Below are 72,089 nucleotides of genomic sequence, written 5' to 3'. Positions count from 1 at the left end.
AAAATGATTTTTTAAAACATTTCTTTTTAAGATTTTTGAGTTCTAGGTTCTCTCCCTTATCCCCACCCACATATGAAGTTATGCAAAACATTTCCATAAAAGTCAAGTTGCAAAGGAAAACAGATCTCCCATCCTAATGAAAATAAAAGCCCTCAAGATAAATTAAGTTAAAAAGAGAAAGAGAGAATACTTCAGTCTGTATTCAGATGCAATGAGTTCCTTCTCAGGGTATGGATAGGATTTTTCTTCATAAGTCCTTCCGAATAATTGGGGATGATTGTACTACTAAGAATAGCAAAATCATATACAGCTGGTTATTCAGAATATTGCTATTAATTTATATACAATATATTTCACTTTGTTCATGGAGGACTTTCCAGGTTTTTTTTCCTTGAGAGCATCTTGCTCATCATTTTCCAGAGAACAATAATATTGTTACCAACGCATACCACTGTTTACTGAGCCATTCCCCATGCCCCAATTGGGCAACTCTTCAATTCCTAAATTTTTTTTTGTCCTGAGAAGAGACTGATGTGAATATTTTTTTGTACATATAAGTCATTTCCCTTTTTCTTCTTTTTTTTTTCCTCCTTAATCTCTTTTGGTATTCATGCCTAGTGATGGTATTATTAGGACAAAGGCTATGCATGAATTTGCAGCCATTTGGGCCCAGATTATATCTTTTAATCATTTATCAACTGGGGCATGGCTGTTATTTTTTTATAAATTTGACTCAGTTCCCTCATTGTTTGAGAAATGAGGCCTTAGCAGAGAAACTTGCTTCACTTTTTTTTTTTTTAAGAATTACTATTGCTAATTGTATTTTCCTTCATTTGTTCTTTCTCTCCTTTATCCCATCCCTCTTCAAAAGTGTTTTGCTACTGCCCACTCCTCTCCCAATATGTCCTCTTTGTCCTCTTTTATTACCACCACTCCCCCCTTCTCATATCCCATTCCTATTTTCCTGCAGGGTAAAATAGATTTTTATACCCCTATTGAGTTTGTATGTTATTTCCTATTTGAGCCAATTCTGATGAGAGGAAGGATCATTTATTCATCCTCTCCTCCTTCTCTTCCCTCCACTGAAAGCTTTTTTTGTTTGTTTCTTTTATCACTTTCCTGATTATCTCCTTATGTTTTTCCAGACTCTTATATTTGAAAATCAAATCTTTCATTCATCCTGAATGCTTGGAAATCCTCTGTTTCATTGAATTACCACCTTTTCCTCTGAAAGATTGTACTCAGGTTTTCTGGGTTTCAAGACTAGCTTTATTGCTTCCCCAAAATATCATATTCCATGCTCTCCAGTTCTTTAATGTAAAAACTGCCAGAATTTGTGTTATCCTGAAAGTGGTTCCACTACACTTGAATTTTTTCTTTCTGGATGCTTGCAATATTTTCTCCTTGACCTAGGAGTGCCAGGAATTTGGCTGTAATATTTCTGGGAATTTTCATTTTGGGATCTATTTTAAATGGTAATTGGTGGATTCTTTCAAATTCTATTTTATCCTGTGCTTCTAGAATATCAAGACAATTTTCCTTGTTAATTTCACAAAATATGGTTTCCAGGCTCTTTTTTTGATCATGACTTTTTAGGTAGATCAATAATTTTTATAAGTTATCTCTCCTACATCTATTTTCCAGGTCAGTTGTTTTTCCAGTGAGGTATTTCACATTTTTTTTCTATTTTTTATCTTGATCTTTCATAAAGTCATTAACTTCCATTTGCTCAATTCTATTTTTTAAGGAATTATTTTTCTCAATGAGCTTTTGTACTTCTTTCCCAATTGGCCAATTTTGTTTTCTTAAGGCATTCTTCTCCTCATTAGCTTTTTTGTATTTGCTTTTGCACTTCTCTCAATTCTTCCCCTAATTTTTCCTTTATCTCAAAGCCCCTTTTGAGCTCTTCCATGGCCTGAGCCCAATTTTAATTTCTTTTTGGAGTATCTTGGAGTATCTTTCTAGGTAGAAACTTTGACTTTGTTATCATCTTCTGAATGTGTTTTGATCTTCCTTGTTACCATAATAACTTTTAATAGCAGAATAGAGAAAAGTCTCCTCATTAGTCCAGGTAATCTGTGAAAAAAGAGAAATATTCCTCTCTATTTGTAACCTCAACTCCATTCCCTGAGTTCCTTTATTATGGCAGGGGAGCTTTTGTCTTATCTTGTGGGGACTTGGGCATCCATACCACTGCTTGGACCTCTCCACCCTTCACCTCACTCACCAAACCCTTTCTATTCATCTATGTACCTTAAATGTGAAGGAAATTTTAAAAAAAGAAAAAAGAAAGGTTTTGAAGATGCATATGGGAGTCCTAACCTGGGTCAAGAGATTATATTGTGGAAAATTGTGAAGTGGTACCTCAGAATTGTTTGAATTTGCTTTTTTTCTGATTGTTACTGATTTAAATCACTTTTTATATGACTATAACTAGTTTTGAGTTCTTCTAGAAACTGCCTGTTCATGTCCTTTGACCAATTATAAATTTAAGAATTGCTCTTATATAACTCTATTTGAGAAATGAAACATTTATTAGACAAAATGACTGTAAAATGTTCCCTCAGTTTCCTGCTGTTCTAATTTTGGCTGCATTGGTTTCATTTGTGTAAAAACTTTTAAATCATATGATCAAAATCATTGATTTTACTTTCCATGATCTTCTCTCTCTCTCTCTCTCTCTCTCTCTCTCTCTCTCTCTCTCTCTCTCTCTCTCTCTTCCCTTTATTAAAGCTGTGTTCCCTTTAAAATTAAATTGTGTCCCCTTTTTGATGTGAGAGATCAAGATCTCCCAGGCTCTAAGGAGTCTAGAGACAAGGCCCATCTTCCTTGGATGAGAGGAACAACATTATTCAAGGGCAAATCAACTCTCATTGATCTTCTTGAAATTCTAAATTCTCATTCAGTTGAGAAATTCTGGTCTGATCAACACAGGCTGTCCCAGCCCCTCACCAAGATACCCATATAAAAAGCTTCCTTCAGCTGCATTCCTTGCAGAGGGCCAAGCAATTTGCTAGGCTCCTGCCCGCTGAGCATTCTCAGCATAAGATTCCATTTCCCTAATAAGGCTCTGCCACTATAGAAGTTAGTCTCTTAGCAAACTGGTTTCTATCCAATAATAAACTTTCATTTTGCAATTAATAATTTGGGAATAAGTGAATTCTTTCACTTTAAACCTGCTGCTGACCAAAAGGAGATTTTTAATAACTGTCTTATTGCCACTAACCTCATCACCACCAGGAATTGAGGGGCAACTATATATATAAAATCTCCATCTCTGTCTCTTTCTCTCATCTCTGTCTCTATTCTTCTATCTCTATCTCTCTGTGTCTCTCTCTCTGTATCTCTCTATGTCTCTGTCTCTCTCTATCTCTCCTCATCTAAAGAGCTATAGGTAAATTTTATCATTCTCCTCCAATATGTTTATGGTATCATCTTTTATGTCTAAATCATGTATCCATTTTGACTTTAGGTTGGTATATGATATGAGATGTAGGTCTATCTTTACTTTCTACCAGCCTTCTTTTCATTTTTCCCAGCAATATCTGCCAACTAATGTTCTTGTCCCCAAAGTTTGATTTTTTAGCTTTATGAAATACTAGATTACTTGTGATCATTTCCCTTTGTATATTGTGTATCTAATTTTTTGCACTGATTTACTACTCTATTTCTTTACCAGAAACAGATTGTTTTGATGATCAACATTTTGTTCTATATGTTGGATCTAGTTCCACTAGGCCACTTTCCTTCCTTCCTATTTTTTTTTTAAATTTACTGATTCCTTTGATATTCTTGACCCTTGTTCTTCCAGGTGAATTTTAACATTTTTTCTAACTCTATAGAACAATTCTTTGGTTGTGTCACTGGTATGACACTGAATAAGCAAATCAATTGAAGTAGAATTGTAATTTTTATTATATTGTCTCAGCCTACCATGAGCAATTAGTATTTCTCCAATTATATCCAGAATTATCTTGAATAAGACTCTGACTCTGACTTGAACTACGGTCATCTTGACTTCCAGGCACTTAAGCCTGAACTGATTTCACTTTCCACTCTTTCCAATTTCCACCCTTTAACACTGTCCTCTCTTCTCCTTTTGAATCTTACTCCTTATCCTATCGCTGCTCATGTCTTACTCCTCCCCAGTGAATTCTGTTACACTCTCCATAATAACTGTTGCAAACTATTTCTTTTCTCCTGAAGGCTTCTACACTACCACCTTCCCTAAATCTCACAGAGGAGGTTTAGAGGTGTCACAATGTAAAGCCTAGTCTGACAGACCAGAGTTTAAGTTCAGCCCCAGACACTTAGTAGTTGTGTGATCTTGGGAAAGTCGCTTAATTTTTGTTTCCTTAATGGAAAAATGGGAATAAGAATAGCACCTACCTTGTAGGGTTGTTAGGAGGAGCAAATAAGATCACATTTGTAAAGCACTTAGAAAAATGCCTGGCATGTAGTAGACTCTAGAGAAATATTTCTTTTCTTTCCTCCTCCTTTACTAAGGCCATTCAACATTATTTCCCTTTCATCCATGCTATACCTCAATACCCTTCCTTATATCCCATTTTCTCCTTCTTTACTCCAAACTCTGATGATCGGGTAACCCTTCTCCCCACTAATTCCAGCATCTCAACATGTGCCTTTGGTCTGATCTCCACTAGATTGTCCTCTAAATGATTCCCACTGTCCTTTTAATTTTTATTTCTCCTATCTGCTGACTCCTACCTGACTCTTTAACACTCAAGTTTTACTCATCTTTACAAAGTCTTTATTAGACTCTACCATCCCCTCAAGCAACCACTTTATGTCACTCCTCAATTTCTCAGGAAAACTCCTATTAAAGTTGATCGTGGTTGTTTTCTAACCTTTTTTCTTCTCACTGGTGCTTCAGCACTTTGCATCTGAATCATACAATGGAAAAGTCTCTCTCCAAAGTTATCAACAATCTCTTCATAAACAAATGCAAATGCAATGGTCTTTCCTTCATACTAATTTTTCTTAAGCTCCTTGCACACAGCTGCCCCCCTACCCCTCCTGAATGTTCTCTCTACTTTGGATTGTCATGAGATTATTCTCTCTTCCTTCTTCTGACCTGCTCAGTGTAGCCCTTTTGAACTCTTCTTCCAGCCCATGCCATTCCCCATAGCTATAGATGTGTCCCAATGCTGTGGATTAGGTACTTTTCTTTCCCCCCCTCTATGTACTTCCTCTCAAGGAGCTCAGCAGCTTATGTGGCCTTAGTTCCTCCCTCTATAATTCCTTTCATGTCTAGGTATCTGTAAGACTCCTTCTTGAGTTCAACTTCCACATCACCAGTTGTTCATTGTGCCTTTGAAAATGGATACCCCAAAATCATCTCAAATCATCTCCATGTCCAAAATAGAATATATTATCTATCTCTCTGTCTATATGTTATCTATCATAGAATTTATTTATATATGGCAGATACAACTATTAAGATATACAGTTATACATGTCTAGACATATCATATAGATGAATTTAATCTAGATATATAATCTCTATATACATAGAGAAAACACATTATTTCTCTATATCTATCATAAAATCTATCTATATATGACAGATACATATATAACTATCCAGATATACAGTTATGCCAGTTCTACTTGTGGAGTGATGAAGAGAGCCATATACACACAGAGAGAAAACCATGGGAACAGAGTGTGGAACAAAACAGAGCATTCTCACTCTGTTGTTATTTCCTTGAATTTTGTTTTCTTTCTCAGTTTTTCATTGAAAAGACAGTTTCTGCTGTTACTGGGCAGGAATCAAATTAGGGGAAATCTTTTCTATGGTTTTATGGTCATCATCCTATATGGACAATGACCTTGAACAAATAGATGGGTCTTTGTTGTGTCTAGCAATTGTTACTGACACAGTTATTGCTAACAACATTGCTACCCCCATCAAGAGACAGCTAGACTGCTGGACCTGGAATCAGGATGACTTATTTTCTTTTCTTTTCTTTTTTAAATAAAGCTTTTTATTTTCAAAATATATACATGGATAATTTTTCAACATTGACCCTTGTAAAACTTTATGTTACAAATTTTCCTCTCCTTCCCCATACTCCTTCCTTAGATGGCAAGTAATCCAACATATGTTATACATGTTTAAAATATCCAATATATGTTAAATCCAATATATGTAAACATATTTATATAATTATCTTGCTGCACAAGAAAAATCAGATCAAAAAGGAAAGAAAACGAAGAAAACAAAATGTAAGTAAACAACAAAAAAAGTAAGAATGCTATACTGTGATCCACATTCAGTTCCCATAAGCCTGTTTCTGGGTACAAATGGCTCTCTTCATAACAAGACCACTGGAAATGATTTGAATCATCTCATTGTTGAAGAGAGCCATGTCCATCAGAATTGACCATTGTATAATCTTGTTGTTGCCAGAGATCCACTGATCTCCTGGTTCTGCTCATTTCACTCAGCATCAGTTCATGTAAGTCTCTCCAGGCCTTTCTAAAATCATCCTGCTGATCATTTCTTAGAGAACAATAATATTCCATAACATTCATAAATCATAATTTATTCAGCCATTCTCCAATTGATGGGCATCCACTCAGTTTCCAATTTCTTGCCACTACAAAAAGGGCTGCCACAAACACTTTTGTACAAGTGGGTCCCTTTCCCTCTTTTAAGATCTCTTTGGGATATAATCCCAGTAGTAACACTGCTGGGTCAAAGGGTATGCACAGTTTGATAGCCCTTTGAATGAATATAGTTCCAAATTGCTCTCCAGAATGGCTGGATCCAGTCACAACTCCAACAATGTATTAGTGTCCCGGTTTTCCCACATCTCCAAGTGAAGGAGCAAAGTTTATTATAATTGTAACACCAATTAAAGTGGGCTAAGTTCCAAAATAATTTAGTAAAGAGTTGGAGCAAGAAGATAAGTTTATAGGAAAAAGTTAGAGAGATCAAGTGTTTCATGTCACTGATATGCTAATTTTATGGCTTAGAGATAGAATCAAGGAGTAGTCTTAGAGGTGATGTTAAGTACTGTTGGTATTTGGCCTACTAGCTAAGGGTACACCCCAACCTTATGGGGTACTCCCCTTCTCCTGGGTAATTGTGAGTTCCACTGAGAAACTTGTCTTCCATATGCTCTCCCACTCTATTTCATTTTTACCATTTTTAGTGTCTATTGTATCCCTTCATTTTGTCTGTTAACCTCTTCCCTAAATAAATCTACCTTTTGCCAAAGAGAATGGTCATTGTGAATTCTTCACATGACCGAACCCCAACTTTTAGTGCCTACCATCATCTGGTGTCTATATTACCCACATCAGATATGATGTGGACTTACTCTTTTTCCTTGTCAGGAAAAAGCCCAACCAGCTATTATCAGGCACAACCAAGTCCCAAACTTGATGACAGAGTGATTGTGAGGATGGAATTCTTTATCAACCTCTGGATATCTTGAAACAACCTTTAAGATGTTTATTAGCATATCTTTAGACAGGTCTGGGATCTGGCCTGCCAGTTTCCATATTCCATCCATAAACCATATTCCATCTAGTGCCCCCTTGATCCCTCTTCTGAGCTACCAAATTCTTCCCTGGTCCTGAGAAACCCCCTACGTTGTACTTTTCCTATAAAGGATCTGCTTATAATGAAGATCTTTGATAAGTCCTTTTTAGGACTAAGCCCACTATGAGGTACTCTCTCTCTCCCTCACAGTGCCATCCCTTTAATGGTGTCTTTCTTCTTATCCTAGCTAAATCTGGTTAGTCTGCTAAACTTCTCCAGGGATCTAACCTGCCAGTCAATGATACGTGGGATGGACATGAGAACTGACTCACTTTTCCTGCATTAGTTTCCCTAATTGTCCTGACTGAGTTTTCCTAAATTGTTCTGCCTCAATCCCCTTAGTTGCAAAACCCCCCTCCAGTTCATTAAGACTGAAGGACACTGCTCTAAGGTTATAAATTTTCCATAGTTCGTGGCTACAATTCCAGGAAAACACCCCTTTGTTTGTACTCTTGCTTAATCTTGAACTAACCATTTTGTAATCTATAGTCCCCTCCAGCTCTTGTGCCCTGAGGGTGGATTAAATCAGGGACAGTTAGGGCCCAAGATGTGACAAAGTTGTTTTAAGGGAAAAAAAACCAAACCCTACTCTGTTGCCTGTCCTTTGCCTCACTTCACTAGATCTTGGAGAAGTCAACTTCCTTTTCCTGCAGGAATTGAATAAACTGCTTTGTGCTCTGGCTCTGGGAAATGTCTATTTGAATTATCCTGGGCTAGCAGTCGGTGGCCTGTAATGCCAGAGAAACTGAGGCAAGATAGAGATTAGAAAGTATTTTTTTAATATTTTATTAATTAGAGAGTATGATTGATTGGACAGGACTCTTGTTTCAAAATATCCAGTGGCAAATGTGAGGAGCCCAGATTTTTTATAGGACTCTTGAAACAAAGAAAGAAAAGAGCGAGAAGTTTTCAGGGCCATAAATTTGGTTCTAGCAGGAGGAGGAAAACTAGGGAGCTAGAGTCAGAATGTCTGAATAAACAGAAGTAAAGATCAGTGAGGTATCTGAGATAGTCTTATCTTCGGGAATATTTAGAGGAGCTAATGCCATAAATTCTTGAGGACAGAAGGAGTTAGGAGACAGGAAGTCTGAACTCCCCCTTATCTTGAGTCTTACATTAAAAATTTATAACCTTAGAGCAGTGTCCTTCAGTCTTAATGAACTGGAGGAGGGTTTTGCAACTAAGGGGACTGAGGCAGAACAATTTAAGGAAACTCAGTCAGGACAATTAGGGAAACTAATGCAGGAAAAGTGAGATAGAACAGTTCAAGGAGACTGTGGCATAACAGTCCCACACAATGGCACACCCAGGCATAGTCTATCAATGGATTCTTCCAAATTTCTTTTCTAGATAAAGCATTCCCAAGTCAATTTCATATTTGGCACTCCTCGTGCCAGTTTTATCACTTCATTTTGTGTGAAAACTCTTCTCCTGTTATCTTTTTGCAAAGAGAATGGCCATTGTGAATTTATCACATGTTTGTTTTGAACTAGGAATTGCTACCCTGACCTCATTAGATGGATAGATGGATGGATGGAATCAAAAGAAATTTAAGACATAAAGGAAGGAGAAAACAACCTGAGGACATCTCATATCCACCAAGGTGAATCTCCTAAAAGAACAGCTGATATAGAGGAAGATAACATTAGGTTCACAATGTTGAGGAGATAGACAACCCATCAAGATCAGGGTCCCTCCCAGTCGGTGTCATGGGTTTGGTGAAAGAATCACACAGGCAGTTTGTCTCCAAATTAAGGGGCAAAGACTTATCATGCTGCTTAAATAGCAGGCTAAAGTTCCAAAGGAGTTTAGCAAAGAGGCAGAAGCTAAAAGAAATCATACTGCTTGACAGCAGACTAATTCAAGAGGACTCTAGCAGAGTTAGAATCAAGGAGATAATTGTGACAATTGAAGCTGGCTACAATTCCAAGGGAATCTAGAGAAGAGTCAGAATCAAGAAGATAACTTGATGTTCGCATCAAGAGAAGTTCCCATCAGAGAAATAAAGATTAAGTTGATGTAGTAATATTATGGATTAGAAGTACAATTAAGGAATGATAGGGGTAGGTTAGTTCCTGTCATTGAGTTCTACAGCTTACTGACCAACAGAATCAGTATTGAATTATTGCTGTTGGGGAGATTGTTTGTGGCTTTCAATGCCAGGTAGCCTCAGGACTACTAGGGCAGCCAGCATTGTTTGTGCCACTTCCAAGTCCATTAGCCTTAGGATTTCTCAAGGCCTTGCTCCTTTCTTAAACAATAGACACATTAAAAGAGAGGGGGGAAAAATCATTAACACAATGTCTTCAGATGTCTAACTACAGATTCAAAGTTTGTTTGTTTTTCAGTTAGTCAAAGTCTTCATGACCCCATTTAGGTTTTTCTTGGCAAAGATATTGGAGAAGTTTGCCATTTCCTTCTCCAGATCATTTTCAAATGAGGAAACTGAGGTAAATAAAGTTTGCTTACCCATGTGTGGCACAGAATCAACCACAAAAACAATCAGACTCTCAGAGTAAGAAAAAGCAAAAAGGGGTTTATTAGGATCTTGTGACAAAGGGCATCTTCCATCTGACAAGGTGTTTGTCAGTAAAAGGGAGTATGAAGCATAAAACTGCAAAACACCAGATGAAATATAACAGAAGCCCTTTTCTTCCATTGTTTGGATGAGTCCAGGTTTACACCCTAAACCTGGAAATCTGTCCCAGAAATAAAAGAATACAAGTCAATAATAATAAAAAACTCTTAATTTAAATTTCCTTAGAGAATTGTTACACAAGCAGATATCCTCCAATAAGAGAAGTCAAAGCCATTAGTACTTTTAAAAGAAGCACTTAAATGCTAATTAAAAGGTAGTGGGAAATAGGAGGAGACAAACACCTACAACTTTTTTAGCTATAGCTCTATTATTACAAAGTCTCAAGTCACAATTAAGGTATAGTTTAAGGCTATATTCCCATGAAAATTTTTTCATTTCAGTTAATTCCACATATCTTATATCTCAGTTTCCCCACTGGTGTCATTTCATTAAATCTAACCTAAATATTTTGAGCCAGGCTCCTTCCCTCCAAAGGGACACCTCCTCAATACCTTCTTCTTTATCTTTAGAAATATTGCCCACCTTTCAGATACAATTTGTTCTGCAATTACATATATACCTATTTGCCAAATTCTTACTTTTATTTCTTTGTTCAAGGAAGAAAGCAAGACAACTTTTAAGATTAATATTCTAAATAGATTTGGACTAAATTTCACAAAATTTATACCACACGGTTCATACAATTTTTACAAATTGCCCAATATACAATTTAGCAAGCAACCTAGTAGTTTAAATATATTTTATCTAATTAGGAGATACAAACATGTAACCTCTTTAGGTTAGTAACCACAGAACCAAAATTTTTAGCTTAAAATCAAATCAGACAGATTTAAATTTCTAAAAGCAATACTTCCATATGAATGCACACAAAAATCTCATATCAGAATAAACAAATTCACAATTTTAGCATGCACTAGTAATTACTAATTATCTCATACAATTTCAGAATCAGAATTCCAATTTAATCATACACCCAACTCCAAAATTTAAGGTGGCAGAAAACTGCCCTTTCAAGTCCATCCACGGAGCTTTAATAAAATGGTGCACTTTAAAATCAGAGAAATTTGAACCCAGGTAGTCCAGTGACTAGCCTATCCCCCATGCCACAAATGGGGAGAGGAGGAGTGCCTCCATGTCAGAGATATTGGGGCACCAGCACAAATCCCAGAAGAATTCAGGCCAGCCGGGGACGTCACCCTAGCCAAGATAGATTCCACAAACCTGAGAAGCTTGGAAAATCCCAGAAAGGGCAGGTGTTTTTTTTTTCCCTTCTACAGTTTTTTTTTCCCTATAAGCCTCAAGTTCTGGCCCTTAGAAGGTTTTTAATCATGTAAATTAGGCCTATTTAAATATACAGTATACTAACTCAACTTAGCCAATAGTGACAAGCAACTTAAAACTTAGTCTCAAAAACCTTAGAATCTGCTAAAATGTTTTAATAGTTCTGTAACTTTAACTATTGCTGTAGACTCAAATTGAGCAGCTTTATCTAGGGCTACAGAAATGTCAGGTTTTTTTCTTTTTTGGTGAGACAATTAACATTTTTTCCCATTTCAGCACTAGTCCTTCCTCTTTCTAGTTAAAAACTATTTGCACAAGTCCAATTATGTACAAAATAAGCACTTTTAAAATGCCAAATAGCCAGCTCTTTCCCTTTGTAATTTGGCTGACTGAAACACAGAAAACAAAACACAGACTCACACACACAAACACACACACTGCTTTTCTAAATCAATCAAGTTCCTATTCTTGGCCCCATCTTGGAGTGGAAGCTAGGAGGGGAATTCAATGGCCAAAGCTTTAGGAGCTAGTAGACAGGTATTGAAAGCTCCTTTGAATTTATACCCAATACTTAGGGGATGGCCCTTTTCTCTGTCACCTGCCCAAACAAAACAACAGTATTTCTCTATCCATTTTGGTACTTCATCCCAATTTTTCCTAAAGAGCTATCTTCCCCCAGCCTGACCTTTTCTCCCATTGTTTGGGGGAGTCAGAACTTACCTTCTGATCAGAAAAATCTAACCCGGAAACAAAAGGATAAATTGACTTTAAAAGAGGTACTTGCATGCTAATTAAGAGGCGGTGGGAAACAGGAGGGAACAAACACCTGCAACTTTTTTCCACTAGAGCTCTACTTATTATTATAAAGTCTCAAGTCACAATTAAGGTATAATTTAAAGCTATATTCCTATGAGAGTGTCTTCACTCAGTTAATTCCACCCACCTAGTTAGTAAGTGTCTGGGGCTGAATTTGAATTCAGAAAGATGGATCTTATTGACTATAAGCCAAACATTCCTAGACCTAGAGTTCTATGGGGAAGAAGGTAAATTTGAGCTTAATTGGAGACTTGGTTGGAGAACCTATGAGATAATATGGTTCTAAAAGAAAATACTGTATTTCCAAAAAATAGGTAAAAGGCCAAGACAATGAGAGGGAATGTTGTAATCTTTGTGTTCAGGCCTTCTTCCCTAAGGCAAGGATTGGGCTGTTGAGCATTAATGATTTAAAGCTCAAGCCTAGCACCTATCTTCTCTGATACCTTAGAAGATAACTCACTTAACTAATTTAGGCTTCAATTTTCTCATGTTTAAAAAAAATAAGAAGTTTGGAAGTCCCCCCAAAAAAACACAGGAAAAAATTTCTGATCCCTATTCTTGGGAGAATCTCATATAAACTGAACTTGAAAGGGAAGGGAGTTTTTTAAGATGAGACTATCATTATTAAATTTACCCTAATTTCAGATTGGTCCTAAAGGAAATTTGCCTCATTCAACCTCAATTCTACTAGATTATCAAGGTAATAAAACTCATTCTCACTGGGGTGAGGGCAAAACAAAGGAAATTGGAAGAAAATGTATCCTAGTTTCAGGCTGGTCCTAAAAGCCAGTCCTAATAAATGAGATAAATAAAAATAATAAAAGACTAAAACAATTAAATCCAAGCAAACACACCTGCTCTCTTAATGTATCCTCCCTCAGGTCAGAATTGAGCTGTTCAAAGTATATCTTACCACCTGCTTCTCTTCTACTGAGTCAAGTAGTTTGAAGATGGACAGACTTTATTTGACTTTGATGTTGGACTGAATGATGTAACTCAGCTGCTGACACAATCAGAATGTTGAGGTTGAAAAGAGGTCCCCAAAAGTTCCTCAGCCCCGTGTCACAAGGTGCCTCAAAAGAATTTCCAGGCTTGAACTCATCTCCAAGTCAAGGGGCAAAGTTTTATTGAAAGTAATGATACACCATTACAAAGTGAGCTGAATTCTAAGGGAATCCAGTAAAGAAACAGAAGCAAAGGAGATATTTTCATAGAGCTTTCGATCATAGATATGCTTATTCTGTGGCTCATAGTAGGAAGGAGTGGTCTCCAGAAGGAGTGATTCTTGGTTGGCATTTAAGGCCGGGTAGCCTCAAGGTTACTCAGGCAGTCAGCATTGTTTGTGCCACTTCCAAGTCCACTTATCTTAGGGTTTCTCAGGCCTTAACATTTTCTCACCCCTCATCATTAGGTACCACCCCACACCCCTCAGATTGGCTAAGATGACAGGAAAAGATAATAATGAAGGTTGGAGGGGATGTGGGAAAAATAAGACAGTAATACATTGTTGGTGGAACTGTGAACTAATCCAACAATTCTGGAGAACAATTTGGAGCTTTGCCCAAAGGACAATAAATTGTGAATATCTTTTGACCCAGCAATGTTTCTACTGGGCTTATATCCCAAAGAGATCTTAAAGGAGGGAAAGAGACCCACATGTGGAACAATATTTGTGGCAGCCCTCTTTGCAGCGGCAAGAAACTGGAAAATGAGTGGATGCCCATCAGTTGGGGAATGGCTGAATGAGTTATGGTATATGAGTGTATGTTATTAATCTTAAGAAATGATAAATAGGATGATTTCAGAGAGGTCTGGAGAGACTTACATGAACTGATGCTAAGTGAAGTGAGCAGAACCAGAAGATCATTATACATGGCAACAAAAAGACTATATAATGATCAATTCTGATGGATCTGGCTCTTTTCAACAGTCAATTGATTCAGGCCAGTTCCAATGGTCTTTTGATAGAGAGAGCCATCTGCACCCAAAGAGAGGACTGTGGGAACTGAGTATGGATCATAATATAGTGATGTAAATTGTGTCCCCTTTAACCTTAGGGGGAGCCCTGAAACTCTGCTCCCCTTTTTGGGGGGAATTCTTGAGTCTCAAAGACTTCCAGCCTTTTGGGAGGGGATACACCCTTTTGTCCATAAGGGAAACTTCCAAGATAAGTAATCTCTTTTCAATTGGGAATCTTGGCCCTGGGGCATAGTCAACATTGAGTGGCTCCAACTCCTAGTTAAGTGATCTCACTCAATTTTGAATTGAATTGAAGCCCCAATTAATAAAAGACAACTGCTAATAAAAGACAACTCTGAACCCTGAATCTTTGCAGAAGTCCTAACAAGATCATATTTTCTTCTCAGTATTATACTCCTCACAGGACCTTGCTCACTAAGAAGTCTATCTTCCTAGCTAGCTGGTTTTTTAGTGCAAATACACACATCCTTTGCCACAAACCTCCTGCCTGTATTCATTCTCAAAGCTTGCCACTGGCCAAGGGGATCCCATTGCTGTTAGGGGATCGCTTTCTCTCAATTCTTGAAACTTGTCATTTGCACCTCATCAATAGTGAACAAGATCTTTCAAGACATTTGTGAAAATCGACTAAGGCTTCATCTACTTCAAAGTTTGAGTAGGCCTAAAGGACTTTGAAGATTGAATCAAGGGCATACTTAAGTCTATTCCTGCTATCCTCCTATGACATCAGTGTCTCCCTATTTCAGTCAAATATGGGCAACTATGTACTTATTGGTCAAGTTCAATTTCTTGGGTAGTTCCCCAGTTTAGAATGTAAGATCTTCAGCCAATAAGGATGAGGGTCAGTGGTGGGAGGGGGTATTTGTGTTAGGGATTAAAACTGTTGACCCTGCTCCATGCCCTTCTCGCTAGAATATATAATAAACTTTGCTTTGCTTCTAGAGATCTCTTTAGCATTTTTCTTAAATGGTGACCCCTCACCATTTCTGAACCATACCATAGTATTTTCACTTTTTTGTGTAATTTGCTTGTTTTTTATTTTCTTTCTTATTTTTTCCCTTTTTGATCTCATTTTTCTTGTGCAGCATGATAAATGTGGAAATATGTATCCAAGAATTAAAAATGTTTAAAATACTTTGAATTACTTGCGATCTAGGGGAGGGAGGGGGGAGAAGGTGCTGAGGTTGAAAAGAGGGACCCCAAAAGTCCCAGACTGGTGTCGTGAGGTGTCGCTAAAGAATTTGTAGGTTTTAACTCATTTGCTAGTTAAGGGGCAGAATTTTATTGAAAATGATGTGACTATTAACAAGAGGGCTGAATTGTAAGAGAATTGAAAGAGAACCAAGGAGAGTCATTTTATTCAACTTGTACCATAGATATGCTGATTCTATGACTCAAGAACTAGGGAGTCTATCATTGACATGTTAATTATATCGTCCAGAGTAGGGCTGGGGAGTAATCTCAAGATGAATTAAGGGTGGTCTTATTCACTCTTGTCTCAGAAGTTTGATCTGTGGCAGTTTCCTGAGGCCAAAAGCTATCTGGCTGAGGAGTGCTCAGAATCAGATTGGGTTGGGTAGTTTCTTGTGATAGATTTCAAAGCCAGAAGATCCAGGACCACTGATTCATTAGAACAGAAGCCCTCCAAGGTCAGGGAACCACAAAAATCACATTACATCAAAGGGAGGGAGAAAAAAAAAATTTGGAATACAAGTTTTTGCAATATGTTGTTAAAACTATGCATATGTTTTGAAAATAAAAATCTTTATTTTAAAAAAAAACGTGATCCTAAGTTAAAAAAAGAGAATATTATATAAAACATGTAAAAGTTTGCAACATAGAGTAACCAAGACATCCACACTGTTACAAAGTTTTGCTATTTATTATATGAATCAAGAAGGGGAAAGATAAGCTCCCTAGTGGAACTCACAATTAATCAGGAGGAAGATGTTATTAATGTTAAGATGCTTTGAAGAGGGAGAGACTACTTCATAATGGGCTTAATCCTGAAAAGGAGTCAGTAAAGAGCTATACCATAGTAGATTTTTTTTTTAATAGGGCAAAATATAACTTTGAGACTTTGGTATCATGACTTGGTTTTCTGATTAGATAAGTAAAGATGGGACTTCTAGAGGCCCTATCTGAAGAGGGATTATAATGGAAAGTCCATTTGAACAAAAGATTTACTTAAAAACAAAAGGCTCAGAGAATCCCATCAAGTGCCTTCCAGCTTGCTTCAATATTATAATCCTATCAATGCTTCAGACATTTTTGGTTAACATCCACCTAGTTACGTAGGATTGTAATGAGCCAGAACTCTCAAGAAGCATATTTGAAATAAGATGTTAACTCAGAGGAATTGATAAGACAATGGTTATCTAGTTTAGCATGGTGATTAATAGTTCTCTAGTTCAGTACATGTAGTTAGTACTTAATATAGTTCTACAAGATTCACACCTATTCTACAAGATTGACACCTACAATGATGTAATTATAATAGAGTATATAAGAGCCAACCAAGACTGAAGGAGAGCCATTCATTCCATCTCACACCAGCTTGGTGGTGGGCCTGTCCTCCTGCTGCCCCCACTGAGACCAAGGCCAGGATGAAGAGCCTCCAGAAAGCTATTTAAGCCCAAGGCAAGGAGACAGACTGTGAAGGAGACAATAAAGACTTTTGGATTTTATCACCTGGCTATTCTCATGGTGATTACTCAGACTAAACAAGGCTGATCCCAAGGCCTCCAGAAAGCTAATTGGAACAATACATAGGACCTCATCAGTATAAACACAGCAAATTGATAGGAATCAGAATTGACAAATAATAGATGAGAAAGATGTTTTTATTTCTTTCAGTATATTTAAATGAAGAAAATAGTCCCACTATCCTTTTAAGAGCCATTGGTATAGAAGAGAAAATAACTTCAAGCCAACTCTAAGAAAAGGGAAGGTTATTTCACCACAAATATCATCTTTACAGGGTATTCTTTATCATCTTAATTATTTCGTAGTAAATTTCCTGGGGTGCATCAATACCAAAAATAAAATCCAAATGATTGTAGTCAGGCAGAGTCTTGTGGTAAATTTTGCTGCGGATTTGGGGAATTAAATCGGAGACATCTTCTGGATCCGCCAACAAATCCTTTCCACCACTCCACAGTGCAGTTGGCACTTTCATCTTTGAGACATTGTACTTGGGAGGAATCGTCTGCATGTACACAAAAGAGAACAAGAGTCTTCCCAGAGAGACAAAATTCAAAGTCTTATCACTTCTGGGGAACAACTAATTCTTTAAATGATTTTTAAAAAGTGCTTTATCTACTTCCTTTCTGTTAAATGAGACTGTCAGTGCCAAAAAACTATAACAGATGGTTTGGTTTAACTTTGTTGTCATTATTACTATCATTATTTTAAAGAAGCGTTTCATTATAACGGGGGTCAGAGGAATACTTTATTTCTTGGTAAGTAATCATTAATTCAAAGTATAAGGAAGGATTTTATGTGTGTGTGTGTGTGTGTGTGTGTATACAATATATTTATATATCTAATATATATTTATATGTGATATGTTGATAAAACTGATTTATATATATTCATTGAAGACCTTAGCTTCAAAAGGCTAATATCTCCTGTTGGAATCCTAGTGTCAACTCATCTGTCTCTCTCTTTTATTTTTTTCCTTCTCTTTCTCCCTCGTTTCCCTTTCTTCCTTTATCTATCTATATTAAACACATTCTCCATCTCCACCCCCCCAAAAAAATCCAAGTAAGGATAGGATTTGGCTCATATTCCAAAGGAATGTTATCTTTTTTGGGGGAGGCAGGAGGGTGTCAGGTATTGGGCCAAGTTTTCCCACCATGTCCATGGATAAGATAGATATTTGTACCTTAAAAGATGCTGATAATGAGGTCATTTTGAAAATATTTCTTATCTCTTAATCTGGGGGGCAGGGTCTGGGAATATTTTTAATTAATATTTTGATTACTGTGTTTCAATTAATCTCTCTTATAAACCTAAGCATTTTACATTATATTTTTCAGTCAAAAATAATCAGTCAATAAGCATTAATTAAGCATTTATTATGCGCTAGATACTGTACTAAATGCTGGGATTCAACTAAAGGCAAAAACTTAGTGGAAAAGACAAAACAACTATGTACAAAGAGACAAGATAATTGGAGCTGATATTCCAGGGAGGGATTCAGATTTAGGAAGTCATTTAGGAAAGACATTTCCTAGAAAAGGGGACTTCTGGGAAGGAGCCTAATAGCTTCCCCAAACTTCTACAGGAGTCCATGACATAACAGATAGTTAAAAATCTTTGATCTGAACCAACTGCATCATTCTTTAGATGACAAAATATAGGCAATGAGATGTCAAATGACTTATTGATGATCACAGAACCAGTTAGTGCCTAGTCAGAGTTAGAAACTTCAAGCTTCCTGATTTTCTTCATTAGCTACCTCTTTACAAAAAGAGGAAAAACTCCATTTAAAAAAAAAGCAAATTACCTGATTATAATGAGCAAAGTTCTCTTTCTCACTCCCCCAATCAAAAGCTTGTAGTATTTGTCGACTTTCATAAAAAGCCTAAAATTGAGACAAAAAAGAGGAATAAACATAGGGATCAGAAAGAGTGTTCATCCTTGAGTTGAACAGTTCGAAAATCTTCGTTGATCAACCAGGCAAAATGAAAAAGAACACATATTACTATTCTCCCTAAAATGAAAATAGAAACAGAAAAAAGATAATATCTCTTGATTTTTCTCAAGACTCTATATGCCCTAGACTGGATTAGGGAAATGGTGGTGGTAGTGGGAATCCTTAAGCCCCTTAGGGCTTCCCTGGTGCACTGAGAATAAACAGGGCAGTGTGCCTAAAGCTTGAAGCTCCTTCAGATAGCTGCTGGCCTTCTTGTTCCTTTACTGAGAACCCTTTGAAGTTTAGGTCATCAAAAGAAAACCAAAGCTGTCCTTGTTGGGAATGGAGGAGACAGATAAAATGTAAAAGTGGAATTTTCTCTAGACAGCTCCACACTGGGCAGCCTTTCCTCTGAGCTTCCATTCTAGCTAGGGTGTCTGGAGAAGGTTCAGATAGTTTCTAAATGCATAGTGATATGGAGGAGACACAGCATCCAGGGATGGGTGGAAAGCGCCATCAATGCCATTTCTAGGTGACTGCTAACCAGAGCCCGGCTATTCCTGTCCCTGGAATAGTTTCTGTCATAGGATCTCTGAGGTATGCTGAAAATTTGAAATACCCCATTGATATAAAAGATGAAAGTCCAAGAAAAGCAAGTCACAGCAAATTTATTTGCATACACAGAAAAGACCAGGAGGGAGCTGGCACTAAGTACAAAGGACCAAAGATACAGGACTTTCACTAGGAGCCATCTGTATAAGGCTGAGGACTCCAAAGAAGCACACTAGACACTTGTTGGACCCAAGATTGGATGATGCGGTTATTTTCCCACACTTTGTAAAAGTTTTTCAAGGAGAGGATAGAAGGAAGAACAAAGATCTTGAACTCTGCACTCTATAAGCATTGAAAAAAATATGGTACCTGTAAGTAGTGGAGTATGTTTTGGGCAGATGTTCCCCCTGGGAAATGTGCTACATATACATCAATTCGACTCTAGGAGGAAAAAAACAATAACTTAATTTTCTACAAAGTCTGTTTCTCAGGGCTCATGACAACTTGATCTTAATTTCTTAGCCAAATGGAGCTCAATGTTGGGTAGATTCTGGTATGTTAGAAAGGTCTCAGGACCAATCCTAGCAGGAATCTGGGCTTCTTTCTGAGGACCCATATGACTAAGGCTAGAGAAACCATTTCATCAGTCATTTAGTCATAAATCCTATAGCCACAGTGATCCATGAAATCAAGAAAATGTGTTTCCTGTGCAAGAAGAAATATTCTTCAAGAAAAGAAAAGAAGAATGAGAAAGGCACAGAGATAAGACTACTATTTCTGGTATACACCAAAAGTGTGGAAAGGGATTTAGAATTTTTGGAGATACTGAGGGATCAAGGATAAAAGGAAGACAACAAATGCAGATCACAAAAGGTGGGGGGGGCATTAAGAAATATGACCAACACATATACCTATTTATATACTAAAATGTTTGCAAATAATATCTTCATTTATTGAGAGCAGTAGAAGGGAACACACTGTCTTTTCTATGTGATGTTCCACAGTAGACAATGTCTTCACACACACTCTCTTTTCTTATATTCTAGCCAGATGAATTCTTGCCATGTGCTTTTTCACATATACTTATTCCCTTGCCATGCTTTCTTTATATGTATATTTTCCATGTGCCTCACAGGTTTCCTTTTCTCTATGTGCCCTCACTACTAGTGGTAAGAGAAACTCTAACAGAGTGTGCATCAAAAGAATCTTGTTTTGTCACTATGCTTTCAACATTGCCTTTTGTTTGAACAGATAGGTCCTCTGGAGGGCTAGTAAAATATACATATTGGTGGGGGCTCATGATTTGAGTGCTACCCTACAGAGTACCTTGATTTTCTGGAGGATTCATGTACAAAAAAAAATGCCCAAGAGTGTACATTTAAAATATAAAAACAGGTGACTATAAATAGGAATTGTTTGGTTGATTCATGTATATATCTAGTACTCTCTTAGATATAGATATATACATATTATATGTATATACATATAAAGTATGACATTTGAAGTCAGGAAGACCTAGATTCAGGTCGTACCATAGATACTAACTAGCTATTTGGTCCTAAGTGAGACACTTCCACCTCTCTTACTCTCACTCTCCGTATCTTTAAAATGAGGATAATAATAACACTTGTCTCTCAAGGTAAATTGCAAGAATTAAATGAGATGGGGAAGCTAGGTGGCACAGTGGATAGAGCACCAGGAGGACCCAAGTTCAAAACTGGCCTCAGCCACTTATGACTTCTTTTCTGTGTGACCCTAGGCAAGTCACTTAATCCCAATTGCCTCAGCAAAAAAAAAAAAAAAAAAAGAATTAAATGTGATAATTCTTGTAAGGTACTTTATAAATCTTAGAGCACTATACAAATTGTTTGGTTTTTGAAGATATGAAGCATAGACTGAGAGGACTCAGATTGAAAAGAAAGTGTTGTGAACCACTCTGGGCTTATCCATTTAGGACAGAAAAGTTTTGGAGATGTCATCTGTGGTCTACAGAACAGGTAATCTTGGGGTCCATGACTGGTTAGAGTTTTGAAGAGAAAAACCAAATATCTTAGCATCACTTTTGTGTTACATATGACATGGCACTAATATTTGAGAACAGGAAAAGGAACTCATACCATGTTTAAGTTCTTTGTATCAAACCCAGTCAGACTGAAGATGATTTTACCACAGAGAAGACTAGTTATTTCATTGTCACATACTGTAGTGGCCAAAATTCTATTGAGGGCAGTCTCAGGCAGAAAGTCCTTTTCACCCATTAAAATCTGTGGGGGAAAAAAAAAACCCAGAAACAAAACAGACATAAATACGGCAGCCACTGATATGGTAACAGCCTATAGCAACAAACAGCAGTTCCCCAGCTCCATTATCAGGTGATACCCCCATGCCCAATTGCCTGCCATTCTGGCTTGCATTGGTAGGAGACAATGTGGAAGACTCTGATCATTATGGCCCATGAGATCCATCAGAGTAGGACAGGAATTAAGAGGGACCAAAAAGGTCCTGACAATGTCCCTCAAAAGTGGATATCCAGACTATAGGATGACTTTAAGTATGGGAGATACTTTAAGAATCTTTCTTGTGCAGAATAATAAATGTGGAAATATGTAGAGAAGAATTGTGCATGTTTAAACTATCTTAGATTACTTACTGTCTGGGGGAGGAGGAGAGGAGGGACAGAGAAAAATTTGGAACACAAAGTTTTTCAAGAGTAAATACTGAAAATTATTTTTGCATGTATTTTGAAAAATAAAAGGCTATTCTTCTGGGGGGAAAAGAGGCTAAAGTCCAAAAAGAAGAAAAAAAAGAAAGAAATCATTTACTCTATGCCAGGCACTACGCTAAGGACACCTTACAGATACTATCTCATTTGAGCTTCACATTTTTGTGAAGATGAGTGATTATCACGAGAGATCAGTGCTGTTATTGTCCTGATCTTACTGAAGAAGAAACTCAGGCAAATAACAAAGGTTAAGTGACCAGAGTCAGAGCTATTGCGTGTCTAAGGCAGTATTTAAACTAATCCAGGTTCTATCCCTATGGTACCTTGGTGAAGCTGTGGGTGGAAAACAATTTGGAATCAGGAAAACCTAAATTTGAATCCCACCTCAGATCCTCATTAGCTTTAACTTTCTTAACTTCTGGGTTAATCTGGGTCAATTTTTAACCATTCCTTTTTCTTTTATTGTTTTTTGTGTCAGTTTTCTCATGTGCACAATGAAGACAACAATTTCACCTTTTGTCCACCAGACAGATAAATAGATGGATGGATGGATGAACAGATGGATAGATGGATAGACAGACTGATGATAGATAGGTGGATGGATGGATAGATAGGTAAGAGTGCTTTGCAAACTCTATGGGATGATACAAATTCTAGTTTTTTTACTGTCATTAGGTTGCTATTATTTCTCCATTGCACCCTGCTGCTCCTGCTACCAATTTAAATTTTGCCTCATGGTGCCAAGAAGAATAAATCTAATCTTCTTTCCAATGAAAGAACTTCAGATACAAGTTATCAAATGTCAAGGATGCAACTGGCTAGTGGCTGTTGGGATCCAGTTCTGACCAGGGGAATAGAACCCTTCATGTGAGAGGATGATAATGATACAAGGAGACTGAGAAGCAGTTGCATTCTCTGACCTCTTTTCTTCTCTCTTGCCTCCAATTTATTTCATTCCCAATCCACAAGCAACATCTGCATCAGTAAAGGGTGATTTGCAATTCCTTCAGAGGTGTTATGATTCACAGCTGTGGAGGCTCTCTGAGAACTGACCTGCCTCTTCACATTTAGGTTTGATCCTCAACAATTCTCTGTTTTTTGTTTTATGGGAATACAATTGTTTTCCCCCCAACAACATGGTGAATAAGTTGTGCAGCTGCCATTATTTGAGTCTGCATGCAAAGGAATGCAAACAGTACTGTCAAAGTCTTTTCCATCTGTCAAGTCTATTCCTCTGGATGGTTGTAGGGTGAGATGCTACAGCAGGTGTTGAATCTTGTGAGATGTAATGGAGGCAAACTTTCTGACAAATCGAGAAGTAGAATTGTAGTCAGAGTAAGCATTTTTCATAGGTCTCTCATCAGATCCATCCTGGCTCAGCCCTTGGATGTGTTAGCTCATTTTAATTACCCCAACTGAAAAAGTCTTACCAGGTCTCTTCTCCCTTTCCTTCCCCATGGGTCACCAAAGGAACTCTCCTAGGAGGATCCTAGTCATGAACAGCTCGCCGCTGCTTCTTTGTTTCTTGTGTCCCTGTTTGGGCGCCATTTGTTACAAGAGCTGTGACTGTTGGCGATCTAATTCTGACCCGCAGAATAAATCCCTTCATGTGAGAGGAGGATAATGATACAAGGAGACTGAGAGGCAGGTGCATTGTCTGACCTCCCTCCTCTTCCCTCCAATTTATTTCATTCTCAATTCACAAGCAACATCTATGTCAGTAAAGGCTGATTTGCAATTCCTTCAGGGGTGTTATGATTCACACCTGTATGGGCTTTTGGAGATTTGCCCTGCCCCTTTACACTTAGGCATAGTTCTTAACAATCATGCTTGTCCAGCATCCCAATTCTCCTCTTCTCCAAGACAATCTCTTTTCTTTAACTCATATTTACATAATATGATCCCTAGGCTCTTCAACATTTGGATGGGGTCATTTGGACATCTCATTTCCTATGGGCTACATTCATGTTGGGGGATATCTAGGTGGTCCAGTGGAAAGAGTGCTAGGTCTAAAGTCAAAAAAATCTGAGTTTCAATCCTGTCTCAGATACTTACTAGCTGGGTAGCCCTGGTCAAGTCACTTAATCCTGTTTCCTTCAGTTTCTTTATCTGTCAAATAAGGTAGAGAAGGATCTTTTCCAAGAAAACTTCAAGTGGAATCAAAAAGAGCCAGACAAAACTGAAACAACTCAGCAACAACAAATTGAACTTCTTGGACTTCTTCAAGTCCTAGCAGACCCATCACTGGGAAATATCATCATCTGGCAAGATTCAGTCAGGCCTGGCATTCCCAAGTCTTTAGTCCCCTCCTACTATAGGATGAGCATTAATTCCTTCATTTCAGGAGTAGGGACTAGATTGATGTCTCCAAAGACATCTCATTACCTCCCTCCAACCTGAGCTTATTTTGAACTTCTCTGATTTCTCAAATACACCCCCTTGTTCCACCTCTCCCTTTCAGCTTTCTTTTATATGTTCTCTTCCCCTATTAGACTGTAAGCTCCTCAAGGATGGAGACTGTCTTTCCTTTCTCTTTGGTATTTGGATCTCCAGTGCTTAGCATTGTGCTTGGCACATAGCAGTATCTCATAAATGTTTATTGACTGTAAAAGGAGGTAGCACATGTACATATAAGTGTATACAAGACATACTTGCAGAAAGGATAGCATCTGGGATTGAGTCCATGCTTTCATTATTCCAGCAACTTCTAAGAGAAGGAACCCTGCTACCGATTAATTTTCTGATGCTTGCAATATTAGAATGCTGCCCAGATCACTGAGGGAATCAGTGATTGCCCAACATCCTCCATCCAGTATGTTAGAGACAAAATATGAACCTGAGATTTTTCAGGTTTCACAGCCAAACTCTCTCTCTCCACTATGCTACATTGCCTATAGCTACACATAGAAAATACATGCAATAAACATGCAAAACTTACAAACACGAATACAAGGTCATGGAAGGGGAAGGAGCCCCTAAAAGCTGAGGGAACCAGCGATCATTTCATGTTAGCAGAACAGTTTGAGGTTAACTTTGTAGGAAATTCAGAATTTTAAGAGGTAGATGTGAAGAGGGCGCACAGTTCAGACAATGGGGACAGCTGTAGTTAAAAATTGACTATTCTATAATTTGCTTAAGTTAAGAGAGAAAGCGTTAAAATTTCTAATTTAACAAAGTGACTCATTATTTAGTTCTTGCCCCCATCTGGCCCTAAGAGATTGTTCTAGTTCAACATTCCCATTTTACAGATCAGGGAACCAAAGTCCAGAGAGAGAGAATGACTTGTCAAAAATTATTTAAGCATAGAATCTCAGAACTAGGATATGGGCAAGAATTAGACAAGTTTAACCCTAAAGTTGCCCCTGATTTTGAGATGTCTTTTCTTACTGAGACAGTAGAATAGATGTGGAGTCTTACAGAGAAAAGGAATGTCTTCTTCCCCATTTCTAGGTAAACGGACTTCCTGTGGAGCTATTTTAGGGTTCATTTATTCTGAGAGCCACACAATCTTCACCACTATCCATGTTCCACTTTTCCACTGATCTCCTATTCACTTACAATTTGACCAAAAAAAATTACTTACCTTAAACAATGGCTGACGCAGACTAAAAATCTGCAGTAACGGGATGCTTTTGATATGTCGAATATAAAAGACTGGAGCCAAAGCAAAAAAAGTTTTGACTTTCTGAACTATCTTGGGCAAGGTGGAGAATGCTAAGAAACCTAAAAGACAAAATGATACTTGTTTAGACTAGGAGACCTCCATAGAGCCCTCTGATTCTGAAGGAAGGACCCCGAGAAATTGTGAACCTGAAACCATGAGGGAGTGCTTAGCAGCCTGGATAGCAACCATAGAAATCTTCCTCATTGAACCTGTAGCAATGGGAGAATCTCAGACCAAAAGAATTCTCTAAGGTAGACCACAGAGGTTATCTAGGACTGCCCACCCTGGACCACCATCTAATAAATGAGCAGCAAGTTTCTCACTGAGCACTCACATTTCCTGTCTTTCTCTCCCTTTCCCTCTCCCTCTCCCACTTCTTCTCTCTCTCTTTCTCTCAACTCCCTGGATCTTTGTTCGTGCCTACACAAACAATCTGATCAATTCAGTCAACATTATCTAAATAGTAGTCATATTTTAAAAATAACTTTGGGATATTTTTAAAATAAAATATTAAGTGAATAAAAGTGGGATCAACTAGGTGGTACTGTGGATAGAGTGCTGAGTCAGGAAAGTGCTGTTGTTGAGTTCTTTTGATCATACCTCTATGACCCTATTTGAGATTTTCTTGGCAAAAGTATTAGTGATTTTTCATTTCTGTCTCCAGATCATTTTACAGATGAGGAAACTGAGGCAAATAGGGTTGATTTTCCCAGGATCACATAATCTAGTAAATGTCAGAGACTGGATTGGACTCAGATTTTTCTGACTCCAAGACTGATGTTCCATCTACTGCACCACCTAGTTTCTCAACTCAGAAAGAGTTGACCACTTTGGAGGTTGGGGTGGAAAACTTTTGAATTCACTCTCCTCAATTGAAATGAATCCTATCACTGACAGTGTTCTAATGGCTCATCCAAATCTTCTAAATTTTATCTCAAGGTCACTAGACTGGTAAATCAGAGAGATTTTGTAGGTATTGCCTATGGAGATCTTGTGATTTTTTTTTATATCTTTGCCAAATTGTACTTTTTTATTTACATTTTGGGATATTTTTAATGTGATTTTTGAATACTTTGCAATTTTTTTGAAAACTGTCAATTCATATCCTTTGATCATTTATCTATAGGGGAATGGTATATGTGTGTATATGTGTATATACATGTGTATGTATATTTGTTTCTATATCTTGGATACCAAACCTTTATCAGAGAAATTTAATATAAAGATTTTTTTCTCAATCCAATCATTTCTCTTTTTATCTTTGATGTATTAATCTTATTATGCAAAGGGTTTTTTAGTTTCATATAATCAAAGTTATCAAATTGATTTTTTCAAATTTCCTCTATTGCTTGCTTGGTTAAGAGTACATTTCCTCCTCATGATTCTGAGAGGAATGTGATATATTTCTCTTAATTTTTTCATATTCTTTTCTTTAATATTAAGTTCACACGTATCTGATCAGAATGTATTGTGAAGTGCGATATAAGGTATCGCTCTAAACTTGATTTCTGCCACAGTTTTCCAGACATATGTAAAATTTCAGTAAATAATTTGATAAAAACAAACTATTCTTATAGAAGACATAGGGAGTTATGAACCATATAAATATAAAGTTATGGTCACTTATAACCAAATGACTCAATCTAAACAATGTCACTAATCAATCAAGAAGCATTTCATCAGTGTTTTGTATGAACTAAGCACTGGGACAGACACTTGGGATACAAATAAAAGTGAAATAGATCCTGTCCTCCAATGGGGGAACATAACACAACTGCCTATAACTGCATAACACTCGTGGCATACAGAACAACATGAAGAGTGTGACCTATTGCTCCTTCTGTTGTCTGCAATTTGCACCCTCTTCCCGCTTCTCTCTTTCAGGTTCACAATCAGTACCCAGTTACAGGTATGATACTTATTCTTGCCACTAAAAAACTTGGACTTCAAGAAGGAAGGTCAAGGTGGAAGTTCTCAGACTCCAGTCACTCTGAGCTTACCAGTAAGGGTGCCCTGAGAATGGCCCACATAATATATCTTTTGCCCAGTTTTTTTCACAATGTAGTCAATTGAGGCTGGCAGGTCATATCGAGCCATTTCATCAAAACTGCCAAAAGAAAAACAACAACAACAAAGTTATATTTATATCAGGACTATGATATCAACATGTGAGCAACCACATCTCTTTCTTGTCTTGTGTGAATAAAAAATGAAATTCTTGTTCTTTAGATATCTCTATCTCTGGTGGCTTATGCTAGAAAAACTCCCCAAAGTAGCCAGAACCAGATGAAAGTGTCATTGGGAAATGCTTATTAAGATAAATAAAAATACGGTGGAACATAGACAATGTTAACTTGTGATTTTCTAGATCAATATGTAGCTGCAGGGAGCTGTTGCTTCGTGAGTTTGAGACCACTGGTCTAGAAGTAAAGCCAAAATGTTACAGAAAAGCAGACACCAGAATAGAACATCATCAAAATTAGGTGATTTTACAAGGCAAAACTTTCAAAGAGTTCTCACTGAATGAAACCAAAAGATAAGATTTAATCCCTTAATATTGTTTGATTGAAAGTTCAGAGGCACAAGAAACCCACATTTGCATTTTTCCTACCTGAAAGCCCAGTATTCTTTAGAATCTATGGGCAAAAAGGCATGTTTCCGGGAATAGGTGCTTCCCCGACTGTTTCCCATCCACACGTCAAAACCTGCATCTGCTAGAATGAAGCCGAGGCTGTTGTTGGGAAGGTTGGAGACCCAGATGATAGATGTTGCCAACAAACCATGCTGCAAAAACACCACTGGCCGCTGAGCTGAAAGGGAAACCTCATGAGTACTCGTAACCACATTTTGACTACCTTGACATTGAAGATTTCTCCTTGGACCCGTGGGTTTTAGATTCCCAAGGATATGCACAGATTATAGAACCTGAGAGTTGGGTCATGGTGGGAGGAGGTTGATATTTTGTTTAAAAGTATATTTCCTGAACTATGAATTTGCAGACTCAACTTTAGAAGGACAGAATGGTTCCCCTCAGTCTTAGAACATGCAATCCAATGTTCCCATATGAACAAAGCATGTTAGATTGTATTCAGCTACTTAGAAACAGGCATACAGAAACCACTAAGTGCCCAGGTAGATAGTGCTACTTTCTCAAATGATTGAAATTACCAAGGAGATTTTCCTTTAAAATTCTAGCCCTAGCAAGATTAAAAACAAAACTAAAATAGAGTTTCTACATGTAGATTTGGAAGAGACTTTTGAGACTAGTTTAATGTAACCAATAATAAAAATAGCAATTTATTGTATACTTTGACTAATTTGATTTTCACAATTCTGTAATATTGGTGCTATTATTATTCCCATTTTATTGAGGAGTAAATTAGAAGAGTTTAAATGATTTGCTCAGAATCACATAATAAGTATCTAAGGCAGGAATCAAACTCAGGTCCATATAGCACCTGTACCCCCTCGCTGCTCCATTTTATAGTCAGGGAGAACAAGCCACAAAGGAACTCATTTAAAGCTACCCAACCTGTTATAGAAGAGTTGAGACTAGAACTGTGGTTCTGTGATTTACTAGCAGGGCTATCAATTTCTGTTAGTCATTGGACAGAATTCTGTCTTGAAGAGCCACGATTTAGACAAAGACCACAGTCTTCAAGGAAATGGTAAACTCAAGGAAGAAGAACTAAAATAAATTCAGGAGAAATTTTCAGTGAAATGAGTTACTCAACTTGTACAAGTTCAATTATCAGCTGTCTCTCCATGGATGTCTGCTGAGTGTCCAGTCAGGTGCCTGGCTCTGTGCTGGGAGCTCCAAACTATCAAAGAAATATTAGACATGCTCCCAAAGAGCTGTGGACAAGAACCTACTATTGTCAACATAAAAGATTTGTCCATCATTCTTAGCAAGAGTACCCAGGAGGCCCTGGAAAATCAACTCGACCTATATTTTGGATAGGCACTCACTGTTAATTTCCTTCAATCTCATTTTCTCTGTGCCGTAGAGACTGGTAAATCTGACTCAGAAAAATGAGGTTTCTAATTCTTTTCCATGCTTTGGTTGACTTTCAAATCCTTTTCCTGACCTGGGTTCACTGAATGGAAGACAAACCTTCAGCTGTAAAAAATTTCTTGATTCTGTATTGGAGATTGTTAGAAGAGGAAGAGACCTTCAGCATGTTAGTAATAGGACTCTCCCACTGGAAAGAGGGGACACAGATCCCAAGAGAAGTGATTTGCCAAGATAGTTGTAAACAACACAGTTGGGATTCAAATCCATATCCCTGTACTTCAAGCCTGTATCCCTTTGACTTGACAAATACCTGTCATATTATTGCCCATTCTTCCATAGGGAATTCTTATAAGGGTAAGTATGTATGAATCTTTAGTCTCAACTTCATAGCCTTCAACTGGGTATCCCCAATGACGAATGATCTGACCCTGGTTGGGGGAAAAAAAACACATTTTTATGTAAAATAATTTACAATGATCTCATTTACTAAATAATCATGTGACTTTTGTACTGTATTTTTGTTCCCACCCTTAAAAGTTTTAAACACTTAGGATCTTAGATATAACAACTAATTGAATGTTATTTTTCCTGCTAAGAATAAAACTTACAACATTCATTTGAACTTCCGGATTTGCAAGTCTGTGGGTGTAGAAAATGCATTCTGTTCCCAGTGCCTGGCTCATAAATGCTGCTATGAAAAGTCTCCACATTTTGCTTCCACCTGCAACATGAGAATTAGTAGCATCCTATGAGCTCTGACAAGGTCGATGGTTTTAGAATCATAGATTGAAAATATCAAATCAATAACAGAAAACCAGAATAAGTACTGAGGACTGTATACTTAGATATAGAAGCGACCTTCAAAATCTTCTCTTTCAACCTCCACAGTACATAGATGTGGAGACAGGCCTAAAGAGACAAAAAGACTTTCTCAAGATCACAGGGGTAGAAAATGACTGAGAATAGGATTCAAACTCATCATTTGATCCCAGTTGTAGTAATTCTAGTTCCTCAAATTTAAGGCAGATGACACACTCAGCTATTTTCCCCAATATCCCTCAGCTAGTACACATTAGGGCTTGTTTGGGGGGGAAGGAAGGAAGGAAGGAAGGAAAAGATGAAAGGAAGGAAGGAGAGAGAAAGGTAGAAAGGAAGGAAGGGAAGCAGGGAGGTAAAGTGGCAAAATGGGAGGGAGAGAGGAAGGGAGGGAAGGAAGGGAAGAAGAAAGGAAGGGAGGAAGGGAGGAAAGAAGGAAGGGAAGAAAAGTTCCCTTTCTCCCTCCTTCTCTGTTTTCCTCTTTCTCTCCCTCTGTCCTTATCTAGAGATGCTCTTAAAAGCATTTTTTCCCTCTCTTGTACCTCTGAACCTTCCCAAGAAATCTTGGGGTTTCTGGTTAGATTTCTTTCTTAAGGATGAGGCTTTAAACCAAAATCAATCTGATTTTAATTGGCCCCAGGTTTCAGGCCAAGCCCCATTTGATCATTGCTTGGGTCCTGATTGACTCAGATTGAATGTAAATAGTTATCTTTTCTGCTTTGGCAAGAAACCCTGAGGACAAAAATCAACAACACATATATAGATATAGATCAATCCAAAGTAATTAAAATCCAAAGTAATTTGGGATGAAGAGCCTATTAATTTGAGGGAGGGCAAGAAAAGCTTCAAGCAAAAGATGTTTGAGCTGCATCTTAAAGGAGAGACATTGTGAGACTGAGGTTGAAAAATGGGGGGGGTGCTAAATTAGTTCAAAGGCACCAACACAGGTCAAAAAGTATGTTATGAGTGAAGAACAGAAAGAAGGCCAGTTTGACTGGACCACAGAGTGTGTGTGTGTGTGTGTGTGTGCGCATCTGCACAGAGTGAAGGGAGAGGAACTGGGGGGCTTAATAGACATTTAGGCTTTTAAAAAGAGAAGGTAGCTTTCTGCCATGCTGGGTTAAGCATTCAGTGCTAAACAGAAGAGTTTTTCTTTTTCCTAAAGCAGTTGGTTGAGCATGGTCTATATTTAAAGGAAATTACTTTTGTGTAGAGGGCCGGAACGCTGGGGAAATATACTTGAAACAAGGATACTTACAACAAGATGTTAACTGAGTGGGATTGATGAGATGATATATTATCTGATGAGATTACATAGTATATACTATGTAATCTAGAGTAACATCATCTCAAAGTAACATCAGAAAGCTATTGCAATAACCTAGGTGGCAAGCTTAACAAAGCGGCTGTGACTGGAGAGAAGGGATAGTAAAGGTCTGGAGAGAAGGGATAGTAAAGGTCTAAATGACAAGGTCTGGCAGGTGCTTGGCTGTATGAAATAAAGGAAAGTGGGGAATTGAGGCTCTTGCTAAAATTACAAGCAGAATGAAGAGGCCTTAGAGACAGCAAGAGAAGTTTGGAAGAGGAGATGGGTTGGGGAAGGATAATCTGGACAACAAGCTGTGGGTGTTCCCCAAGGGGCATTCCTCGGCCTTTTTCTCCTCTCACTACATACTTATTCTTTTTATGGCTTCATTGGTTCCCATGGATTTAATTCTCTATGCACATGAGCCCCAGATTTCCAAGTTCAGCCCCCTTGTCCCCCTTCAATCATTGTTTGCTGAATGAAATCACTTAATGTAATCACTACATTTTATATAGATGGGAACTAGAGAAATCAAGTAATTGGTCTGAGAATACTAAATCACAGAGGGTCATGTGATGGGATCTTAGGACCACAGCTCTAGAGTTTACAAATTAGAAAAATGAGGTTGATGAAAAATAAGTGGCTTGTCCAAGATCACATAGTTAATACTGGAGGTGGGTTTTGAACACACATCCTCTAATTCCAAAACCAGCCATAACCCCTTTTAGTCACTTTTTAGTTCTCTGTCTCCAATTTATCACTTTAATCTTTTTGAACCTAATTTAACCTCATGTTCAGGGGATTTATTTTTCTGAATATCATAGTGATGTCCTACAATTTTGGAACAATCATTGCAATTTTATTGGACCACCTAAAGGAATAAAATGTCCTGACAATGCTTCATGGTATTTGGGACCTTACCTTAATAAAACTCCTCTGCTGTAGAGAGTGGGAATTCCAGTTCAAATCTTCTTGGCAGGTCCTTGGAAGCCTCTGATGACTTGAAAATGAAAGAAGGCAAAATGAAAGAAGGCAAAGTGGAAAGCAGGTTGGACGTATATTTTGTACTCTTAGGCATATTCTTTATCTCTTTTTACCATCTCTTTGGCCTAGGCTCCTGGAATAAAACTCCTAGCCTTTCACCCACAAGAGGGATCTCGAATTAGTCTTGGGTAAGATAACCCCAATAGGCAGTCAAGTGACGCAATGGATAGAATATCAGATCTGAAGTCAAGAGGATTCACCTTCCTTAGCCCAAATCTGTCTTCAGACCTTAGCTGTATGCCTCTTAACCATGGTTAAGTCATTCAACTCTCCTTGCTTCAGTTTCCTCATCTGTAAAATGAAGGAAATAGCAACTCACTTCAGTATCTCTGGATTTGGAAATCCCAAATGGAGTCATGTGCAAAATGAAAGAAAATCACTCCAGTATCACTGGATTTGGAAATCCCAAATGGGGTCATGAAGAGCCAGTCGTGACAAAAATAAAAGCAACAAGCTCTTATTTCCTTTTATTTTTATTTTTATTATTTTCAGTGGTCCAGGGTTTTTTTTTTTTTTTTTTTTAATGTTTGTATCGAGTTCTAGGTGTTTCCCAAGGAATGGGATGTTTGCCCCAGAGTTTGAGGAGATTTGTTTGGATTTTAATGCTTCCAGGTGAGGGGTTCTCTCCTAAAAGAGAGAGGATTTGGGGGCTTTTTTCTCCTAGAAATTTTAGATTTCCACCCAGTAATTGGGAAAGTTTAGGATTAAATTTGGTTTTTTCAGGAATTGGGGTGATTCTGGTTTTTATTGTTTGCCCTAAGTGTTTGGGTTGTTTAAATTTAGGCTGGATTTAGCTTTTCTAGGATTTCAAATTTGATGCAGGAATTGGGGAAGTAGAGAGTTATATCTGGTTTGGCCCAGGGCGTGGGATGGTTTAATATTAGTTTTTTCCCCCAGAGTAGAGAAAAATTATGAATTACTATATGATATTTGTCCTTGGAAAAATGTCTTTTGGCATGAGACCAGGGGAATAGCATGTCATAAATTGACACTGTCTTAGGAAAATTCTTATTGTCCTAGAAACAGATATATATTATATTCAGGAGTGGAAAGAGTGATTTAAATTATGTTAAAATATATAAGAATCCAAATAGATCTCAAAATTTGCCCAAAGAAAAGATTTTAAATTATAATTTAAAAATTGTGTGTGCTTTTTCTGTCTTATTTTATCCAGTTTTGTGTACTTGTAAAATGTACTAGTTTTCTCTGAACACACCCAACACCTTTTTATTATTTTATGTAGAACTCACACAAGGTGGTCAGAAAAAAAAAAACAAAAAACAAAGACAGTCTATATTCTATAGAATAGTATCCCAAAACTCATTAAGATTTTTCAGAAGAGGGTAAATTCCTGGAATTACCCATATTCTTAAGAACTTTACAATCGATTATATGACTTGGCACAGAACCATTTAGCATGGCATGCCCTTATCAGAGAAAGTGATGCAAAGCAGAACTGAATTAGCCCCAAAGAGAGACAAGATGCACAAAATTAGAGAAGCTGCCCCAAATGTTCATATGGACTAGTTGTGTCTGACCTGTGGCAGTGCCTTCTGATCTTGTTGGGGTTTGTAAATTGAAAGTTATTTTGAAAGATTTCTGAAAGAGAAAATGTAGCCAGTCAGAAAACTGCTATAACCAAAGAATACAGAATGCTAAGAAAGATTGATGAAGTTTAAACTTGAAGTATTTGTCCCAGTAAATGGAACTATCTTTCACTTTAGTCTTTTAGCAGGAGATTTATGCAATGTCTGAACTAGTTCACTATAGAATCTCAGCACCAGCCCAAGTCCTTGATCTTAGGAGAGGAGTGAAGGGGTAGAACTCACATGGAGTCCGTTTATTCAAAATTCTCCCTAAACCTTGCCCTTACATAACTATAGAACAATGTATTATATACCACACATGCAGGACCACATAAACAACTTGCTATTGTGTGTAAATATCTCTTTGCCACTTAGTATTACTCTGCTTTCATTACAACACAGATTGTCACATCTCCTGACATCTCAGGAAGGCTGAGAACCCTTATGAGGAGATGGGGAGCCAAATCAGACTCAGTCAGTAGGGTTCCTTTTACTGGACTAAAGGGTCTTATTTTTCACCCAGGGTTCCCCACTATCTGTGGCCCTCTCTAGATCCAGATATAAGAAACAAGAGGAAAAAACCATGCAAGATACTTTTCCCCCCTGACAATTCCTCATTGACCACATTGCAATGATAGAAATAATGTAAGATAATCAAAGTTTATAGAACTTCTAAATCTTAGATCCTGGAGGTTTGGAGATTAATCATTTTAAGAAAACCTAAGAATTTGGGTAATTCCAGGAATTTACCTTCTTCTGAAAAATCTTGGTGAGTTTTAGGATACTATTCTATAGAATGCATTTTTAAAGAAAAATAAGTAAATTCTATAAAAGTTTCAAGGATAAATAAAAGTTAGATAATTTTTCCTCTGGAAAATTAATAGAGCTATTATTTTAGTGTAACAAAGGGAGGCAAGTTTTGTGAAGGGCAGAGAACAAAAGATTCTTTTCAAATCTCAGGCTACCATCCCTGATTACAAGTCGGTCCCTGCCCCCAAGGAGCTTACATTCTTTGGGGGGAAGATAAACTCCACCCTTGATTATTCCTTGATGTCCTTGTGGGTGTCATTTTTCTAACTTAAGTTTCATTTCCCCAATTTAATTTTCATAACTGTGCAAACCAAATGCCCATCCATTTCTCATGCTTTCCCCCTTCTCTCTCTCTCTTTTAATAATTTGGTTTCCACATGCTTTTTGAACTCTTCAATTTTGGGTATTTTTTTTAACATTCTACTTCATAAAAGTCTGTTAATGTCTACACAGATTTCCTTACACAGGATGGATAATTAATCCCTGAATTCTCTGCTAATTTTTCTGACAGGGCTGAAAAAGTTCCTGAACGTTCACGTAGGAGGGAAACTATGTCCAATTGTGACATGCTTCCTCCTTTTTGCCAATAACCTTTCTAGAGTCATTCTATTATTCTATGCTATTCTGCTAGTGGCACCTAATTATTCTGCTATTCCCTTTGCTCCTCTCTGATAGAGAACAGTTTGGCTTCATGCTCCCACTCTTTGGGGAAGTGGTCCATTCTGAAATCCAAGTTATGTTCAACTCCTGAGACACCTTTCACAGAAGTCTTACCCAGTTTTACCTAGCCATGCCCTGTCAGGAATCCCAGTCATGTCCCTGAGGTTAAATTTCCCCCACAAAATCCACCCATGGGTCATCACATTTTGGATCAGTCCACCAAAGCCTGCCACCCTGTGGTATCTATTCTTCCTCTCCTTCCTCCATGCCATGTGGTATCTCCTCTAACTCCACCATGCTTCTGAATCCACCTCTTCTCCTCCTAGCTAACTCTTTTAGGGTGCTTTCCAGATTTAGTCTGAAAGTTAAGGGAATACCCCAACCTCATGGGGTATTTCCTTTCTCCTGGCAAATGGCAAGTTCCACTGAGGAAATTGCCCTTTCCATCATTAATTATTAAAACCCCTTTTCATGCTTTCCCATCCTATTTTATATTTACCATTCCAGGTGAATCCATTTTGTTTGCAACCTCTTTCTTAAACAGCTCTACTTTTTGCCAAAGAGAATGGCCAATGTGAATTCTTCACATGACTGCATCCCAACTTTTGGTGCCTCCCATCATCTGGTGTTTTCATAACCCACATCATTTTGGGGTCATCAAACCCCATCATTTGGTTTTCCTCTCTGTGTTTGAATCAACGTCTTGCTCCTCTTTCTGCCAAATTTCTCTCTGTGCCTAACATCTCATTCCTTTTTCTTTGCCCAACATCATAATCCACATCAATATAACTTATCAGTTTTAGATTTCAATATTTTGACAAAATGCAGCATACATTCATTTTAAAAACACTAGAGAGCAAAGGGATAAAGGGGGCTTTCCTTAAAATAATCAGCAGTCTCTATCTAAAACTTCAGGAAGCATTATTTGTAATGGAGAGAAGCTGCACATACTCCCAATAAGATCAGGGGTGAATGCCCTTTATCACCATTATTATTCAATATTGTACTAGAAATGTTGGCTTTAGCAATAAGAAACAAAAGAAATTAGAAAAGACAATGAGGAAATAAAACTATCACTCTTTGCAGATGATATGATGATATACTTAGGGAGTCCTAGAAAATAATTCAAAAACCTGTTTGAAACAATTCACAGCTTTAGTGAAGTTGCAGGATATAAAATAAACCCACAGAAAGCATCAGCATTTCTATATATTACTGACAAAGCCCATCAGCAAGAGATAGAAAGAGAAATTCCATTTAAAAATTACTGTAGACAAAATAAACTACTTGGGGGCTCTACCCGCCAAAGCAAAGTAAAGAACTATATGAACACAATTACAAAACAGATCCTTCCTGCTCTTTAGCATGAAGATCTGCACACTTCAGTGAACCCAGATCAACTCTAGATTTCCTGACATCCCCTTTTCCAGGACTATAGGAGAGGTATGTCCCACTCCTTGGTGCCATTAAATTCCCCATTTTACCAATCTGTTTGATACCTCAGACCTCATAAAATGAACCTAGCCACCAAAAATAATACTAGATAGTCTGTGTTTTTACCTTTGGTCTAGGCATAGAGTTGCCTGGTTGCTGCAGAATTTATACTATTTCCCCTCCTGATTTCCTGGATTCATCAATAGCCTTACTTACCAACCTGGTTCTGGGACCTTAGACAGTCTATAAGTGGGGGAATGCTAGAGCCAAGACACGAGGGATGCATCTCCTCATGATTCAACAGGGGTATCCCGAACTCATGTCTGAATCCCTAAGGAGTCCTCATTTGTAAGAAACAAAATATCTTGCCAAGAACTCCACTGACTCAATGATGTATGCAAAAAAAAGAGATTTATTTTACATTCTTGCAAGAATGAGTGCATAGGTAAATAGATACACCTTTGGGACTCCAAAGGCAGTATTTTATTTTCTATCCTGAAACACAATTCCCTGTCCTGATTCCCCATTAATTGGATGTTACAGAAGTTATATAGCATGAATCTCCACCTATATACAAAGGCAGTCCCTGCTCCTAAGGAGCTTATATTCTAGAAACAGGAAGGTAAAAGAGGAGGGCTAAAGACAAAAACAAAAGATTATTTTCAAATTTCAGGCCACCATTCCTGATTACAAAGGTCAGTCCCTGGCCTCAATGAGCTTTTTTGGGGGGAAGATAACCCCCCACCCTTGATTATTCCTTGATGTCCTTGTGGGTTTTAGTTTTCTAATTTGTTTCATTTCTCCAATTTAATTTTCATAACTGTAGAAACCAAATGACCATCCATTGCTCACATCTTCTAAAAGGGAGAATCAGACAAAGTAATAAGAAAACATACCATGTAAAAGTTTCCAAGTAAATGGAAGAGTCATTTTTTATTGAAGCTTTTTATTTTAAAAACATATGCAAGGATAATTTTTCAACATTGACCCTTGCAAAACCTTGTGTTTTAATTTTCCCCCTTTCCCCTCACCCCTCCCCTAAATGGCAAGTAATCCAAAATATGTTAAATATGGTAAAAATATATGTAAATCCAATATAGGCATAGATATTTATACAATTATCACACTGCACAAGAAAAATCAGATCAAAATAAGGGAAAAAATGAGAAAGAAAATAAAATAAAATTCAGGCAAAAACAACCAAAGAAGTGAAAATGCTATGTTGTGACTCAGACTCAGTTCCCACAGCCCTCCCTCTGGGTGCAGATGGCTCTTATTATCACATGATCATTGGAACTGGTCTGAATCATATCATTGTTGAGAAGAGCCACATCCCAGCAGAATTGATCATCATATAGTCTTGCTATTGCCATGTACAATGATTTCCTGGTTCTGCTCATTTAACTTAACATCAGTTCATGTGAGTCTCTTCAGGCCTCTCTGAAATCATACTGCTGATTGTTTCTCATAGAACAATAATGTTTCATAACATTCATATGCCATAATTTATTCAACCATTCTTCAACTGATTGGGCATCCAGTCAATGTCCAGTTTCTAGCCACTACAAAAAGAGCTGCCACAAACATTTTTGCATATATAGTTCTTTTCCCTCCTTTGTGATCTCTTTGGGATACAGACCCAGTAGAAATACTGCTGGGTCAAAGGGCATGCATAGTTTGATAACTTTTTGAGCATAGTTCCAAATTGCTCTCCAGAATGGTTGGATCTGGTTCACAGTTCCACCAACAATGTATTAGTGTCCCAATTTTCCCACATCCCCTCCAACATTCATCATTATTTTTTCCTGTCAACTTAGCCAATATGAGGGGTGTGTAGTGGTACTTCAGAGTTCTCATAATTTTCATTTCTCTGATCAGTAGTGATTTAGAGCACCTTTTCATATGAATAGAAATAGTTTCAATTTCTTCATCTGAAAATTGTCTGTCCATACCCTTTGACCATTTGTCAGTTGGAGAATGGCTTGAATTCTTATAAATTTGAGTCAATTCTCTATATATTTTAGAAAAGAGGCTTTTCTCAGAGCCCTTGAATGTAAAATTATTTTTCCCAATTTGTTATTTCCCTTCTAGTCTGCATTAGTTTTGTTTGTACAGAATTTTTAAACTTAATATAATCAAAATTATCTATTTGGTGCTCAATAATAAGCTCCAGTTCTTTTTTGGTAACAAATTCCTTCCTTCTCCACAGATCTATGTAAAACTATCCTATGTTCTTAATTTGTTTATAATACCATTATTTATGTCTAGATCATGAACTCATTTCGATCTTATCTTGGTATATGGTGTTAACTATGGGTCAATGACTAATTTCTGCCATACTAGTTTCCAATTTTCCCAGCAGTTTTTGTCAAGTAGTAAGTCCTTGTCCCAAAAGCTGGGGTCTTTGGGTTTGTCAAACACTAGATTGATATAGTCATTGACTATTTCGTCCTGTGATCCTAACTTATCCCACTGATTGACTACTCTAGTTCTTAGCCAGTACCAAATGGTTTTGATGACTGCTGCTTTAGAATATAGTTTTAGTTCTAGCACAGCAAGGCCATATTCATTGGCATTTTTTTCATTAATTCCCTTGAAATTCTTGACCTTTTGTTCTTCCAGATGAACTTTGTTAATATTTTTCTAGATCTATAAAATAATTTCTTGGGAGTTTGATTGGTATGGCACTGAATAAGTAGTTTAATTTAGGTAGTATTGTCATTTTTATTATATTCGCTTGGCCTACCCTTGAACACTTGATATTTTTCCAATTGATTAGATCTGACTTTTTTTGTGTAGAAAGTATATTGTAGTTGTGTTCATATAGTTCCTGACTTTCCCTTGGCAAATAGACTCCCAAATATTTTATATTGTCTACAGTTATTTTAAATGGAATTTCTCTTTGTATCTCTTGCTGCTGGGTTTTATTGGTAATATATAAAAATGCTGATAATTTATGTGGACTTATTTTGCATCCTGCAACTTTGCTAAAGTTATGAATTGTTTCTAGTAGTTTATTAGTTGATTCCTAGGGTTCTCTCAGTACACCATCATATCATCTGCAAAGAGTGATAATTTGGTTTCCTCATTATGGATTCTAATTCCTGTAAGCTCTTTTTCTTCTCTGATTGCCAAAGCTAAATTTTCTATTACAATCTCGAATAGTAATGGTGATAGTGGGCAACCTGGTCTTATTGGGAATAGTTCTAGATTGTCCCCATTACATATGATGCTTGTTGATGATTTTAAATAGATGCTAATGATCATTTTAAGGAAAACTCCATTGATTACTGTGCATTCTAGTGTTTTTCATAGGAATGGGTGTTGGATTTTATCAAATTCTTTGTTTTGCATCTATTGAGATATTTGATAGTCAATTATGCTAATAGTTTTCCTAATATTGAATCAGCCCTACCCATTCCAGTATAAATCCTACTTGGTCATGGTATATTATCCTGGAAATGACTTTCTCTAATCTCTTTGCTAATATTTTATTTAAGATCTTAATTAAGATTAAGAATTTTCCCTAATATTCATTAGGGAAATTGGTGTATAATTTTCTTTCTCTGTTTTCACCCTACCTGGTTTAGGTCTCAGCACCATATCTGGGTTATAAAAGGAATCTGGTAGGACTCCTTCTTTCTCTATTTTTTTCAAATAGTTTGCATAGTATTGGAATTAATTGTTCATTAAAAATTTGGTAGAATTCATTTGTAAATTCAAATGGCCAAAAATAAAAAAAGAATAATAATTCAATGGGCCTGGTGATTTTTTTCTTAGGGAGTTGATCAATAGCTTGTTCAATTTCTTTTTCTAAAATAGGAATATTTAAGTAGTTTATTTATTCTTCTGTTAATCTGGGAAATCTATATTTTTGTAGGCATTTCTCCATTTTTCTTAAGAGCATTAAATTTATTGACATATAGTTGGGCAAAATAGCTCCTAATTACTGCTTTAACAGGATTCCTCTTGGTGGAAAGTTCTCCCTTTTCATTTTTGAGACTAACAATTTGATTTTTTTCTTTCCTTTTTCTGATCAAATTAACTAAAGGTTTTTCTATTTTGTTGGTTTTATCATAGAATCAACTCTTAGTTTTATTTATTAATTTGATAATTTTGTAACTTTCAATTTTATTAATCTCTCCTTTTATTTTCAGAATTTCAAATTTGCTATTTGATAGGAGGTTTTTAATTTGTTCTTTATCTAGCTTTTTTAGTTGCAAGTCCAATTCATTGATCTCTTTCTCTATTTTATGCCAATAAGCATCTAGAGATATAAAATTTCCCCTTATCACCACTTTGCCTGCATTCCACAAATTTTGGTATTTTGTCTCATTATTGTCATTCTCTTGAATGAAATTATTGATTGTGTCTATGATTTGCTGTTTCACCTGTTCATTCTTTATGATTAGATTGTTTAATTTCCAATTAAATTTTAGGCTATTTTCTCCTGGCCTTATATTGCATCTGATTTTTATTGTAGCATTATCTGAAAAATATGCATTTACTATTTCTGCCTTTCTGCATTTGATTTTGAGGTCTTTATGACCTAATAGATAGTATTTATGGTATTTTTATATAGGTTTCATGAATCACCAAGAAAAAAGTATACTCCTTTCTGTCTCCATTCAATTTTCTCCAAAGTTCTATCATACCTAACTTTTCTAAAATTCTGTTTACCTTTTAAACTTCTTTATTATTCATTTTATGATTCTATTTATATAGTTCTGAGAGAGCAAGGTTGAGATTCCCCAATATGATACTCCAGAGGACAAAGGCACTTGGACTGCAGCTAAGAATCAACTATCCAGCAAGATTTAATATTATCTTTCAGGGGGAAAGATGGATATTCAATGAAACAGAGAATTTTCATTTCTTTTTTATGAAAAGACCAGAGTTAAACAGAAAATTGGATCTTCAAATACAGAATTCAAGAGAAACATAAAAAAATAAAAAAGGAAAGAAAAAACCTGTCTTTTAAAGGTTAAAATGGTTATATCCTTATATAGAAAGATGATATGTTTAACTCTTGAAACTGTATCCTTGTTAGAGTTATACTTAGAGGGTATAGGTATAATTTGACTTTACTGTGATGACATAAAAAAGAAACCAGGGAGTGGGGGGGAAGGGGTTGTGTTGGAAGAATTGGAAAGGAGAGGTAAAATGGGGGAAATTATATCACATGAAGAGGCAAAAAAGACCTATTACAGTTGAAGGAAAGAAAGGAGGGGGATAAGCATTATGTGAACATTAATCTCATTAGATTTGGCTCAAAGAGGGAATATCAGATATATTTCATTTAATATAGAAACTTGTCTCATCTTGTAGAGAAGTAGGAGAAGAAATGGAAAAGGAAAGAGGGAGGTAATAGAAGGGGGAACAGAAGTATAAGGGGAAAGGAATAAGAAAGGAGGGAGTGATTATAAAAGGGGGGGGCCAGAATGAGGGAGGTGGTGGTCAAAAGCAAAGTACTTTTCAGGAGAGAAAGAGGGAAAGGAAAGAGAAAAGTATAACAAGGGGGGAAAATAAGATAGCAGGAAATACAGAGTTAGCCATTTTAACTGTGAATGTGAATGGGATGAATTCTCCCATAAACCAAAAGCAGAAAGCAGACTGAATTAAAATCCAGAATCCTGTAATATGTTGTTTACAAGAAACACATTTAAAGCAGAGTGATACATACAGAGTAAAGGTAAAAGGCTAAAGCAGAATCTATTATGCTTCAGGTGAAGTAAAAAAAGCAGAGATAGCAATCCTCATCTCAGATAAAGCAAAACCAAATATAGATTTAATTAAAAGAGATAAAGAAGGAAACTATGTCTTGTTAAAAGGTTCCATGGATAATGAAGTAACATCAATATTAAACATCTATGCACCATGTGGTAAAGTATTCAAGTTCCTAGAGAAGAAGTTAAGAGAGCTGCAAGAAAATAGATAGCAAAGCTATATTAGTGGGAGATCTCAACCTTGCTCTATCAGAACTAGATAAATCAAAACACAAAACATACAAGAAAGAAGTTAAGGAAGTAAGTAGAATTTAAGAAAAGTTAGGTAGGATAGACCTTTGGAGAAAACTGAATGGGGAGAGAAAGGAATAGACTTTTTTCTCAGCAGTACATTGAATCTACACAAAAACTGAGCATGTATTAGGACATAAAAACCTCAAAATCAAATGCAGAAAGGCAGAAGTAGTAAATGCATCCTTTTCAGACATGATTTTAAAATACCCTGTTTCATTGAATGACCATCTTTTCTCCTGAAAGATTATGCTCAAGTAATTGATTCTTGGATATAACTCAAGCTCTTTTGCTTTCTCAAATATCATATTCCAGACCTTCTAATTCTTTAATATGGAAGCTGCTAGGTCCTGGGTAATCCTAATTGTGGTTCCTTACTATTTGATTTGTTTCTTTCTGGCTGCTTGTAGTAGTTTTTCCTTGATCTGAATTTTGAAATTTAGCTAAAATATTTCTTAGAGTTTTCATTTTGGGGTCTCTTTCAGGAGGTGATCAGTGAATTCTTTCCATGACTATTTTATCCCCTAGCACTAGGATATCAGGCAGTTTTCCTTGATGATTTCTTGAAAGATGTTGTTGAGGCTCTTTTATTTATCATGGCTTTCATGTAGTCCAATAATTCTTAAATTATTTCTTCTGCATGTTTTTTACAGATAATTGTTGATATTGAAGTTTTTCTTCATAATTATTTTGTATACTCTCATTTTTTCTCAATTTTTCTTTTATTTCTTATTTGATTTTAAAAATCTTTTTGAGCTCTTACAAGAGAACCTTTTGAACTTGAGAGAAGTTCTCATTTTCATTTGAGGCTTCACATGCATTTTGTCATTGCTGTCTTCTTCTGGGTTTGTGTTCTTATCTTTCCTGTTGTCACAGTAGCTTTCTACGTCAGGGCTCTTTCTATTCATTTTTTGGCTCATTTTTAAAAGGCACAGGAGAGATTGTCCCAAGCTTCCTTTGCAGAAGGACAGGGGCCTCTCACTGACTTTCTACACTGGAGCCTGAGATTATGCTGGCTTTCCCATTTTGCTGGGTTGACCTAGCCCAGCACCACCTGTTGTGCCAGGGTTTGGAGGCTCCAATTTGCCTTCTGTTCGAGGTCTCCCTCTGGCATGCTGAACCACTAGCTCTCTAAGTCAGGGCAGAAGGGCAAACTTCTGGTCTGTACTTTGGCTAAGAGCCTGTTGCTAGATCCATGGTCTGCATCTGTGCTGAGTCATGTTTCCCCTGCCCGGGTGAGACAAACTTTTCCTGAAGTCCTTCTAAGATATCTTAAGCTGTAAAATAGTTTCACTCTGGATGTTTGTGGGTTCTGGCACTCCAGAATCTGTCCTGCCTTCTCTCTACATCTTGGTTCCACCCCCTTCTAAGTTTTCTTGGGCTGGAAAATTGTTTCACTTCACCTTTTTTTGGGGGGGGATTCTGTCACTCCAGAATTCATTTAGAGGCTTGATTTAAAGTTGTTTCAAAGGAAACTGGGGTGAGCTCAGGCAACTTTCTGGATTCTCTTCACCATCTTGGTTCTGCCCCTGTATTTACCATTTTTAAAATAACTTCTCTGTCCTGCCCATGATGTCCCTTGTCCATTGAGAAAGAGAGTGAGAAATTTGTGCTTTTGGTTTATATAACCTTGTAACACCAACCATCTATTAATTGTATTCCTGATTGATTCCAGTGTGTGATCATTGTCTAAGGGCCAAGATGACACCTGAAATATAGCAAAAAGATTCCTAAAAGAATTCATTGACCACCCAAAGAGCTGGAAGAAAGGACAAGACAATAGGTGCAAAAATGCAGTTTTTTCTTCTTTTTTTCCTCCCTTCCTCCCTTCCCTTCCCTTCCCTCCTTCCTTTCCTCCCTCCTTCCCTCCTTCCTTTCCTCCCTCCTTCCCTCCTTCCTTCCCTCCCTCCTTCCCTCCTTCCTTCCTTCCTCCTTCCCTTCCCTCTTTTCCTCCCTCCCTCCCTTCCTTCCTCCCTTCCTCCCTCCCTCCCTTCCTTCCTTCCTTCCTTCCTCCCTTTCTCCCTCTCTCTTTTTCCTTCCTTTCCTCTTTTCTTTATTCTTTTCTTCCTTCCTTCCTTCCTTCCTTCCTTCCTTCCTTCCTTCCTTCCTTCCTTCCTTCCTTCCTTCCTTCTTTCCTTCCTTCCTTCCCTCCTTTCTTTTTTTCTTTTCTTCTTTTCTTTCTTCCAAAGGCCATCAGACAACTGGCCAACTTTTTTGGCCAACTGTATCCTAGGGACCGAAAAATTTGTAAATTTAAAGCAAAGGCCACTAGGGAGTGAAGGGTGGTGATTGATAGGGGTAGAGAAGCAAATGCACCTCATTTTAAATACTATACTTAGAAGGGGAGGGAAGAGATAAAACACTACTAACTTGTCATAAAGACCTAACTAATGCAATATGAATCTATACAATAAATCAAATACAATTACTACAATCATCCATACATGGTGGATTAATCAATCATAATTTTTATCCTAGTAGCATTAACACAACTAATTCAAACTTAATTCTAGGCTGTTTAAGTTACTAATATTGATGCTCACCAAATTATGAACTGAACAATGGTGTTCAACAATGAACTGAATACATAATGATTAAATTGAATAGGGGCATGAAAATAATCTTCCCAAAATATGGCAGGTAATAGGTGAGTTAGACTCTAAGTCTAGAGCTTTCCAGAGGACAAATGTGCTACCAAGTTGCATTAAAAGAGGAATATGTCAAGACCACAGGAACTAATGTTTCTGATTTATTCATCCCTGGTAGATCACAGTTCTGGGTATCGCATTTTAGGAAAGCCTTTGAAAAGAGGAGGAAAACTAAATGTAGGCTGCCTAAATATTCAACTTGCCAGAAAAATGAGAATTGTCTCTGAGTGGGATGGGTAGCTGAGGGAGCTGTTGGGTTCCCCCTCCTTTATAAAGAGGCCTCTTCAAACAAAGGTTGGATAAGTTATAGAAAGGATCTATGGGGGTGGGGCTAGACTTGATGACTCCCAAAATTCCTTCCACCTCATCAGTTCTGATCCTTTTTACCACATCTCTTAAATGTGTCCTCTTTTTTCTCTTCTGAAGCTTTCACCATCTGGTGCAAGCCCTCATAACATAATGACAAGACTATAGCAGTAGCTGGTTTCTCGATCTGCCTGTTCCAAATCATTTCCTATTCTAGTCCATTTTTTTACTCCATTGTAAAAGTAAATTTCCTGGATCACAGGTCTGATCACGTTACTCTCCTGTTCAATAAACTCAAGATGAACTAGACAATCTACTGGCATTCAAAATCCATCACAACTTTCTCCCAGTCTTCTTATACCTTAATTGTCTACCAGCATCCCCATCAACACATACTCTGGGACCTAATGACTCCGGCCCCCCTACTGTTTCTCATATAAATCATTCCATCTCTTCCAGGCATTGCCCCTGACTGTTCACCATGCTTGGAATGATCTTCCTCATCTCTGCTTCTTTGCTTACTTGGCTTCCTTCCTTACAATTCCAGCTAAAAATCACTTCTACAGAAAGCCTTCACTAATCTTTCTTAAATCCAGTACCTTTTCTCTTCTGATTGTTTTCAATTTATCCTTCATATCTCTTGTTATAGCTATTTTCATGTTATCTCTCCCATTAGACAGAGTTCCTCAAGAACTGGGACTAGCTTTTGTACTCTTCATCTTCCTAACTTTTAGCACAGTCCTTGGCACATAATAATGAATAAATAATAATAAATTTTATTGACTGATTCTATGTTAGAATAAAGTAGCCAGGTTAGTGAGGAAACTAGAGACCATGTTGCTTAAGGATCTTTTGAAAGAATTGAATATGTTTAACTTGAGAAAGAGAAGGCTAGGGGGAACATGAACACAGATCTGGGATTTATGTTTCTAATCTCCACACTCTCAATGGCAGGTCAGGTCCTCAGAAGGAAGCTACTGCTTTTACCCCCAGGATTCTAGGAATAGTCCTAAGAAATCGCTTGTCATGTAATTATAATTGCAGAGTAATTTGTATTCTTTTTTCTTCTTTCCATTTCCATGTTTGAATGCCCTTGGAGTGACTTTGTTTACCAACCTATTTTTGCCAAACTTTCATTAACTTGATTTTATTCTCCATTGTAGCTCTCTGCTTTGTGAGACAACATTTTTCATAATACCCATCATTCTTTCTGATTAGATCTCAAAGGTAACTTTATGTTCTAATCAGTATTGTCTTTGGCAGCCATCTCTCCTCATTGGGCAAGTAAGTCAGATATTTGCTGAGGAGGGTTATTTCTTTTGGTATCTTTGTTGTACCACTTAATTTAGGTTGGTGTGATTTACAGAGTAAATGATTATCCTTGGCATCAATGCAATTTCTCTTGTTTATTTGCCACTTTTGATTTACAATAAATAATTTAAGTAATGTACACACCCCTCTCTCTGTGTATTCAACCCATATAAAATATATGCGAGATAAATACAAGGTAATTGTCAGTAAAAGCCTGCTATAGGAGATATTATTTGAGTTGCGTTTCAAAGGAAAGTGGGGATTCTAACAAGGAATTTGGGGGCAAATCTCACAATTTTGTGTATCTTGGTTTCATCATTATTAGATGAGCTGAAAAAGGAAATGGCAAACCACTCCAATATCTTTGCCAAAAAAAACCCTGAATGGTTTTGGAATGACTGAAGTAACTGAACAACATCAAAGGCTTCTGAAAGGCCAGTGTGAGAGAGGAAAGAACTCTAAACATGAAGAGGGATAGCCAGTAAAAATGCACACAGAGAGATGGAATACAGTGTGTGAGAAAGGAAGAAAAGGATCATTTTTGCTGCAGTTTTATTGAGTTGTAGGTAGTCTCTCTTTGTGTCATCTTACTTATTAGATAGAGAAAACACTTTCTCCTCAATCCTGATCTTCTTCCTGTGTATATAGTCACAATTCCAGAGCAGAGATTCTTCATTTTGGGGTCTGTGAACTTTTTCAATACCTTGATAAGTACTTCAATAAAAATTATTTCTCTTGCTATGTATTTGACACATTTAAAAATATTTTTTTCTGAGAAGAGATCTCTAGGCTTCATCAGATTTCTAAAGGGGAGCTTGGCACGAGCAAGGTGAAAGAATTGTCTAAAAAATAAGGTATTCCCTTTGTTTTGGTAATAATTACTGAAATCACTTTTGTTGAGGATCATGCTAAGTGTGGAAACCTAGAGAGCCTATAAAAAGGTCAGAGGTAACTGCACCAATGGGATGGGTTGGTTCTCCAGTCCCACCACAGCTGCAAATCACAGAACATTAGAGAGATAAAGAAATGTTTTATTATTTTTATATTTATCTTACTCTTTGAAGTAGAGCTAATAGGCCCAAGGAAAGACATAACCCAAAGAGTCAGACATATCTATCTGGAGGTCATTCTCACTGACTCAGATGTTGCTTGAGGAAAAATGTATGCTTTTAAAAAAATAATAATAATCTTAGAAATATATATTCTGTGTAGAGATTAAATAAATCAAAGAGAGAAAAAAAATACAAACTGTCTCTCAGTCTCCTTGGATCCTTATTGCCTTCTCACATGACATGATCTATTCTGCTGGTCAGAATTAGATTTCAGCAATCACTAGTAGATGACTCCCATGACAACCTTATAGCTGCTCCTACATCTAGTTCCACACTAACTCTTACAAAGTTAAAAACCTGAATGTTTTGACTATTTCACTGAGAGGATATAAGGCTGACAGGACAGCCCCCCTGCAAACCTAACTAATGTGATCTTGGGATAAAGTTTAATCAATTCTGTTTGATTCTGGGTGAGGAGGAATCAAAGATCTTTTTGGAATAGCATATTTATGCATCCTAATTTTTGATTAGTCAAGGGGTATAAGCCAATCTATGGTCTAACAGATGGGAAATAGTCCTATTTTTTAATTTATGGAATAAAATAAACTTTTACATAACAAATATAGCAAAAAGATGCTTATATGCATTATATTTTATATAATGACAAATGTACTATTCACAACTTACTATTTCTTTCAAATGTACAATAAAAGTATCATGTGAATTTCTTTTTTAATAATAGTTTTTACTTTCAAAATATATGCAAAGATAGTTTTCAACATTTACCTTTGCAAAACCTTGTGTTTCATATTTTTTCCTCTCTGCCTTCCCCTCACTCTCTCCACTAGACAGCAAGTAATCCAGGATAGGTTAAACATGTACAATTCTTCAGTTCATATTTCCACATGTGTCATGAGGCCTAAGAAAAATCAGATCAAAGGGGGAGGGGAAATGAAAAAAGAAAAAAAACAAGCAAATACCAACAAAAAAGATGAAAAAACTATGTTGTGATCCACATTCAGTCTCCACAGTTCTTTTTCTGGATGCAAATGGCTCTCTCTATTACAAGTCTATTAGAATTGGTCTGAATCCTCTCATTGTTGAAAAGAGCCACATCCATCAGAATTGATCATTGCATAATCTTCTTGTTGCTGTGTATAATGTTCTCTTGATTCTACTCACTTCACTTCATATCATTTCATGTAAGTCTTTCCAGGCATTTCTGAAATCATCCTACTGATCATTTCTTATAGAACAATAATATTCCATAACATTTATATACCTTAACTTATTTAGCCATTTTCTAACTGATGGGCATCCACTCACTTTCCAGTTTTTTACCACTATGAAAAGGGCTGCCACAAACATTTTTGCACATGTGAGTCCCTTTCCCTTTTTGTGATCTCTTTGGGATATAAGCCCAGTAGAGACACTGCTGGATCAAAGGGTATGCACAGTTTGACAGCCCTTTGAGCATAGTTCCAAATTACTCTACAGAATGGTTGGATCATTTCACAACTCCACCAACAATGCACTAGGGTCCCAGTTTTTCCACATTCCCTCCTACATTTATCATTATCTTTTCCTATCACTTTAGCCAATCATGTAGGTGTAAAATAGTACTTCAGAATTGTCTTAATTTGCATCTCTCTAAACAAGAGTGATTTAGGGAATTTTTTTTATATGACTATCAATGGCTTTAATTTATTCATCTAAAAATGTTCTGTTCATATTTTTTGATCATTTGTCAATTGGGTAATGACTTGTAGTCTTATAAATTTGACTCAATTCTTTATACATCTTTAACAGTATCACTGGCTGTAAAAAAAATTCCCCAGCTTTCTGCTTCCCTCCTTATTTTGGCTGCATTGGTTTTGTTTGTATAAATCTTTCCAAGTTGACGTAATGAAATTATCCATTTTGTATTTCATAATGTTCTTTAGTTCTTTGGCTCTTCTTCATAGATCTGACAGGTATGTTATCCCTAGCTCTACTAATCTGTTTATAGTATCATCCTTTATGTCTAAATTGTGAACCCATTTTGACCTTATCTTGGTATAGGGTGTTGGACGTTGGTTAATGCCTAGTTTCTGCTATACTATTTTCCAGTTTCCCCAGCAATTTTTGTTAAATAGTGAGCTCTTATTCTAGAAGCTGGAAACTTTAAATTTATCAAATTACAAAATTACTATAGTCATTGATTACTGTGTCTTATGTACCTAACCTATTCCACTGATCCACCACTCTATTTCTTAGTACCAAATGGTTTTGATGAATGACACTTTAAAATCCAGTTTTAGGTCTGGTATAGCTAAGCCACCTTCCTTTGCATTTTTTTTTCATTAATTCCCTTGATATTCTTAACCTTTTGTTCTTCCAGATGAATTTTGTTATCTTTTTCTAGCTCTATAAAGTGATTTTTGGGGGCAATATGATTGGTATGGCACTGAATAGGTAGATTAATTTAGGTAGAATTGTCATTTTTATTATATTAGTTTGGGCTATCATAAGCGATTGATATTTTCCCCATAGTTTAGATCTAACTTTATTTGTATGAAAAATGTTTTGCAATTGTGTTCATATAGCTCCTGGCTTTGTCTTGACAGGTAGAATCCCAAATACTTCATATTATCTACAGTTATTTCAAGTAGGATTTCTCTATGTTACTGCTGGGCTTTATTGGTATCATAAAGAAATACTTATGATTTGTGTGGATTTATTTTATGTCCTGCAACTTTGCTAAAGTTGTTAATTGTTTCTAGAAGTTTTTAAATTGATGCTCTAGGATTCTCTAAATATACCATCAAATTACCTGCCAAGAATGATAGTTTTGTTTTTTCATTGTCTACTCTAATTCCTTCCATTTTTTCCCTCTTATTGCCAAAGCTTACATTTCTAGTACATTATTGAATATAGCATTGTTTTACCCTTGATCTTATTGGAAATGCTTTTTGCTTAACCCCATTACATATTATGCTTACTAATGGTTTTTGGATAGAATAGATGATAGTTATAATTTTAAGGAAACCTTTATTTATTTCTATGCTCTCTAGTGTTTTTATCTTAAGGTTCTCCTTCAAGGATTCGTCCTTTTTCTTCTCCTGCCCACCCTTTCCTTCCATCTTCCCTCCTCTTTATCCCATTCCCATTAATTTACCTTATAACCCCCCTCAGTGTATTCCCTCACCTTCTTATTTCTTAATAAATTTGAAACATTTTTATACCCTCTTTCATGAGGTACAACTTGGGGAGGTAGGAAATTACTTGTAAAGAATTCACAAGCTCAGGCCATCTTCAAGTCAAGGGGCAAGTGTTTATTATAGTGCTCTAACAAATGGGGTAAGTTCTCCAGCAGAACTCATTATTTAAAAGAGGAAAAGTATGCTAACTATGCCAATTGTGTGTCAGTAAATCAATTGGTGGTAATGGTCATCCTATTTATACAAGATACCCTCATAAGTTAATGTCTATAGCATAATCTCTAGATTGTATGAGGTAACTGTGGGTGTCAATACAGGATAGTTCTGTTTGTAGAAGATAATTCTATCAGCACAAGATAATTCAACAGGATCAGTTTATTTATTGAAGCTCAAATACTGGGTTACTGCCAGGTACATGGTATTTTATTGGAGTTTATCTACCCCATAATTCCTACATATAAAGTATAAACAGTTTGTCCTTATTGAGTCCCTAAAATTAATCTTTGATTTTTACCTGATATTTTTCTTGGAACTTATATGTCAAATTTTCTTTTTTGCCACAAAATTCTGAAAGTCTGACAGACTTTGTTGAATATCTTTTTTTTCATTCAGGATTATACTTAACTTTTCTGGGTATAATGTTTTTGGCTGCAACCCTATTTTTATTTTTGCTTTTTTGATATATAATGTTCCAAGATTTATGGTATTTTAAATGTGATCACTGCTAGGTCTTGTATGATTCTAACTGCAGCTCCTCCATCATATTTGAATTGTTTTTTTCTTGCTACTCTTAATGTCTTCTCCTTGATCTGGAGATTTTAGAATTTTGTTTCATTCATTACCTAGAACCTGACCATATCAAGAACCTGAACAAACATGCCCCCATTAAACTGACATACAATACTGATGAACTCCAAGCAATCAAATTTTGAGAGAATTTTCTATAAGTCCTCATGACTTATGTCATGAGGATTGTGAATCCTTTACAAGTAATCACAGTATCAAAGGCCTTGGTGGGATCTACAAATGTTAGGTATACACCTACTGTGATCCTGGAATTTCTCCTGAAGTTGTTGGGCAGCAAACACCACTTCAATCATTCCTCGGCCCCTTTTGAAGCCATGCTGACTCTCAGGTGGGTCACAATCTCCTTAGCTAGGAAGAGATTGGCTTCAATCTGAGGTAAACAGTCAATGACTTAAGCATTGATTCATGACAGTCTGTTGAGAACACTATGGAAATGTTCTGCCCATTTTTCTAGGAATGATCAGTATGATTCCATTAGCACCAAGTAGTTGAGAAGCATCATAGGTCTTTGGCCCATAAATAAGCTTTGAGGCTTTACAAAAGCCCTTTGGATTACTATTGCCAGCATAAAACTAAATTTCATCTGCCTTCTTCTTGAGCCAAGAATCTTGTATCTCCCTGAACTCCACTTGTACTTTTGATGGAATTAAATGCTGCCATCTTAAAAGATAGATGAACTATCCTGCTGGCACACCTGTGGTGTTCTCATTTTTCATTTAACAACTTCTGAATTTCTCCATCATTTTCATCCCACCAGTCTTGATGTTTGTGAGAGTTCAGATGAGCAAATGCAGTGCTGTACACCAAATCTCTGAAAGCTGCCCACTCCTTTTCTGCTCCACTGTTTCCATCTCTGCATTGACTCAACTTTCCCTCCAAGTTAGCAACAAACTGTTCGCACTCAGAAAAGTGCACTAATATATTAACATAAATTCTTCTGGCAGTCTTTTTGCTTTGGGGATGACACTTTTGTTGAAAGGGAATATTTAGCTTGGAGACCACAAGTCTATGATCAGTCCAACACTCTAAACCATACCTTCACAGCAAACTTAGGTATATCCACAAAGTTTTGTTTCATTTAGATAAATGGAGTGCTGGTGATGAGAAGGTCATGAGATGCACAAGTCTTCAATACTAAATGACCATTGCTGTTGCTGTTTGCAACACCATTCCTCCCAAGGACTCCCTGCTGTGTCTGGTAGTCTGAGCCTACTCTAACATAAAATTCACCCCAAAATTATAAGCTTGTCCTCTTTTGGCACATTGATGACAAGGGTCTTCATAAAATTTTTCTTTGGACTCATCAGGGTTCATCATGGTTGGAATAGATACTGATGATGGTGGTATGAAATTTTCCCACAAGTGGCCATCACGTTGTCATGAGCCTATCATTCACTCCCTTTGGTAGGTATAGAAGTTTGTTGACTAGATTAGTTTTGATTGAAAAACCTATACCAGTTTCATGGTATAGCATGTTATACCATATGTGTGTATATATATATATGATATATATTAATGAACATATTATGTATGTAATATACAATATATAACTAATATAAAATAATATATTAAATATATAATATGTGCATATTATATATATAATACCACATATATATATATATGGTATAGCATAGTATACCAGTTTTCCCACTCATTGTGGCTACTTCAGAAAAACGTGTAATTTTTTTTTCTGATTTCAGTAAGCTAGTTTTCATCTGCCATCTTTGTTTCACTCACGGCTGCTGTTTGGATGTGACACCTGCTTTAGTTTTTTCACAAGGCTAGTCATCTTTAAGGTCTATTCAGTAGACCTTATTTTGTGTTATCTATATTTGTGCACATATTCCATGTATTCATGGTGAGTGGAATCAATTTTGCAGAAGTTTTTGTACATTTTTTGTGTGTTTTCACCACCCTCCCTACTATGATAATCCGGCCAGGGTTGAGTAAGCAGACCATTTTTAGGGTATCTTTTCTAATCTCTTCTTCACATCAGGATGGCACAAGGTATGATCCTTAAAAGATTGCTCAGATACCCAGAAGGTACTTCCTTTGAGAAACTGATCCCATGTGCAGGGTTGTAACTATAGCTTCCAGTGCATTCACACCTATTATTTCATCACTTGTCTATTGCCACAGGACTTTGAGATAAGTAGAAATGGTAAAAGAGATGCCTTTTGATTCATGGGTAAATTGGATTGAAGTGAGGCAGAGTTGCACAAATTCACTGACCTCTTCCAGAATTATCACAGTCCAATGACAAGACAGAGTGAAGATGATTGGCGATGACTCAAGATACAGCAGATAATCATGGCATCTACAATCTAACCAAGCTCTAAGCACACTACAATGCTCACTGAAGCTGCCTTCATGGCCATTGTTCTCAGCCACTCATTCCACCAGGAGAAGTCTTCACATGCTTGGGCTAGACACCCCTCCTAACTCCCTAACAGAGTTTTAGACTGATTACACAACTTGGTTCAGCCTTTCTGTCGAAATGGTTCACTGGGATGTGGCCACTGGGCATGTTACAGTTTTTAGAGTTACAGGTGAAAATGAGGAGGATTGATTGGGTGGACACCAAGAACAGAAAACTGCTCTGAAGAGGACTGAACAGGCTTCCCATCAGGGTACCTGCACCCCAGCAGAGCAAATATATTTACATAAATCTTAGCACGAGGTGCCAAGATGGGGGAGAAAATGCAGTAAGTTGCCTGAGTTGTCACTGATTTCTCCAGGAACAACTTTAAGTCACATCTCAAAATGAATTCTGGAATGACAGAACCCACAAAAAGTGGAATAAAACGTTTTCTAAGCCCAAGATAACTTAGAAGGACTGTAGGGAATGCACCTGAGTAAAAGGAGAGCATAAATAGGTAGTACCAGGTAAAGCCAGGGGAAGGTTCCTATCTTGAAAAAGTCCCATTCTTAGGCATGCGTAGTTCTAACCCATCTGAACTCTTCAGAAATTTTAAGATTTGGCAAATGATTGAAAATGGAGGATGCTGACAAATCCAACGAGTCCAAGATAATATAATCCCCAGGTGATAAACCTGAAGGCTTGAACAACAGTGATGCTTTAGCAGAAACAGGGACATTTGGAAAGAGGGGAGGGTCAAGTGAAAAAGATAATGAGTTCAAATGCAGAAATGTCGTTTAAAATGTCTATTGGACATTAAGTATTAAGTGTTTAAGATGCAGTTGGATATGTGGGACTGAAGGTCACAGATAAACTGAGGCTAAATGGAAAAGGAGGAGGTAAAAAAAAAGAAGTTTCTAAGTCCTTTTCTCTTCACTATTTATACTCTCAGTATTTATCAATTTTCATCAACTACCATCTTTATTCATATGACTGAAAGACTGAAAGAATACATATATGTATTATATATAGACTATATGTATGTTTATTATAGCTGTATATGCATAGATGTAATTATATATCAATATTTACATATCACTACAGTGTATATTTGTATCTATATAAATACATAAAGATGTGTGCATACACATATAGACATATATGGGTATATATGTCTATATATGTCTATATGGGTATATATATATATATATATATATATATATACATACATATAATACATAAATTTTTGTATCAATACCCAGGCATTTCATGGTATAAAAAGCCATCTTTGTAGCACAAAGTTTTCCTTAGTGGTGCCACTTGGTTGTGAATCTTGAAACAGCACAATACCTGAAAAACTAAGATTGAGGGTAACCCACAGAGTAGTGGAGAGATTTTCTGACATTCTTCCTTCCTGGTTCTCTTCCTATGTGTGATCCACAGATTTCATTCTCCTTTGCTGGATCTTCATCTGCATCACACACACAATCATGGGTGTTTTCCAAGTGTCTGTTCTGGGTCCTTTTATCTTCTTCCTCTATGTTATTTCTCTTGATGATCTGACTCATGAATTCAATTATCATCTCTAGGCACATGATTCTCAGATCTCTGTCTAGAAATAACTTCTTTCCTGACTTCTAGTCTCGTCTCTTCAATTGCTTATTGGACATCTAGAATTAAATGTCATGTAGACATCTTAAACTCAACATGTCCAAAAATAGAACTCGTCTTCCACTCTTCCTCTCTGCTCCAAAATATCCTTCTCTTTCCAGCTTTCCTGTTACAAGTAAGAGCACCAAGTCTCCTAGACTTAGGGGATCATCTTCGACTCCTCCTATCATTCCCCAAATTCAATTGTTTGCAAAATCCTTTTGATTTTATCTTCATTCCTCACTTTTTCCTTCTTCTCCCCTTGGAAATTGCCATCACTCTAGTGTTGGTCTTTACCTCTTTGCGTTTGGGCCATTGATTCAACTTTATCCCCTTGAGTCCATCCTCTACTTAGCTGTGAAGGTCAGACTCTGTCACCCATCCATTCAGTCAACTCCAGTGGCTCACTATCAACTCTAGGAGCAAGTGCAAAATGCTCTATTTTCTTTCAAAGCCCTTCATGGCCTTTCTTCCTCCTCTCTCTCCAGTCTTCTTATACATTAGTTGACTCCATAGACTCTGCTATCCACTGGCCTCCTGGCTAGACTTGCCCAAGATGATTCATTTCCTGACTGTGTGAATGCTCTCTTAGCTCTTCTCCATTTCCTAGCTTCCCTGGTTTCCTTCAAGTCCCAGAGAAAACCCACTTTTCCCAATTCCCCCTTAAAGCTAGTGCTTTCCATCTGTTGATTATTTCCAATTTATCAGAGAATATAGATTAGTATTTATGCATATATCTACCTTGTGTGTATATGATTATTTGATAAGGTTATTTGCTATACTGCATATGTACATATGTGAATATATGTATATGCACACACATATGTGCTTGTGTACACACACAATTGTTTGCATGTCTCCCCAGTAGACCAGAATTAAAAATAGGGATTGTTTTTGCTTTTCTTTTTTTATTCTTAGCATTTAGACAGTGTTCATTATATAGTAGGTGCTTAATAAATGTTTGTTATCTTCATGCAGCAATAAAGACTTAGACTGTGGAATAATTCTAGCAATAACCTATGTGCAAGAAGAATGAGGGATGAAGAATAAACATAAGGCAGTCAAAAAGATGAGATTGATAGAAAATGCGAGCACTGCTCAGAAACCTGTAGAATGCCAAAAGACTTTTAAGAAGGTATTAGATACATTGGATAAATGCTTTGGGAAGGACTTCTATGAGAATACGGATGAAAGGGACCGATTTCTCTGCCCTTGTTGGGTATGGCAGTTATTTCTTATACACCTTTGCACTTTGCCAGTATGTCCCATCATCCTTCACCCAACACCCCTAAATAAACATTCTTTCCTGAAAAAGTTTTAGAGATTCTCTAGCCTATAGAAGCTGTGAATAGTTGGCAAAAATTACTTCAGAGAAACTATTGAATTCATCATGAAGTTGGTTTTAATTGCCATAAGACAAATGTGTTTACAATAATCTTTATTTTCAGAGTCTATGACTAAATCACCAAGTTAATCATCTGTAGTCTAGGCCATTATTAGGAAGGAGTGAATAGAGAAATCAAGAGACCCTTGTCCCAAAAGATAGGAAAAGGAAGCTACCAATCAGATGATCCTTTAATCTAAATTCTCATAGTGATTAAGTATAGCAATGATTTCAGAGTAAACATGAAAATATGCTTCATTTCCCCACAAAAAATCAACATGATTGTAAGAAGGAATAAGTTTTTGATGAATGACATTTGGCAGTTGAGATATCAACTGTATGACATCTTTAGACCTGGAAAGCAAATCCTTTTCACCAAACCAAATAGCCGTCGGTACTTTCACTTTGCTCATATCATAAGGTGGAGGAGTGGACTAAATGAAAAGAAGAAACAAAGATATATCAAATCCAGGTGAGATCTGCTCAGGAGCCTTCCTCCCCAGAACAGGGACAAAGATCCCTGCCACTGAATCAAGTGGTGAGAATGTCCTCTTTATGCTCTCCCTCCTTTCCATCTCTCCTCAAAGAGAAAGATGAAAGGGAAGGCAGAAGATCATTGGGAAGGGGAGATGATGGAGAACTGTCTTCTGGGGGAGGAGTTCCCTTTCTTCTGTCCCAGAGCTCAGCAAGATGGTGGAGTGTGAGACATGTGAGTGAGCAAGAATGTCTCCTCATGGGCTTGGGCATGCAGCGAGAACATGGCCTTCTTTGGGTAAAAGCAAAAACTTCAACATTCATTTTCTAAAAGGCTGCAGAGAGCCTTCATTCCCAGCCTTTCTGGCATTTGGTCCCCCTGTTGTTTGCACAGCAAAAGCTGGCATCCTTGCCTTCTCTCTCTTTTTTTAAAAGTAGGGGGTCTTAACCTGGACACAAGAATCAAAGTTGTTCACTGCCCTGTCGCCTGAGAAATTGGACCAGGGCTTCTTTCTTCACGTGCCTGCATGGCATTCCCCCGTGACTGGAATGCCCTGTCTCTTCAGCTGTCCCCCCAGAATCCTGAGCTTCTCAATCTCAGCTTCTTCCTGATGCTTCCACTTGTCAATGCCCTGCCCTTTTCCATGTCATTGTGTACACTTTCTTTGTTTACAGCAAATTCTAACAAGAGAATGGAAGCTCCTTAATAGCAAGAACTAATAAATATTGGTTGGATTGTGAGAAAACAAGCAATTTCATAAGTAAAAGAAGGGCAGGCACGTCTGTCTGACCAAAGGCCTGGGAGTTGGAAGAGTTACTTCAGTCCAATTTGCAAACCAAGAATGGCAACATAATCTTGTTGTATGGAGCAACATGGCATCCAGGAGGCAGTGGATATTGTCCTCTTGCCAGGTCATCCCAGGAGTGCGGGCTTTGGCTTTAGGTGCCATATTTCAAGAAGAACTTTAAAAACCTGGAGAGTCAGGATGGGAAGGATCTGAAGATCACATGGAAACTGAACCAGGTACATATGGTCAGTCCCACAAAAGGGAATAGGTGAGACCTCTAGATACATTAGAAAGGTCCAAACTATTCTTATGAACTGAAGAGGATGCAGGATTCTATTGATGAAGGTGTGTGAAAGATCTCTGCCATCACTGACCTTGGAGATCTGACTCAGAGTCAGATTTCAGAAGGTAAGACTCTCTTGCTTTGTTCACTCACCAATTATTAGAGAGAAAGAAAATGATAAAAGTGGCCAAGCCTTCAGACTTCCAACAATCTCACCCATGTACCAGGACTGTCTCTGACCCATGTGAGCCTTTTGTGTTACATTTAGAGGTCAACCTGGATGGCTTGGAAATGGCTTTGAACAGAAAAGTGATGCTTCCAGAGCCCGTTACTCTTCTGTGGATTTTGTATAAACATGCCTGCAGACATGTATACATGTATGGACTTGTGTCTGTATGTGTATATGTCCATGTTTATGTGCGTGTGAGTATACTGCTGGTGAATAAATTTTCTTTACCCAAGATCGTCTGCATATTCTCTGCCATTTTCAACATTAGGAGTTTAAATGCCTTAGGTAGGGCCCCAGAGGCAACACATATGTGGGATTTTAACCCTGATCTTCCTGCTTCTGAAGTCAACTCTCTGTCCATCATCCAAGGGGAAAAGATTTATTAATGGATTAAAAGAAATAGTATAGCCCTAAAGCATTAGAAGTAGAATGATGGCCCTTTGAGGCTTCAAACAGAGAATGAGTGACCAGCATTTCCTAACAGCAAAGTTCAGCAGGACCTAAAGAATTATCATCTCATCTTAATCATTGAGTTAGAGGCCATAATGCCTAGTGGGTCAGAAACCTCAAACTACACTGAAGTGGGAAGTATGCTACCAGAGCCAGTCAATCCACATGGTTTGTCTCCATAAACAGTCTGCTCTTGGGGTGGCTGGGGACCAGGATTCATATATTCCCTGTCTGTTCATGATCTTTGAGATTCCAGAGGTAGTCCACGGGGAATCTCCATCAATCCAGGGAGGTTTCTGGGAAGAGGACAACATCAGAGACTCCTGATGGACACATCGGGGCCAGAGCTCCTAAGAACATAGTGCCAACTTTGCCAAGAGACCGAGTGTGGATAGAGCCTTCAGGGTTCTCCTTTTTCTCAAGTCGTATCGGAAATAATCTTACCCGATTATAGTGCTTCATATTCAGATCAGGATTCCCCCAGTCATAAGCTTCGAATCTCTTTGAAAGAATAGTCTGAAATAAAGGTCAAAATAGATGATCAAGCACAAATCCCCGGGGCCATAAGTAACCTTGGGCATAATGTGGGCTGGATTACTGCTGTTACAGATAATAATGCCAACTAGTCATCTCAGAGTCCTTGGTGATCCTCCCAATATTCCTTGGAGGTAGATATTATAGCTCATACTGTTCTTATTCTGGGGGTGAGGAAAGTGATTCTCATAAGGCTTAAGTAACTTTCTCCTTGCCAAATAGCTAGTGAGTACAGGGATGGGATCTGAAGTGAAGTCTTCTTGACCCCAGGCCTAGTTCTGTCTAGCATAATTGCTGCCCCCTAGACTTCCCAGAGGCTAAATGACTAACTTAAAACCCCAATCATGGCAGCTACATATAGACAGTGGAATGTTCCCCTTGAAGTTGTGGATTCTCCACCTTGCTGAAAGTCTAAGGGAGAGAATTCATTGAAAGAAAGACTGTGGTCCTGCTAACTCGGTCACCAGTCATCTTTGATAAAATCTGCCAGTTAAGAGGACATGGCCCTCCACCCAGAGTGAATGCCCTGATCTATGATTAGCCCTCTCCTATAATTGGTCAGTGTTCTGAAACCCATCTCTTTGGATTCTATTTCTCAGTTCCTTATGTGCCAGTAAGATGTGGGACTAAATCAAGTTCCTAGAGGACACCTGTGCTGGTGGCAGCACAAATTAGTAAGAAATAAAAACCATTTGGGAGGAGATTTGGGAAGATATCTTAGGGACACAGTGATATTAAAAGAATGGAAATATTCTTGGACAATTCTAGAGGCAATCAAGAGGACATGAATAAATAATGATTTATGTTACTAAATTCTCTTTTTTTTTTTTTTGAGAACTAGCCATACATGTGTTGTGTATCCTTCATGCAAGTCTTCTGAAGGTTCATGTCATGAATATGACTGGTACCTGAGAAAGACCATGCAAAGTGAATCCATTTTCACAGAGACTAACATTCCATAATAAAAAGTGAAAAAGATTTGATAGAGACTTTATCTTGAAAAATATAGTAAAAATTGTTTAAAAGAAGTTGTTTTCTTATTATATTTACAAAATTTAAGTTATAATTGGTACTTATAAAGATCTAATATGTGCTAATTCTTTAAGCAGAAGTGAATAGTGTTTTATTTGGGGAGGGAATATTACATTTTCTGAAAGAACATAAAGATATGGCATCCTTCATATCATATTTGACAGGATCATAAAACAAGTAAATAATAATAATAAAAAAAAAGCATCCAGAGATCCATTAATTTTCTCCAAGACCTTTCTGAATTCTTTGGTGTTCAAATCATTCTCACCTGTGGACAATCACTGAGAGGCAACATGAGAAAGATGTTAGGGTTAAGCTGGAAAGAAGTTTGAGAGGAGGACTAAAATGGCTGATTCATTGGGGGATATGTTTGCATTATGGCAACTTTTCCTTTTCCACCCAACCTCATGTGGAACAAGCATGAACAGGAAACAGGAGAACAGAATGATACCTCTGACAGGGGCTTGGTGACCCTGACACGGCTTCTTAGTAAGTCTACATTGGTAGAGGAAGTTTTCCTGACAGACTTCCCCACAGGAGAAATCATCGGCCTATAGTGCCCTACCAAAAGCACACAGCCTCATAACTCTGGGCTTGGATAACGTTGAGTGAGAACAAAGAACAGACTCCTTTCTGCTACAAATTCCATTTTCCCCCCCCTGTTTTATAATTACCTGAAAGGTACAAGCCTACAGACACCTTAAATGGTATCTGAGATGTAGATGTTCCTGTCCTTTTGACCTCTTCTGGGCTCTTCTGGGGTTCCCTCTTCCTTGGATTTCTGGTGGGATGAGGGGGTATAGAAGCATGGGAGCTAGATTTTATTTAGGATACTGAGTGGTACTTTTCACAACTCAATTGTGAAAATCTGTGTTCAGTAAATTATTTTGGAATCAAATTTGAAAAGTTATACCTGTAAGAAATGCCGTATGTCTTGAACAGAGGAACCTCCTGGGTTTTGTGAAAAATATATATCAGTGCGACTCTGGAAAAAAAAAGATATAAAGAAATATTTTTTTTCAAAATTAGTTTCCTTTCATGACTGATGGCCTTTGGGCAGAACTTGACTAGAGTATTTTGGGGCTAATGAATTGGGTTTTTGTGTCAATGGAGAACTTTCTGTTCAGCAGATGGAGAGAAGTCTTTCTGTAATTGAATTGGAGATGTGCTAATGTCTGTCTGCCAAGAGCCAATATGTTACAAATAGTGAGGACCTGAGAGGCAACCTAAATCAGAACAGAAATTTCTGCCATCCACTCTACAAGCATTTATGAAAATCCTTCCATGCAAGTAGCAGGCAGAATGGATCAGACTTTTTACCTGATGAAATATGGGGGCAAAGAGTGAAGAATTAAGACCGACTCCCATGGTGGGACTGGATTGGAAGGTGCTGGCACCCTGCAAGTGCTTTAGGAGGAAACATGATGCACTCTGTTTTGAACATATGTTTGATATGAATATCAGGTATCCAGTTGGAGACATCTAGTAGCCAATTGGAGAAACGCAATAGAGATAGAGGATACAGGTATGAATCTGTAGGTTCTTTGCACGTAAAGAATAGTTAACTCAATAGCAACTAAGATCACCAAGATAGAGGAAAGAGAAGGCCCAGGACCAAGATCTGGAATATGAAAAGGGTCAGTCTGACTGACAGGAAGTGAACCCCCACCCCAGCAGTCCAAAAAAAAACCAAAACAAAACCCAGAAAGCATCCAGAAGGAGAGGTAGATCAGCAGGGTCACTCATGGAAAAGGACCGAGAAAAGCTATTGAGCAAAAGGCAGTTTCAGTGAAGTGTTTGAGAAAGAATCCAGACTATATCAAAGGAGTTAAAAAGTGAGTGGCAACTGAGAAAGTATAGACAGTTCTTTCTAGTTTAGTTATTTAAAAAAAAAAAAAAGAAATGGAAAAGAAGACCTTCCAGGGATGATAGAAGGGATTTAATATCATGGACTATTCTGTTAATTGTATGTTTTGTGTGTGTGTGTGTGTGTGTGTGTGTGTGTGTGTGTGTTATGGCTACTTACTTTGTTGAACTTTATGGTATTAAATCCAACTAAAGACAGAAGCAAGTCATCACAAATTGTGGAAAAGATGGCATGGTTGCACAGATCTCTGCCAATGAAGCGGACTAAAAAGTTGTTTGGTAAGAATTCCTTTTCTCCAAACAAGATCTGCAAAAAGGTGGGTTAGAGAAAGATATCAGTAAAAATAGCGGGGCTCAGTCCCCTCTCAGATGTACAACAGCAATGGGTTTCTGTTGGAATCTTTACAAACTGTTAAGCCATTAGAGTTGATAGAGACAATAATTATCTAATTTGGCATGGTTCAATATGATTGATTTGATCTTAGGAGATATTTTGGGCCAGAACTTGAAACAAGGTCCTAAGTACAACTGATAGAAACGATGCTTGTGTTCACACCTTTAGAGAGCTCATAGAAGCAAGAAATATTTAAGTACTCATTGGAGTTCACACGTTTGGGAGATTTCAGGGTTTAGAAAGAGATATCAGAATTCACACCTCCCTTGAAGTTCTTGGGACCAGAGAGCACTCTGGGAATAACCCATAATCCCTCTCTTTCAGAGGAGGAGTTAACCTTTGGGAGATCATATATATAAAGGAAGCTCTTAGAGCTTCAGGAGAGTTACTTGGGAACATTGACTGGGATCAGAGAGGAGCACTCTGGGAGGAAGCCCACAAGCCTTCTCTCTGAGGCAAGAGAGATTCATTGCATGTTCCACTTTGGTGTTGGCTGGAGGCTGAAGAAAGGAGAGGCAAAGGACAAAGCTGCAAGACCTCTTAGAACCAAGCAGAAAGATAGGCCTCTAAGAAAACTAGCCGGGCTATATTGAAGGACACAATAAAAGATCTGAACTTTTATCAGCTGGCTGCAATTTTGGGTGATTATTTACTTTCAACTGAAACTAAGGCTGCCTCCAGAAAACCTCCCCCGATAAACCCGCTTTCTCCCAGAGAGAACCATCTCATATTATTATTATTTTAAAGAATAAAAAACACCCACAGGTTTCTCAGGAATTGAGACAGTTTAGCAGAAATGATCTGCCATAGAGGCCCCTACTCATCACCCTCAAGCCCTGGCCAGTGTCCACTCCTGCAGCACCTCAAGGAGAAATGGCACAGAAAAACTCCCCAAATGCTCTGCTCTTCTGGCAAGAAGCCCATGATGTCCAGGGGTGTGAGATCCAGCTTTAATTACTGGGGCCACACTGATTGAAGAAAATGTACACCATTGGGCTTCCTCCCCAGCCCACCCAGGCAGGTTCTGTGAGCCTGGGATACAGGAGGCTTCCTGAGGGACAGGCTCCTTCAAAGGAAGAGCTACACATTTATAGCTCTTTTGTGAATCACAAGTGAAAAATAGATGTTTTTAGAATCGGACAGTAAGGCGATTGTCCTAAGACTATGGTCTACTATTTTTGAATGAACATCCTCTTGCACTGATCCCCCACCTCGGATGGACAGTGAATGGGATCCAAAAGTAGAGGAAAATGGAACTGGTTTTTAAAAAAAATCACCAAATTAAGACAGAGATGTTTGCTGTGCTCTTAGGAAAAGAAGACTTAACAGAGAGATGAAAGAAAGGCATCAAGAGAAAAGAACAGGAAACCAGCTAATGTCTCCAGCAAGATTCAAAAAGGCACAAAACAGGGGCAGATGGAACTCTCACAGGGGAAAGAAACAGGAAACTCTTCAGAAAAGATTATGTGGCACTTTTGGCCAAATTGGCTGATGGAACAAGACAAAAACTGAACTATGACACTGGCCCAAATGATGATAAAAATACCTGCAAGAGTGACTTCTTCCACTTGAGAACCAGCCTCAAAATCAGAAAGAGAACCAAAGAACAATAGGAAGGAGCCCCCTGTGCTTTTAGCTTCCAAGGATGAATGGAGATTGGCCAGAGGCCCTTCTGACCTACCATGCTCTGCATCCTGAGACAGCAAGTGTGAAGGGCCAACCCAGAAATCTATAGCAATGGCCGTGGAAGCCACCAGAGCAGGGCCTGGCAGTGTTCAGGCTGGGACAACCCAACAGACAACCTCTGCTCCTCAAAGGGCCATGAGGCTCTAAGCCCAAGGCTCAGGCAAGACCTCTGGTGCCCCTGGGTCTTGATCTCAGGAGATGCTGAGGATTCTTTCCCTGGGGCCCTCTTTTTTCTGCCCCCCATGGTTTATACCTATTTGAAGTACTATTTACCTTAAACAGTGTCTTAGGAATATATGCCAAGAAAGTGGTGGGACCATGTATATCATTAAGAATGGAAACTGGAGCCAATGCAAAATTTATCTTGATCCTTTTAGATACTCTGGGGTTGGTTGACATTGCTACAAAGCCTAAAAGAGAAAAGACAATTAAGTGCCATCCCTTCCTCCTCATCCCACTGCCACCAGCGCAAGCCTCGTCATCTCCTGCCTGGATTACGCCAGCTGTCTCCTAGACAGTCTCCCCCACTCCAATCTCTCCTCCTACTTGTTGAGGATCAAGCCAAGGTCACTCCAATAGGAATCTCCTCCAAATCGAAACCAGGTTTAATGTCCACTTAAATTGGTCTGATTTGCAGGGAATATAAATGAGGGAGACAAATGACAATTAAAGGGCTGCAATGGGAAGTCTGGCACATTTGGGCAGAAGCAACATAAATGAGAACTCTCCAAGAAGTTCTCACGGTCAGCTTTCAGGGCACGGCTTTGGAATTGGCTCTGAAAGGGCCCAGCTCCTAGTTAAATTCTCTCACCAGGCACTGGCCACTGATGGGCAGCCATTGGCTGCCCCACGTTTGGTCAGAAGGCATTTGTAAACTCTCTATCTCTGCCTGAATAAGTCGTAAGGATTCCCTCTCAGCCCAATTATCTATCAGGCCACATCTTTAAGATACTCCATGACATTACTGAGTATAAGCAGAAACCCTCTGAGAAGAATCCTCACCGTTATAAAGCACCCAGAAGGACTGGAATGAAAAAATCCTTTCTGTGTTATGGATGGGGGAGAGAGACAGGATTCTGAAAGGTGAGGGTGTGCAGGGGTTACTCAGCCACTGTAGCTAGCATCTCAGGAAGGATGTGAACCAGGGTCCAGTTCTCCCCCCACTACATTAAGCTGCTTTGGCCCAGGAAGGACACCAGAAGCAGCTTAAACCACTTCCTCTACTTCCTAGAGGGCAGCTGAGTGCCATAGAGTATAGTGGATAGAGTAACAGGCTTCTTCCCAAGTTCAAATCTGACCTCAGACACTTACTAGCTCATCTGTAAAATAATCTGGAGAAGAAAATGGCAAACTCTATAGTCTCTCTGCCAGAGAAACCCCAAATGAGGCCATGAAGATTTGGACATGATTAAAAACAAGTGAACAACATGGTCCCATAGCCCCTCATAAGAACTCTTCCCTGATCAGCTATGCTCCTCCAAAAGGGTCCAGTTCCATCAGTACCCGAAGGCAGGCTTAGCATACCAATGGTGGTGCCTTGAGAATGTCCCACATAATGCACTTTCTTCTGCCGAGTTTTTTCCTTGATCAGGTCAAGAATGGCTGGAAGATCATATTTGGCCATTTCATCGTAACTACAGGAACAAAAGGCAAAAGAAACTAAATGAAAGAGATCAAAGATGAATCCCCACATTTAGACCCATCTCACCAGGGGTGATTTATGAACAAGAAAGAGCTCCCCTCCCTCCAGTCTCCAAGGATGTTCATGGTTGGCCAAGGAGGTGGTTCCATCACGGAGCAAGATGGATAAACCACAAACTTGTGTCTCTCTGGGGCCTACAAAATATTCAAGGAACCATAGGAGCACTTCCAACATGTGGAAAATGGTGTTTGATGGCTTCTTCTCTAAAGCATTCTGTATTGAGTTTATCTGGATTCTGGATATACTTAGATAGATATAGATATATATTGTCTGCCTTAGCAGAACATAAGTTCCCCGAGTTCAGGGGCTATTTTATTGTTTAGTATTTGTATCTTTTGCATTTAACCTAACATCTGGACCACTCATTTATTTGTGGAATGATAAGGATAAAAAGGCCATGGGATGAAAAACCTGAATGGCTTGAGTGTCATATCAGAAGAATGTCCATATAATTGAGATCACGGTTCCATTGGAACATTGATTACATAAAGAACTCCTGTAGCTAGCATTAACAGGAAAAAACGGGCTTTTAAACCAAACTTGGAGTGCTTTTTTTGTTGTTAATAATAAAAATATAATTGTTTAATATAGAGTTGTAAGCACTTTGCAATATATTATGATGGCTGAAAGATTCTCCTTATTGGTGGTGTCTGATCATTCTCTCATATATTATCTTTTTAAAAAAATTATTATTATTATAGCTTTTTATTTACAAAACATATTCATGGGTAATTTTTCAACATTGACCCTTGCAAAACCTTCTGTCCAACTTTTCCCCTTCTTCTCCCCACCCCCTCCCCCAGATGGCAGGTAGTCCAATACATGTTAAATATGTTAAAGTATTTCTCTCATATATTATCAAGGCAGATAGGTAGAACAGTAGACAGAGAGCTGGGCCTAGAGCCAGGCCATCCCAAGTTCAAACCCAGATTCTGACACTTGTTAGCTATGTGACTCTGGGCAAGTTTACCTCAGTTTCTTCAACTGTAAAATGGGGGTAATAATAGCATCTACCTGTGCATCAAATGAGATAATATTTGTTAAACTCTTAGCTCAATGCCTGGCACTTGGTAAGGACTTAATTAATTCTTGATTCCTCCCTTCATTTTATTTTCATAACAATGCTGATAAGTGAGGCACTTTTATTCCTACTTTCCAGATGAAAAACAAACAGATGATGTCCCCAAGAGTCACATGGTTAGTAATTATTTGAATTAATACTCAAGTCTTCATGATTTTAAGTCATTTCTAGATTCTCTTCCTTCTACTACCTCTTTTTAACTTTAGTCAAAAGAAAAACACGTGGTTTTGTATAAAATGGGACCCTGGAACAAACAGTATTTCAGGAAAGGAGGGTGAGAAGAAGGTGTTCCTTTCTGATCTGTTCCTTGGCTCCTATGTAGTCATGGAGTGCCCTTGAACCTCCCATCCCATGCTTATACATTCTCTCTCCTCTTCTTCCCTCCTCTCATTGTCACCCAAACCTTCTTCATTGTCACCAAACCAAAGGGTTTGGTGACAATGAAGCAGATTTGGGGAGTGGGAAGGAGAGGAGTATGGGAAAACCAATCTAGCTCTTTCTTATCCCCCCGCACATCTCTCAGCACCAAACTCTGCTCATAGAAAGCCATTTTTCTCAGTCACCACTTCTGAACCTTTATTTCTTATTTTACTTAATGAGATTCCTGCCACTCCTATTTTATTCATTTTCTTACAATCTGTTTATTTGTTTTTTAAAGACTGACAGGACATTGAATTTGTAAGATAAAAGTGAATACTATTTGTTTCCCTACCTGAAAGACCAGAATTCTTTAGAGTCTGGAGATAAACGCAGGTGTTTCCTGGACCAAACATTCCCTCGGCTGTTCCCTAGCCATACATCATAGCCAGCGTCTGCCAGGAGGAAACCCAGGTTGTTGTTTGGCAAGTTGGAAATCCAGCAGCTGGCAGTCATAAGTAAGCCATGCTGGAGATACACAACGGGCCTCTGGACTGAAAAAGAAATATGGAGAATGTTTGGTGATAGAATTTCTAACAAAATGTAAAATGTCTCAAAAAACGCCTCGAGTCCTACCCACCAATTTTTTCTAATTTCCTCAAAGCTTTTAAAGTTTTCTTTGGCTATTTCTGTGTCCACATTTCATGAATTATCTGTACAACAAGAATGATACCTGTCCTTTCTGTTCCTTCTTTGACCAGTAGGGAAAATATTCAGGAATAAAAAGGCAATACATTCAATGAAGAGGTCTCATGCAGTGATGGCCTGTGACATAAGCCTAATATCATGTTGTAGCCAGAACTCTGGATTTGGAATTATAGACCTTCAAAATTAGAAGGGACCTTAGATATCACTGAGCTCAAACCATATTCCACAAAAGACTAATCTACAGCAGAACAGACAAGGGACAATCTCTGCCCCAGTGAGAGGGAACTCATGACCTCTTCAGGCAGATCATTTCACTTCTGGATAGTTCCAAATGTTAGGGAGGTTTTCTTTGGATAACATCTATCATCTGCAACAAAATCCGACCTCTAATACCAAGAATGACCAATTGAATCCCCTTTCCTAAAAGCCATTTTATTGTAATATTACAAGCCAAGTACTATATTTCCTCGACAGAATAACTCTAAAATCAATAATTGTATCAACTGAAATTTAGGTGTCAAGGTCTTTGATCCAACCCAACCTTCCTTTATTTAAATTTAATTTTCAACATTATCATGTTGGTCAATCAACAATTTTTCAACATTAACTTTTATAATATTTTAATTTCCATTTTTTCTCCTTTCTGTTCACCCTAAGACATCAATAAATCCAATACACTACCTTCCTGTCCAGGCTGCAGTCCTGATTCTCCTTCCCCGCTTTCTCTAGCATACTCCACAAATCTCTTCACACTGGAACTTCCCGTCCTCCTGGATGTTACACGCTTTCTAAGAACCTTTCTCCAAGTATCCTCTAGCTTTTCAACATCTTCCTGAAATGTGGCATCCATAATGGATCCTTTCCTCCCTTGACCATTGAAGAGAACAGTCTCCTCTTTCACTAGTCAATAGAGAATCAAATGCTCCTCTCATTTTCCTTCAACACACAGGAAGGGCTCTTGACTCATAATAATTGACTTCATTTCAAAATTATTTCCCTGGCTCAAGTTTCTCCATGTGAAGGCAAGAGTTCCCAGGCCCAGGAGTGATAGAGATTGGAGAATTCAGCCCAATACATATTGTACCTGAATGAGGGCCATTTGTTTTTCCATGTGGAATTCTGTTAATTGTAAGTATATAACCATCTTGAGTTATAGCTTCATACTCTTCATTGGGATAGCCCCAGTGTGAAATCATCTGGCTCTATAGGAAGAAAAAGCAAATCTTTTGTTATCACTACAAAATTTCAATTCCTTTTGGCAAAGCATAGAATATAAATAACAATTACACAAATTCGTTTTGCTAGTGGACAGACTTCAAAAGATTGGAGAGCATCAATAGGCCCCTGGTCAATCTGGAAATATTTTTGCTGATACTGAAAACAACTTACCACATTCATTCGTGCTTTTGGGTTCTCAGGATGGACCTCTGTGAACCAGCAATGGGCATTCCCAGCGAGATGAAGGAAACATGCCGTACCTAAGAGCCACCACATTTTGACCTATAGGAAATAGGGACATTATGAGCGTGAGTTTTATAGAGCAAGTTTTATCCAGTTGGTTTCACAAGTTAATGTCCAGTTAGCTCCCCACTTTCTGCCTCTCACTTTGGGAATAATAATAATCTGATTGACACTACTAGGGTTTCGGGAAAGAGCTGGTCAGTTCCCCAGTAGGAGCTTTTCGGATGCTGCTTCCTTTGCTCAGTGTTCTCTAGGAGGGCTCTCTGGCCCCCTGAGCAATGATTCCAGGTTCCAGCATCTTTCCCTGTAAACCTTAGCACCCCTGCCCACTTGTCAACTTAGAACAGCATCCCACCTACCAATCTTCAGAAGGGAAATTCCTTTTCCCTACCAACCTCAGCTAGGTAATGCAATGGATAGAGTGCTGAGCCTTCAGTCAAGAAGACCTGAGTTCAAGTCCAGCCTCTGACACTTACTACCCAAGTGACCCTGGCAAGTTATTCAGCCTCTGTCTCATCTGTAAAAAAAAAAAGGGGGGGGGGAGATAATAGCATCATCCACCCAGACTGTTGTGAGGAGCAGATGAGATCATATTTGTTAGCTGCTTAGCACAGTGCTTGGCACATAGTAGGTACTTAGTAAATGCTTGTCTCCTTCTTGAAGCTGGACTCATTCTTTCCATGAAACAGAGCAATAAATTATTCAATCACACTTTCAAAGTGAGCACTCCATTAATCACCAATCCCCCAATCAGAGCTTCTCCAAGAGTATATCTCTATCTTCAAAGTTGCCCTATGAAACATTATTGTCCAT

At 37.8% G+C, this 72,089-nt stretch overlaps 2 protein-coding genes across 2 annotated transcripts; both read right to left on the bottom strand.

Annotated features, from left to right (window-relative positions):
* Positions 1–17,084: 17,084 nt before the first annotated feature.
* LOC100925402 (lipase member J) lies at positions 17,085–62,568 on the bottom strand. Its single transcript, XM_031949388.1, has 9 exons — positions 62,473–62,568; positions 30,152–30,269; positions 28,438–28,636; positions 27,827–27,933; positions 25,746–25,885; positions 21,558–21,704; positions 19,810–19,881; positions 18,760–18,837; positions 17,085–17,457 (listed from the first exon to the last, which is right to left on the bottom strand). Exons 1-9 carry the CDS (start codon positions 62,566–62,568, stop codon positions 17,224–17,226), a joined length of 1,191 nt encoding a protein of 396 aa, XP_031805248.1. The 3' UTR covers positions 17,085–17,223.
* Positions 62,569–62,721: 153 nt separating this feature from the next.
* On the bottom strand, positions 62,722–71,309 carry LOC100920866 (gastric triacylglycerol lipase-like). The gene is made up of 6 exons (XM_031949387.1): positions 71,205–71,309; positions 70,900–71,017; positions 69,463–69,661; positions 67,492–67,601; positions 66,241–66,377; positions 62,722–62,802 (listed from the first exon to the last, which is right to left on the bottom strand). The coding sequence occupies exons 1-6, from the start codon at positions 71,307–71,309 to the stop codon at positions 62,722–62,724; spliced, it is 750 nt and encodes a 249-aa protein (XP_031805247.1).
* Positions 71,310–72,089: the final 780 nt, after the last annotated feature.

This window comes from Sarcophilus harrisii, chromosome 2 (genome assembly GCF_902635505.1).
Source record: "Sarcophilus harrisii chromosome 2, mSarHar1.11, whole genome shotgun sequence".
NCBI lineage: Eukaryota > Metazoa > Chordata > Mammalia > Dasyuromorphia > Dasyuridae > Sarcophilus > Sarcophilus harrisii.
The sequence above is the reverse complement of the archived record's forward strand: the minus strand, read 5'-3'. Positions and strand labels throughout refer to the sequence as shown.

Bases quoted from the DNA above. Each gene is read 5' to 3' on its own strand.
- LOC100920866 (XM_031949387.1), bottom strand. From the start codon at position 71,309: ATGTGGTGGCTCTTAGGTACGGCATGTTTCCTTCATCTCGCTGGGAAT. The intron at 67,602-69,462 runs GTAGGGAAACAA...TTGTTCCTGTAG, and splicing joins AAAGAATTCTGGTCTTTCAG to TTACGATGAAATGGCCAAAT. The intron at 66,378-67,491 runs GTATGCTAAGCC...TTTCTCTTTTAG, and splicing joins TTCTCAAGGCACCACCATTG to GCTTTGTAGCAATGTCAACC.
- LOC100925402 (XM_031949388.1), bottom strand. From the start codon at position 62,568: ATGATTTCTCCTGTGGGGAAGTCTGTCAGGAAAACTTCCTCTACCAAT. The intron at 21,705-25,745 runs GTAAGTAATTTT...TTTCCCCCACAG, and splicing joins TGCGTCAGCCATTGTTTAAG to ATTTTAATGGGTGAAAAGGA. The intron at 18,838-19,809 runs GTACCATATTTT...TCTCAATTTTAG, and splicing joins ACATACTCCACTACTTACAG to GCTTTTTATGAAAGTCGACA.